We start from the raw sequence: 71632 nt of genomic DNA on the forward strand, positions 1-71632 counted from the left end.
CACTGCCACGTGCTGGGGACTGAGTTGTCACAGTGCAGCCTCATCTCTCTCTGGGCTTTCAGGTGAGTAGGACTGGAGAATTCCTGAGGGCATAGCCGAGGGTCTGGGCATAGTTCTCCGTGCTGCCAGACGTTGCTGCTAAAACAAAGACCAGAGGGTGGTGAAGGAAAAGTGGAGGGCCAAAGTGAAATAGTTAAAGAAACTGGCTTTTCCCAAAATGAAATAAAGCAAAATATTCAGGGAACCAACAGTGACAGGAAGGAAACCAGGACTCAAAGCAATGATTTGGAACAAAAGGAAGAAATAAACATCCAACTGGAACAGAATGAAGAAACAAGAATGCAAAAAAAAAAAGTTTTACAAACCTCTGGGACAACCTGAAATGCTCCAGTATTCAAATTATAGGGGTGCCAGAAGGAGAAGAACAACAGCAAGAAATTGAAAACTTATTTGAACAAATAATGAAGGAAAACTTCCCCAGTCTGGTGAAGGAAATAGAATTCCAGGAAGTCCAGGAAGCCCAGAGAGTCCCAAAGAAGTTGGACCCAAGGAGGAACACACCAAGGCTCATCATCATTAAGTTGCCCAAGGTTAAAGATAAAGAGAAAATCCTAAAAGCAGCAAGAGGAAAGGACACAGTTACATACAAAGGAGTTCCCATTAGACTATCTGATTTCTCAAACGAGTCCTTGCAGGCAAGAAAGCGCTGGAAAGAAGTATTCCAAGTCATGAAAGGGAAGGACCTACATCCAAGATTACTCTATGCAGCAAAGCTATCACTTAGAATGGAAAGGCAGATAAAGTGCTTCCCAGATAAGGTCAAGTTAAAGGAGTTCATCATCAGCAAGCCCTTATTATGTGAAATGTTAAAGGGACTTATCTAAGAAATAGAAGATCAAAAACTATGAACAGTAAAATGACAACAAACTCACAACTATCAACAACTGAACCTAAAAAAACACACACACAAAATCAAAAACTAAGCAAACAACTAGAACAGGAACAGAATCAGAGATATGGAGATCACAAGGAGAGTTATCAGTGGGGAGGGGGAGGGGGACAATGGCGGGGAAAGGTACAGGGAATAAGAAGCATAATTGGTAGGCATAAAATAGACAAATAGAAGGGGAGAGGCCAAAAATGGCATAGGAAACAGAATTCGAAGAGCTTATATGTACAACCCATGAACATGAACTAAGAGCAGGGGCAATGAGGGAGGGTTGGGGGGTATAGGGCAGAGGGGGAATAAAGGGGGAAAATTGGGAAAACTGTAATAGCATAATCAATAAACTATACTTAAAAATACTTTTAATTGGGGCATTGGGTCCGACAGGGCCAAGAGCCAAGGCTCTAAGCCCAGACCCACAGTTCTGCTCAGCTGGGCCTAGCTGACTGTGTTGGTGCCTGGCCCCCTTCCAGCCCACTTTTGAATGATCCCTCTGACTAACCCATCCCTGCTGGGGGAGAAGTTGCAGAACAACGAGAGCAGGACTCCTGCTTTCCACCCCTTTGCCACTTGCGCTGCCTGAGCTCCTTTGACCTGAGATTCTGGCTGTCATGAGTGGCAGGCTAGCTCCTGTGGCTCTCCTGGCAGTCTTGGGGCTTGCATTTAAAGTGTCCCTCTCGTAAGTGCCCTTTAGCTGATGTTTACTGAGCTACTTTCCCATCCCAACCAGCAGAGAGCTGCGCACACTCCCATCACTAGCTGGGGCTTCTCTGGGGGTGCGTAGCTTGGCTTCTCTGCCCCTCATCTCCATCCCAGCCCAGAGGAGGGCATTCGGCACCTCTTCTACCCTTGGCTGAAAGTCACTGTGTGAGCTCAGCAGGAGAGGGTCCATAGCCACTTTTCTTTGTTCCCAACAAGGCACAGCGAGCATCGAGGACCAGGGGAGCTGGCTGAGTCCTGCACCTGGGCTGGCACCATGGGCCGTCCTCTACTCGAGATATTTTCCAGATAAAAGGAAAAGTATGGAAGAGAGAAAAAGCGCCCTGTCGATATCTCCTAAATGTGTCAGATTTGGAGCCAAGAACACTTTTTTTTAGGGGGAGGAGGTAGTGTTTAGCTTAGAAGGTGTTGCCTGGCCTTTGAGCCCCTGGAAATGTATGTAACAAGTTCCCTGATTGCATAATGTTCCACATGCGATTTTATTTATGCACATTTCTTTCTTTCTCTCCTTTTTTGAAATGGAAGAAATTTTATTGGGTGAGGGGATTTGTGGGAGGCAGAAGTGCTGGGCGCTGGCCATGCTCAGGGTACGCTCTAGTGTGCGGACCCACCAGTGAAGCCCCTGGCACGGACAAAGATGTAGCCAGGTGTGCCATCAACCTGGTCCTGGGCCTCTTCCCGGAGACCCGCCACGGTTCCGGCAGGGCAGCCTGCCCCCGCGTGAATGGAGAGCTCCTTGGGCACACACCGCCCTGGCCACTGTCCAGCCTGGTTAGTGTAGATAACAAAGGCATGGTCACTGGGGGTGACAGCCCAGATTCCAGGTGATAGAGGTGCTCCTACCAGGGGTATCCACCTTTTGCCAGTTCCATTATCTCCCCACTTGGGTCCACCTGGAATTGCTGGGCCAAGGCTTCTTCCAGCAAGGCCCGCACTGGTAGCCAGCTGTGTTGGTAGAGGTCTAGCCTCTGCAGAAATTCCTCTTGAACCCCTCCTCAGGGTGTTGGTTGGGCTGGTTCCAGGTGGGGTTCAGCTGGGCAATCCCCTCCCTCAGCATAGTGGTCGGCATCTATCCAGGCTATCCCACTGGGAGAGCACATTCTCCACTGCAGCCACTTCCTCCATGAAGCTCTCATACGTCTTGTCACAGAGCCGCCCACCCTGCTGTCTCCTTTGCTAGTGCCCAGCAACTGGGCCAGCAGTTTGTGCCTGAAGGGCAGGCAGATGAGTCCAGCGCTGCTCCGCTTGGAGGGTCATGGCCTCCCAGGGTACAGGAAGCTCATGGTCTCGTGAACGACCTCTGGTCACGCTCATATCTGTGTCTCTGAGGGTCGTACTCACCACCCACGTCTATCATGATGCCGCAAAAGTCCGTTCTTTGGGGTCCCGGGTCTGCACAATCTTTACATCCCCGCACATTGGCAAGAGGCCTAGCAAGGCGCATGCCAGGCCTCATCACAGTGGACCCTGCCGTTGGGCGTCCTGGTTCCGGGGGTCCCATGAGGCTGCTTTGGATAGTTTGGAGGGCGGGACAGACTCCAGCCTGGGCATGCCATTCGGGGCACGGAAGGGTGGTGGCAGCAACAGAGGAGACCGCACAGGAAGCAGACGGTCCATGTAGCTTCCTCTGCGCTCAAGAGGGGGCGCTGTGCACATTTATTTTAAAAAATAGCATTTCTGTGCACTCTTGATTCCGTTACTGGTGATAACAATAATATCTGATTGGCTGTAGATGACCTCATTCTAGGTCACTAGGAAGATAATAAATGCGATAGCCCCGATGTCCTTGAACTTGAAGCATTAAAACATGTAAGTCATGCTCGTGATTTAAAATGTGATTGTTTCTTTGGTAGGCGCTGCTCTGTGTGGCATTAAGCCCTAGCCTATCCTTGGTCTGATGTCACTGTCACTTGTTAGTGGTATCATCTGGGATACATGGAGGCTTAGAATGAGTGTATCTACATTTGAAATGACAAGAAAACTCTTGAAGGAATAGGCCTGTGACATGGCTTACTGGTGGCATTTTGGTGCATGAACAAGGGACACATTTGGGATGTCTGAAGATGGAAAAGGGGCAATAGCCGGGTGCCCTGAGTGCTCGGTCATGTGTAACATCTGCACTTCAGGTCTGGAGTCGCTGAGGCCTTTGCTTCGTCCTGGGCTCCCTGGGCCTGCCCAGGCAAGGACCGGGCGTCCCTGGCCTGTGTCTTTAAACACTAGATTCCTGTGCATTGGTACAGGGTAGCATTTTATCAGGAAAGACCAAAGGTCCTGCTTTTCTGCAGAGGTGCTATAATATGTTCAGTAGCTGAATCTACAAAAAATGGGGATGAAGAGCTTGGCAAAAGAACCTGAGGGGCTCTGAAGAAAAGGGGGTGCAGTGTGGGCAGGCAGGAGGGGAGGAGGCTGGGAGCAAGGGGAGAGGTGGCAGAGGCCATTCCCAGGCTCTCCTGAGCTTCCCCTGCCTCTTCCCCTTAAACTTGTTCTTCCCCAGGTCCCAAGGGGCCTCCCTGCCTCCCTGAGGGCGCCAGTTCCTTCCCTTAGTCCCTCTCCCCCAAACCTCTTTCTCAGGATTATCACACCTTTACATTTGTGATTCTTTAACATGCATCCTCACTAGACTCTTGGCTCCCTGAGGTCAGGTCACTTGGCTCATCACTGTATCTCTGGCATCTGCATCCACAGTGTCCTGTGCTTTATGGCGGGAACCATGACACCTGGTTTATTACCCTGGGTCAGCTTGTGGAGAGGGTGTGCCTTCCACTGCCCTTCCCCTCTCCCCTGACGGCAGTGTGATGGTGGCTGGCGGCCATCCTGGGCCCCGAGGAGGGCAGAACCGTGGCAGACCAGGGGGCCTGACACCATGAGCTCTGGGCTGTCTCCCACCGACAGAGATGCATCTCCGTGAACCCAGTCCCGAGCAGTCACAAAGAGACCAGAGAGGCACCCTGGGGTATTGATCTCATAGTATGCAGGTGATCAGGCACCTGTTTGTATGACAAATGAGTTTGGTAAATTGGGAACAGTTTAAGAATTTCTCAGCTGGCTCTTCCCTCATCACCACCCTAGTCCCCGTTTCTTACTGTAGAAACAGAAACTAAAAACTCTGGATTTGGAGGCTGGCAGCCCTGGCACTTTGCCGACTACTGCGCTTCCACACCTGTCATAAGGCTCCTGTGAGGGTGCAGAGAAACGACCTTCCCTGCCGTGGCCGGAGCTCACCCTGAACACGTCTCCTGTCTTCTGTCCCACAGTGGGAGTGCTAGTTGGGGTTCCCCCCGGGAACTAACAGAACCCTAAATTAACCTGCATAGGAAAACAGAATTCATTGCCTCACATCATTGGCAAGTCCAGGGTTTAGCTCCGGGATCAAATGAAGTCACTGGACGTGACCATGTTCTCTCTTGCTCTTGTCTATTCTGTGTCAGCATTACTCTCCGGCAGGTTTTTTCCTACACGGCTATAAGACAGCTGACCCCAAACTTCATCTCCATCTTTTCAGCAATTCTATCAGGAAGTCTCTTTCCAACAAAAGTCTGGGAATCTCACTGGTTCTGACAGGGCCCCATCCTCCAGCCAGGCTACTGGCTGGGCTCTGGCTGGCCAGACCTGGGTCCTGCGCTCACCCTGGGGTGCAGCCCATGCCCATTAAACTATGGACTATGAGTGGGAGAGGTGGCCCTAGGAAATTGGGGTGGTTTTATTAGGGCCCTGTGCCAGGCAAGCAAAAGCAGATGTGTTTCATGGCAGCTAGGAGACAGTGATAAATGTGGACTGTCGTTCCATATAGTGATGCCAGTACACAGCCTTCCTTGTTCACGTTCCTTTAAAACTGCCCCTCCACTCAGTACACTAAGAAGCCATCCCTACGCAACCTTAGAATTGATTTCTGCCAAGGCCCCACCTCCATTACAACCCTACGAACTTCCTCCCGGGACCAGAGCCTGTCTTCTTCCTGCCCACTCTCCCTCCCTCCCCCCTCCCGCTCTTTTCTAGGAACAGCTGTTTATGAAACAGCGGTCATGAGACTCCACAAGGCTCCAGGACGAGGGTGGTTTGGGCAGCTGCTGTGCTGTACACATCCACACCCTTCTGTATCAGGCGCTCAAAATCTCCAGTCCATCACTTTGAGCTATTAGTTACAGTGGTTTTGAGAAAAAAATGTAAAATCACCAGAGGCCTGTGTGGGGGTGGGTGCTGGGTGGCAAGGGTGGGCCATTCTGGAAGCCAAAGAAAGGGCGAGGTGCGAGGATGGTGGTGCAGGCCCACAGCCCATCCTGAGGACCCAGTCAGTGGAAGGAAGTGGGGTGCTGATCCCTGAGATGAGGACACTTCTAACATGGAGGGGCCTGCTTCATCCTCTGTCCTATTTTAAATATCAGTATTTGGTTTCTCTAACGCCCGCTTCCATGTGATCTCTAACCCTGTGGGCATTTGGTGGTGTCACCGGCAAAAGGGAGGGAAGGGCTGGCTGTGCATCCCTGGATTTGGGTTGTGGCGACAATCTACTTACTGAAACTTATTAGTCTATTCACATTATGGTCTTATAGCTCATTTTTGTAAACCTCATTATAAATGACCCCAATCAAGGTGAGCTCTGCAGGGTACTCAGGGTCCCGAGAGGCCTCTGGAGTAGCCTATTATTTCCCCAGACAGGCCCCTAATTCTCTAGGCCAAGCCAATATCGCCGTTTTTTTGTAATAAGGTAAATGAAGAAGCAGGAAAAAGTTTTTAATATTCTTTCGGTTAATATCTAAATATTCAGAAAGCTAAATTTAAAATACGTCGACCAGGGTTCTACACATTATATTTACATAGTGATTTTGATTTTCCCTTCCCAAGAGCAGTTGCCCAGAAAGGAGGACGGGCAGCTTGCTGTGTGTGGCTTCCCTGGCAGAGCAGAGAATTGAAGTGAGGGAGCAAGTGTCCCCTCCCCACCCCTCCCCTTGTTTTTATTTAAAGCGTTTCTGAATAACAAATGCAAAAGTTAGGTTTGGATATGAACAGCTAGGCGACCATCCCAATTCAGGATTGTTTCACTAGGACAACTAGTACAGAAAGGATGTGAGTGGCCCCTTACCACAAGGACACGGTGACAGAAGGCAAAGGTCACATGTAAGTGATTTGTGATCTCTGAGCAAAGGCATAGTGAGTATAAATGCATCTGTAAAATGAGGGGACTTGACCAGTGGCCTGCCATGTCCCATCCGATCTAAGCTCACACGGTCTGTGCTGGGAGGCCTTCCCTCTCTGCTAAGGTGGCTGTGCAGGGAGGAAGAGCGGTCACACGGGGCCCCACCCCCCAATACCCTTACCATACTTGGGGGACAGATTCGCACTCCACAGTGTGAAACTTCTGCACGCTGTTCAACTGGCAAACTACAACTTCAGACAAAAAAGCCAAAGGCCTTTCTGTGGGATGCAGAAATTTGAGCGGGAGCCCTGTGAGCTACCATCCAAGTCCAGAGTCTGCGTCCATGACAGTACGTTCCAGGTCCGCTGGATGAGGGCATTTCTTATCTCATGGAGGACCTGAAATACCTCTTTAATAAAAACCATCCAGAAATTATGACTCGAGGACTTGAAACCCTAATGTTATAGGCAAAGCCTCATTTTTACGGAATACAAAACACTCTGTGTCTTCCACTTCTAGCAGCTCGTTGAGAGAAGACACCACTAAGTCGTGGTCCTGCAGCATTTCTGGGTAGCGGGATACTGCTCGCTCGATCCTCGCCGACCGCCGCACGGGGGTGATCAGCTTCATGTCCCGCACTTCTGGCATTCCACTTATTCTGAGAGACAACAGAGGTGCACTGAAAACTTTGTCACGTCTTTTGAAACTGCACTCATTCTTTGTTTTTCTCATTCCATTAATAAAACACGATAGATGTTTAAATGTAGGTTAATGCAGGAGTGATGTCTAGAGCAGCTCTCACCCTAAGATGGCCTTTCCCTGATCGTCTGCATGAACTGGGTGGTGTCCCCGGATCTCAGATGGGGTAAGGAGAGGGAGTTACTGAATGAAGTGCAAGGTATGGCTTTTATATTCAAAGTGAACTGCTTGGCACTTGGTGTTTGTTTAGTCCATAAACTTTCAAAAGAATGGACAGGTTTTTGAGGAAAGTGGGCCTAACATCAAATGGGATTGGACTAACGAAATCTAAGACTTTTTCTAGCTTTGACAGTAAATTATCAAAAAAATCTATTTTCAGATGATGAATCAAACCACAGATTGAAACAAATCGGGCACCTTCCCTGTAAATTTTGAAGCGTTCCAATAAAAAGTAGCCTTGAGGGGAGGCTGCAGAGCCATAACTATGCAGACTCTGCTCTGCGCGCGCAAGGCCACTGACGGCACGCATGCGCATGCGCATGCGCAGAGCTGGCAGCCCCGCCTGCCCCCACCCGTGAGCTGACTGTGGTGGGGACATGCCGCGTCTGAGAGGAGGTCAGGACTGGAAGAGGCCTGGTGCTCCTGCTTGGAAGTTCCCTTCAAGATCAGGAACAGAGATTCATGTTACATTAACGTTTAGAAAATGACGTGGAAACCCTGACATGGTTCCTCAAATTACTCTGGAATCCGCCTTAAACTTACACTTTTAAAAAGCCAGCTGATACTCTGAGTGGTTGGTAACTAGTACACACCCAACCACCCGCCCTGTTCTTATGGGGCTGCTCACTGCCCCTCCTCCGCACCGCTACAGAGGTGGCCCTTGTTGGCACTTGGTGCTCCGCCCACCCACCCGATCTGTGCTAGGCTGTCAGGAAAGGAGGGTGGGGTCTGCAAGTGCAGGATCAGTGAGGGTGAAGAGGAACCCACTCCAAACCCTCCTGACTCCAGCAGCACCTCCCTGGCTGCAGGCCAGTTCTCACGTGGACTGTGGGAGGGGGCGGTGAGTGTGCAGGGAAAGGGCAGAGATCTCCATCCATACCCATCCTCCCCTCACCCGCAGCTCCTTCCCTGAATGCCAAGATTGGATTAGAGCACCTGGTCCTCCTGTGAGGCAGAAGGTATCCAAAAATTGCTGGCACTTGGATCTGTGGAGGAGACACAGAACTGGACCTGTGAGCAGGAAGCCTGCTTTAGGTGTGCTTACCTGGGGATGGGAGCCACCTGTAATTTGATACCAGGGTGATTATCCTCTTCTGCTTTGGTTATTTGGGGTGTTGCTGGAAATTGTTCTCTGTTTTTTGGAGAAAGACAAGACTTTCTTCCAGATTCCATGTCCCTGGCCAGCTCTTCTGTGGATGTTATATTGGTTTCAGCGACCACAGAGTTCGAGGTAATTCCTGTGTATGCAAGGTCAAGAAGGAATGCAAGATTTAACTATTTAGTACTTAACCAAAAATCAGTGGATTGACTCTATATGATGATTTCCTCATTGACCCCAGATACTAAAAAAGATAAATTGATTTGCAGCGGGACCTACAATCTGTTTTCTTGCTAAGCCCTGCACCAGTGCCCTGCTGCGTCAGGCTGCCTCTTGACCAGGTCCCTCCGTCCCCCACCAGCCTCTTTGAACATAGCCCCAGTCTCTTATTCATTCTCTAGAGAGCTCTCTTAGAGACCAGTCACTGACCTTTCACCTGTACACCATACCCTGGGGGCCATTTTTCTTGACTCACTAGGGTTAATTCACTTGACCCAATCCCCTCCTTATCCTTACCCTGGCTATCGCCTTGGACAGTGGGTGAGAAAATGTCTTGTGTTAACCCAATTTGCATGCCACCCCGATCACAATAACCAAAATAAAAGGAAGGAAATTAGACTGAGACAGGCAGATACTGTGACTGAGGCTGAGACCCCAAGAGAGGTCAATAGGGGTGAACAAGTAGGAAAACATGGATTCCTGTCTTCTCTTTTCGTCCTTTCGAAGAATATTGCCATGTATCATAAACAGACACCTGAATTTCAGCACCGTTCCCAGTGAGAGTGCCACTCAGCATGACTACTGTGTAACCTTATTCTCAAAAGGCCGTAGTAGCTGTAATCTCACATGACTGCTGCCCAAAGTTAAATCTACTCTTAGAGAGAAAAGATTTGTCACCTTCTAAACTCATAAAGATAATCCATTTTATCTTCTGAAGGTAGCTTGCTTTCCTTCTGCTCACAGAACCACCGCTCTCAGCAATTACAATGTGCCACCACTGTATCTGCACAGTATCTCTCACAGAAGAGTCCTCTAGAGGTTCTACAGTGACGGGAATGCTGAGCGCACGGCAGAGTGCTGCCATGGCCACTTCTAAAGAGCTAATGTGAATTTAGATGGAAAAGTGCTGGTGGGTTTGTTATGATGAAACCTGTGACTTAAGCCGAGCCACTTCCCCCTTCTGCCTCAGAAGAGCCGCTTGTCTCCTGTAACCTAGGACTCCCGGGAAGCAGGACATTCTTGTCCAGGCCGCTCAGTGCTGAGCAGTATATTTGCTTCTAATGACGAAAGTCAGTCAGCTGATGATACTGGCCGAGAGGCCCAGACCACAGAAACCAAGAGGGGAGAGGCATTTCAGAAGACTTCTTTTCTTTTTCATAGGTGCCCCTCAATGACTTTTACTTGTATCACTAAGGGGAACGACTTTAAATCAAGATAGCAGTACCGTCTCTGGTTCTGTTTGGGTCTTGCAAAATATTAAGAACAACTTCTCGTAACTCTTGTATTGGCTGGAAGGAAGGAAAATACATGAACAGTATTAAAAACACTCCTGAAAAAAATAATCTAAGAAACTCTATATAACATCAAATGAACTTATGTAATAAAAATGTTTGCTTTTTAAAAAATCTCTTGTCTAAATATAAATAACATTTAAAAAGTTTCAGACTTACAGCTTCATGGGAAAAATAAAGGAGCAAAGAAAATGTTGGTTAAATGCTGCAATGTTCGACTTTAATGGAAAGATGAATTGATGGAAAGTTGTCTATAATGAAACTTCTCTAAAACGAATTTATTTTCTTATTGACTCATGTGGCCCCATTGAAGATGTGCTTCCATATAAGGATCCCGGCCCAAGGAGATGAAGACAGCCATCCAGGAAACGTGGCATACACTTTATGAATTGTCTTAGTTAATTTCGGTTCTTATCATAAAGGTCATATACCTCATTACAACAAAAAAATTAATAATAGGTCAAGCTTCGAAGACATCACCCATAATCTCATCACCTAAATACAACCTTTAGTTAGCATTTTGGGCAATTTTCTCCCAGCCTTCTCATTCTTTCACCTTTTATTTGGTAATATAACTTTAAAAAAATGACAAAAAAGTTAATTTTTCTATAAAATTAGCCGAGAGAACCTTCCTTTGCCAAGGTCGGAAAGCCATGCCCTAAGGCAGCGCGTCACAAATGAGCTGCGCGTTCTCACAGGACACTGCAAGGGAGGTGGGTCTTCTGACCTGAATCCTGTGTCAAATAAATAGTAGGTATAAACTGACAACAGGGCATAAACGCAAAGGTGTCCAGATATTTTTATAAAATCTAAACTGCGTGAAGCTTAAAGAAATGGAAAGAATTATACAGAATATATTGTAAAGAACCTGAATTAAAATATTCATCAAGTGTCCTTTATGTTTTTACAAGCTTCTAGTTGAAGATGATGTATTAGAAAAATATTTGTTTCTAACTCTTCTTGAAACTCTGATTTTAAAAAAAGGGATTAAAAGGAGGAAATAATTACAAAAATTAGGAGAGAAGAAACAGCAACAAGATTTTGGAAGCTGGAATATCGAGGGAAGCAATAACCAACCGGGTCAACTCGGAAGAGCCGACTTCAAAGCTGGCAGTATGGCCAAGAAATAACCTGATCCAACCCCAGGGCCTCTGAAAGGCTCAGGGATGGATGGTGGGCAGGATCAGGAGGCCCCTTGAACATCTGCTCTGAGAGCAGCCAGGTCTCCCAGTCCACCCTGCACCCTGAGCTCCATGCAGCCTGGTGTCTGTGCCCCACCCCCAACAGAACATGGAGTACCTTCTCCAGGTCTCTGGGGAGCATCCTGCATGATGAAGGGTGGGGGCACTTACTGAAAAGAAGGGATTAAGGAAAGTCTCCTGCTGAAGGTCGAGAATCCCACTCTATTCTCCCCCCATAACACCGGTGGCCTGTTCCTGGCTCTAGGAAGGAAACTGGCAGAGTCTTCTCTAGAGAACACGACTTGTCTAAGAGGAGGGCCAAAGTACTGCTAGTGAGGGGGTCTTCCACCAATGGACCCAGCCAGGTCAACCACAGTAAAGCCCCACGCAGGTGCCCAGATCTTTTAATAAGCTTTTACATGCCAACAGCCCAGTTTCACTAGCATCTGAGTAGAGCCTTTAATGGACAATAGAGAACAGAACAAAATAAAACAAACGACCAGAGAGAGAGAGAAGGAGGGAGAGAAGAAGCAGGCAATGCGGGAAGTAAACTGATATGCCTCTAGGAACTGAGAGGTGCGGACAGAAGGGGAACTGAGGGCGAAGGGGAGAGGAGCCCCCATGCCAGCCAGTGAGGACTGGGGCAAAGCTGGCCTGTCAGGACTGGGACAGGTCACACGAGTCTGGGAGAAAGGCCTCAAAGAAAAAGAAATTAATACAATGTCTGATGTTTTGAAAGAATAAAGAAATGTAGACAATTAGAGAAGAGTTTTGGAATTAATTATACAATAAACACTCAGAAAACTGAACAATTAATTTCAGGAAAAGTAGAAAGTTGTGCTTGAGAGACAAAGTAATCATGGTATAAACTACGTGGCTCAACATACTCCTCCGTTTCCTACACATTCGTAACAATGTGAGCACGGAATAGTGACCGGGCTCCCATGACTCCAATGGAAGGACAAAGGCCGACACAGATACGCCAGGGTCACAGCGGGGTGTGAGCGTGTCGGGGGTCTGTGCAGGTGTGTGTGCAAGAGGCTAAATCCTAATCCTGCATATTTGGAAGTCCACAAATCACGTCTAAAACAGAAAAATCGGGAAATAGCAGTATAAGCATGTTACCAGAAACTACAGAGGTGAATTGAAAAATAATCAGTTTGTTCTGGGAAGCGAGAAATGGGAGGTGAGGGGAGCAGAGGCTCCATTAAAAGAACCTGTCAAACTATGTGGCCGTTTAAACTATGTGCAGGTACAACTGATTTTGAACAATCACAAATGGTACGTAGAATACACAATGACAGAAAGCAACATGCAAGGGAAAAGAGCTGTAAAACTCTTTGATTTTTTTTGTTAAAAATTATACAGAGATAGTTCTACCAGGTTTTGGAATTAAAAGAATTTCACGCAATGGCTCTGAATTACTGGTTTGTGGATATTGATGTGTTGGGTTTAACAGATTTCCAGGTTCTTTATGGTGAGGCATGGCCTTGTAAGTGTCGAATATTGATGTTATAACTTGCTATGCTACGACTCTCCGTCAGTGTGTATTTATGCAGTAAGCGTTAAGCGAGACACATTCACTTAACAAAAAAGTGATTCTATTAGCTTACAGGTAACACTGCTTTCTCTGGCATAAATATTTTAATGACAATGTTCATAAAGGGCATCCCGTACGTCACATTCCGTATATAACTTTCGGAAGTGAATTAGAAGTTATATTACATAACTGCCATATTGCAAACAACAGAACCCATGTGAGAGAGAATTTTCAAGAAATCACCCACCCAAGACAGACACTCACTGTTGCCCCACTTCTAATGGCCTCTTCGTACAGTCCGATGACATCAAACGTGCCTTTACTTGCCAAGAACTTGGCTTTGCAGATCCAGAACTTAGCAAATTTTTCAGCCTCAGGAATACTGGACAATACGGTAAATACTTCATTAGAAAGTACACCCTGGAAGAAAAACACCCAAAGGAAATTACGACCATCTCACTGCTACTCATGTCTCCTGCTATCTGCAGAGCAGGTTTGCAGAAATCAGTCTGCTCAACTGTTATTTAAAACTGAACTTTAAAAATAGGACAATTTTACCAAGGTTCAGTCTACACATAATAAGATGCACCCATTTAAATAGCACATTTCAATGAGCTTTGACACGGACGATGAAAAATTTGAAGAGTTACATGAGACCAAACAGACAGAAAAATGTTTACCATAGCTGAAGGAAGGAATGTGTTCTACATTTTCTTGTGGTATGAAACCAAACTAAACCGAACCCAAACCCCAGAGTTCACCAACCAACACTCACAGCAATGCGAACACGGGACAGAACCAGGCCTTCTGTATGACTCTAACAGAAGCGTAAGGGTGGCACGGGTGTGCCAAGGGCACAGGGGTGTGTGTGTGTGTGCGTGTGCGTGCGATGGGGATGTGTGTGGGAGTATATGAAAGAGGGTTAAATCCCACAAAAAGGAACTTTAAAGTGGCTTCACTGGTTTGGTGCCCTTCTGGCTGGTACCCAGAGCAGCACAGGGAAATGGACCAGGAGGAACGTGGGCCAGGTACCAGTGTACTCAGCCAAGCAGCACCTCCTACTCCTTGTGAGCTGGGGGGTGGACACAGAGGTGAGCTCACCGTCAAGAAGCACCGACACTACATGAAGAGGCATAACACTCACCAACCAGAGGGATAAACACTGCAGCCAATAGTTGGGGGAACAAAGAGGAATACGTTTTAAGAGTACCGTAGTCAGTATCTTCAGGGTGATGAGAGAATATTGCTATCGTGAAACCAGAACCGGCTGCTATGGAAGAGAATCAACACGTGGGCAAACAGTGGCTTGGATGCTGCTGAAGAAGAAACAGTGAGCTGAAAATCCAGAAGTGGGATTCTCGCAGAACCCAGTGCAACAAACAAAAAAACGGAGAGTATACAAGAGAAGGTAAGTTCCGGAGGATATATCTGCTATGTAGGAATTTCAATATCATGTAAGAGGATTTCTAGAAGGAAAAACAGAACAAAGTTGAACACACACTCAAAGCAGTTGTAGAAGAAAACTTCCAAGAACTGACCGAGAAAGCCAGTGTTCAGATTGAAAGGTCCTTACATAGAAAACCATACCTAGAAAACCATACCTAGCAAACCAAGGACAAAAAGAAAATCCTAACCACCTGTAGAGAGGGAAAAAAGGATTGTCGACAGAGGAATAAGAATTAGATTGACAGCAACTTTAATAAATCAGTAACTCCAGATGCAAGAAACAAAATGAAACAGTAACTTCAAACTTTCCAGGGAAAACAGTTTGAATTTAGGAACTTCCCCCAGCCAGACTAAATCTAATTTAAACATGTGGGCAAAATAATGACGGGGCCACAAGCATAAGGCCTCAGAAAGTTCACCATTCAAAAATCATGAAGTGACTAGTGAATAAACTGTAGAATTCAAGTGGAAGACTTAAAATAAAAGTAACTAGATGAAAAATATGATATGTAACTCTTGTACCATGTTTGAACTTACACCTACCATTTTCCTTTGTGACTTTAATTTATATACTTTCTTTATGAAATAAAGTAAAGTGGATCAAACACAGAAAAAAGGGAAAATCAAAAAGAATTCACACAGCCCTGACAGTGTGGCTCAGTTGGTTGGGCACTGTCCCACAAAGCAAAGTGTCACTGGTTGGCTCCTGGTCAGGGCACACGCCTGGGTTGTGGGTTCAGTCCCCGGTTGGGGTGCATACATATATGAGAGGCAACAGATTGATGTTTCTCTTTCACACTGATGTTTCTCTCCCTCTCTTTCTCCCGCCCTTCCCCTCTCTCCAAAAATAAATTTAAAAAATATTTAAAAAAGAATTTATGTGAATTGAATTACAAAATAAAAATGGCAGGCCTAAGTTTAAGCATATGAGTAATTACAATAAATATATATGAGCTAAATGGGTTTTTTGAAAAGCAGAGAATTCCAGATTTGGTTAAAACAATTCAACTGTATGTATTCATATGAGACATACTTCTAGAATTAGAGACATAGAAAAAGATTTACTTTACAAAAGCTAAAAAAAATAAAAAGCAGGTGTGGCAAGATTAAAACATCAGGTAGAAGAGAAATCGCAGCAAGCCATGAGTCCTTGTGCACATCCCCAAAGAACGGAAACGGTGACGGGAGGAGACTAGACTTCAGGTGGTGACACAATGCAGGAAGTACACAGATGTCGTGTGATAAAGTTGTACACCTGAAGTTTATATGATGTTATCACATGTTGCCCTGGTTAATTTAATTAAAAATTGGGAAGTAAAAGTGTGACAGAAATACAAAGAGAAACCATCAATCAGAGTGCCAGGGAGAGGCTCTGGCATGTTTCTTCTGGAAAGCAACAGACGAGCTAACAAACACAAATAAAGAGTTGTGCTATTTAAAGTTTCTGTTTGTTCTGATGGATACCCACGCGGTTTTCCATTCAACAGAGAATACACATTCTTTGCAAACACTTTTGGAACGCTCACCAAGACTGATCAGACATTAAGACAAGAAAATGTCAATAAATTCCATGCAGTACATTAAAAATTAAAATAGCCAGGAAAAAACCCAACACATCTGGAAGTTAGAAGATACTTTTGAAGATAACTTTGGGGTTAAAATGCTAAAAATGAAATCCTCAAACTTGTTAGAAATGAGCAACAAGGAGAACTACATGTCAGTTACTAAGCTACCGTCTCTTAGCTCCAAACCCTGTTTCTCCTCTGCTTTGTGACCCTGGGGCTAGAGTTCTGTAAACCACCTTCTGCTGACAACAGCTCCTGGCTGGGCTCTGCCAGTATGGGGCGCTAGGGAGATTGCAGAGCTGGAGAGGAGAGGAGAGGGGTCCTCCTCTTCCTCTTTGCAGTTATCAGTCAGCTATGGTACTTCACCGCAGCAGCAGCAACTGGTTCGACCTCTCCTTTTCCTTGGCATTCAAAGACCCTGCCCACACCAATGGGGGAGCATTCTTTTCTCAAGGTCTGAGCCCAGCCTGGCAGGGCCCCTTCCAGCTCTGTAGCACCAGCTTCCTCTGGGCAGTATGCCTCTTTATAGCTGGAGTTCCATTCCCAGCAGGGTTTGTCTCTCCTAGCTTTTATACTTAAAAAAAAAAAGTCCTCACCTGAGGATATAATTATTGATTTGAGAGAGAGAGAGAGAGAGAGAGAGAGAGAGAGAACATTAACCAGTTGCCTTCTGTAGGCACCCTGACCAGGGATCGAACCCACAACCTAGGTATGTGCCCTGACTGGGAATCAAACCCTCCACCTTTTGGTGTATGGGATGACACTCCAACCAACTGAGCCACTTGGCCAGGGCTCTTTTAGCTTTTAGATCTGATACCCCCAACATCTCCTGGTTCTCCTGGACCCAGAGTGTGGGTCCAGCACTGTGCGTAGCACCATGTCCCTCTGATGACCCCCTCACCATTTTTGTGCACACACGCTCACAAAATGCTGTTATGTCCATCAGCCAGCCTCTGCACCTCTTTGCATGTGTCATACTCACAAGTGTCTGGGACTTTTTGTCCCTGCAAGGCAGCCATTCATCTGTGTAGTGCTCTTGATCAGGACAAGCTCTGAGATGGTGTGACTCCCAGTGTCCCCAGAGCTTCCTGTGGGACTGTGCCACAGTCACCCTCTGTGGACTTTGCTGGGTACACACCCTGCTTGGCCTCCTTCTAGTCCCGGCCCCATATCCCACTCTCCCCTGTTTTCCTGGGATTCTCTTCCTAATAAATTCTTTCACACAAATTCTCCTCTTAGGGGCTGCTTCTAGGGACCTCATGTGAGACACTGTGAAACCAGTCCTAACACCACGTTCTTTGTAGTGTTATGATACCTGTTGTGGTTTCTATTTTTCTGACTTGACTCTAATTGATAAAGAACATTACCTATCAAACCTGAAGGATATGACCAAAGCTAAATTCAGAGGCAAATCTATAGCATTAAGTGTATTTAAAAAAATAAGACTAATATAAATGATCTAAGCTTTCAATGGAAAAAAAAAACTAGAAAAAGGACAATAAACATAAAAAGAGATGTAGACATTGATGTAGGAGAAAAAATAATCAATAAAATCCCAAACATGGCCTTTTCAAAACATTGAGAGAGCTCTTTAACAAATTTGATTTACATAAAAGGCATGGAATTACTAAAATGGCCCAAGAAATACAAACCCTAAGTTGACAAATGACCGTGGACAGAACTGAAAAGATGTACACACACAAAATTATCTCCCACAGTGAGTAGCTAAGTTTCTGTTTGACAGAGGTGACCTCCCCTTAACTATAGTTATGAACAATGGCCCTGGCTGGTGTGGCTCAGTGGATGGACTGTTGCCCTGTGAACCAAATGGCTGCCAGTTCGATTCCCACTGAGGACACACGCCTGGGTTGTGGGCCAGGTCCCCAGCTGGGGGTGTGCAAGAGGCAACTGATCTCCTGCAAATCGATGTTTCTCTCCCTTTGTTTCTCCCTCCCTTCTCCTCTCTCTAAAAATAAATAAATAAAATCTAGGAAAAAAGAAAGAAAAATGTCTCTGGGTCAAAGCTTTGGAGATTACCCTCCTCACTCACCCCTTCGATGAGCTGCAGACATTCGGTCAGAGTGCTGTTAATTTTATTGGACAATTCAAGTTGTGCTTTCCTTTCTTCTTCTTCTTTTTCCATGCTTTTCCAGAATGACATATTCATCTCCTCTATTATTTTTCTTTTTGTTTTAAGTTCCATCGGAGGCCGCTTATACATTTTCCCCTTAGATTTCTGCCATTCTTCCAGCTGTTTCCTGTTATGCAGTTAAAAGGGAAGAATGGTTTTAGGTTTTTGGGTACATGGTCAAGCTTCAGGGTCTAGGATGGGCAAAGACTGAGTACTATCACTGCACACCTTTAACTACAGACAAAGCCAGGAGACTGGAATGGAAACAATTTACAAATGGGTCCAGACAGCAGTGGGGTTGCCCCCTCTTCAGAAGGTAGTGGCATTATTAGGATTAGAGGTGATTGGCATCTCGGTCTTCAAGTCCTTTGACTTCAAGATTATTCATTCTTTTTCTCTGAAAACATTCATTTCACCTGTATGCTACTTCTGACACTTGCCTTCCACTTCTGAGATCGCTAACTCAGCACTCCGCTTCTCTCACCACACTCTTTCTATCGGCCACTGACCAGACCCACCAACCTGCACTTTGCCCTCCACAGGGTGTTGGCCACTCAGAGTGACCCACTTTACCCAGTTCCTTAGCCCACTCATGACCACATTTACTCTAAACAAGGCCAATAATTTCTTTTTGAAAGATGCTGACAAGTCCTAATCCTGCTCTTCCCCGGCCCACACACTATACAGTCTCCACCCCTGCTTCTCAGCAGCCGACAGACTGCTTGCTGCTGGGGAGCCATCAAGACTTGCAGACCCGAGTGTGGACGTAAACTCGCTGGCCTCTTCAAAGCACAACTAGATCACGACTCACAAATGTACACTTTAGCCCAGACCTCCCCCCGGAGCCCCAAACTTTGTAAAACCCACAGCCTACTGATATTTTTTATTTGATGTCTGGCAGGCATTTCAAATTTAGTATTGTCCAAAACAATGCTCTTGATTTTCATGTCTAGATCTGCCCCTGATCTGTAATAGTGTTTCCATCCACCCAGTTGCGCGGGCCTAACACTAGGAGCTGTCTTTGACCAGAGCTTTCTTTCCCTGCATCCCACACACCACCGTGTGGACAGCACTCCAGCACCATCACAGCACTGCCACTTTTTGCCTGAAATGCTGCAGCTGCAAATTTGGCCTGTGCACAAATGTGAGAATGATCTTTAAGATGCAAGCCAGACTGAGTCACTGCCAGGAATGAAACTGAAAATGCTTTCTATGGAGAACGGCAGTGTAATCTGAGTTCTGCCGGCCTCTCCAAGATTATGCCGCATTCCTCTCCCTCTCCTCACTACCCTCCAGCAGCTCGGGTGTCCCTTCGGCCTCCTGACCAAGCTCATCCCTGCCTCAGGGTTTGGCATTATCAGCCTCCAGTCCTTCCTGACTAGGAAGTTATCTGTAATTATCCTGTCTTAGTTAACCAATGTGTTCATTTCCCGTCTTCCCCACAAGAATGCAAGCTCTAGGAAGGCAAAAACCCTGGCTGGCCTAGCACAGTACCTAAAACACAGAAGAGTTCAGTAACATGCAGTAAAATTCACATATTTTAGAGTGCAGTCCTATGTTCTGACAAATGCATGAAGACATGTAACCGTAACTATGACTGCTCCTCGCCGCCTTACTGACTTTCTACAACTTTGCCTGCTCAGACTCATAAAAGTTTCCTATTCTTTCTTCCGCGATAACTTTTTTGGATTTAACCCCTGGTCAGCTTGACAAGGGACTAGCATCTCCCCACCTCCTCCTGGCCATCTTCCTTTGCTGTGCAGTCTTAAGCGCTTCCTGAGTGAGTTGTCTACACCTGCAACCCTGACTCCTTTACTCCATCATTCTGCTTCAAGCACAAAGGAAGTTAGCGAGGTGATTTACAACACACCATAGGTACCACTCAGTTCTATCAAGCCTTAATATTTAATATATTTGGGTCAAATCTTCTTTTCTCAGGGTTGAAGCTAAAAATGACCCAGGAGCCATTATTTATGGCCTACTGTCTGAGCAAGTACTCCTGATGGTCAATTTGCCTAATCACCTTAAATTGCAATTTTGGAATTAAAGCAACGTACCTTCGATCCTCTGCTGTGATCTTCTTCTTAACATCTGGGTTAGTCTGGGTTCTATTTAGGACTCCTCTTCCATTCATGGCTGTGCCACCAGTTTGAGTTTTGGGAGCTGTCTTGTTTAAACAATGATTCTGGGGAAGAGTACCTTTCAGCTTGGAGTCCAGGGTCCGTGCTTTCTGCTGATAGCTGCTGCTGTGTCTATTCCCCTTGGCTCTACTTGCTCTTGTGCTTGGGGTGTTGGGAATGACGGAAGTAAAGCTGCCAACTGCCACATCAGGCCTGCGGCTCACAGCTTTGGATTTCTGCTGCACACATGATGTCTGGGGCCTAGAATGAGGTTGAGTGGGTTTCTGGTCTTGCTTAATGTGTGGATGTCTGTGATGAAATCCTCCCTGAAGTAGACTGAGGCAGGTCCTACGTTTGGTACGTTCCACTTTTTGTTCAGTAACAGCATGTAATGGTAACTTAGCTCCACCTAGACCTTCATATTGATCATTATTAACCTTTATATCCTTCATGTCTTTGACCCCTGGTTTCTGTGATGCTTGATGCCTAGTAAGGGTCTGAACAAAGGGAGAGGGAACTGCCTTTGGGCGCTTTTCTCCTGGTTTCACAAGAGCTGTTCCTTTAGGGAGCTGCTGTGACTTTCGTGGTGGAACCCTGGTTTGTGTTTCCCCAACAGACCGCGTATTAGCTCTGTCTTTCAGAACAGCACGATTCACTGACCTTCTACCCAAGGCTCGCTTAGGGGCCAGACTGCTTTTGGTTTGACTAGAAGAGCTAGTTTTTGGTTTACTTTTGGTCCATACTTGAGGGTGTGGCAGCTTCTCAGAGTCCGGTAAGGTCTGGGGCAAGTTTTCTTTGTTCGTCTCTTTTAGAAAGTTGTGTACGGACTCACCCTCACCAGGGACATTGCCCACAGAGTCTATGTGTGCAGCGTTTTCTTGATCCGTCACCTGCTGCTTTGTAGCTTGCGGTTCCTGTATATTATGTGACCCCTCAGCCTTCCTTGACAGCTCTCCAGGGGATGACCCAGCTTTGCGCCGTTGCTGATGACTGCTGGAGGGCTTACAGTTTGGGTTGGAAGAAACATATCCTGAAGTCGGCCGTTTGCCCAGAAGTTTTGGTGGCTCCAACTTTGGCTTCTGGGACCCTGGGATATTGGCAGGTCTGGGCTGAAGTTTAATGTTGATGGGTTGTGTAGCTTTGACAGGCAAAGCAACATCCTTTTTGGGTTTAATACTCTAAAAATACAAAGACAAATGTCAAAAAAGTAAATTCACAAGAATAGCTCACTGTTTTTAAAATAAAAAATAGTTACTTTACTTAGAATTTCACTTATGGAAGTTGAAATCTGAGAAAATATAGGCTCATTAATATAGTATTAAAAAAATCCTTACCCAAGTATATGTCCCCTGATTTCAGAGAGAGAGGAAGGGAGGGAGGGAGAGAGAGAAACATTGATTGGCTGCCTCCTGCGTGTGTCTGAGTAGGGCTCGAACCCACAACCTAGGTATATACCCTGACTGGGAATCAAACTGCAACCTTTTGGAGTATGAGATGACGTTCTAACCAACTGAGCCACCAGCCAAGGCTAGAGGATTTTTAAAATGAGTTCCTATTAGAAATATCAGAATCTTTCAGCTTGGTAGAATTAAGCAGAGATGCAGCAAACATACAAAACTTGCTCTTTAAAAAAAAATAAATTTGCCTCAACCGAACAAGTACTTGCTAAACGCCATTTACATCCCAGTGAAGTGTCCCTTTGTGGGACCCTGGAAAGATACACACACAGTAAAGTTACGTTAGGGTACCACCCAAATTCCTCCTAGTCCTTTGTACTGCACTAATACTTTTTAAAGACAACGTTACCTTTGTAAAGGTCACTGTGTCACTCCAGAACCTTTGGCTCATCAGTAGCAAGGGCAGAGGTAAATGCTGGGACACCTGACAGGCTTCAAAACAGCTCTCCATAAGCATCTACCATCACAAGAGTTAGCCATATTTGTAAACTGAGGATGGTTTTAAGGCTATAAACCTTAAAATGGTTAATAACTCTATGTTATTAACAAGTAAATGTTTGTCATGTGATTTATCTTTGGACAAGAAAGGTAGGACTAGGTTACAGAGAACTTTGAAAAGTAGGGAGGGGAGTTAGAATTGATATGGTAGATAAAGGAGGAGAGAAAAGATGGTGGTGAGGTAGGTGGGAGAGGAGCCCACTTCTCCCTGTGCCCAGCTGGGACACCTAGCTCACCTTCTGAGGAACAAAGTGAACAGCCAATGCAATCCCAGCTTATATGAAGTTTGGAGGCCCAAAATTGTAGAGAACATTGAAAAATAGATGGTAAGGTCCCTGGGATCTGTGCAGGGACCAAGGCTGCTGCAGCCCCGACCCCGGCGCCTGCCCCAGGTTCCTTGGAGGAGAGTTAGATCACCAGCTGCCTCCCCTACCAAAGCAGGGAGGGCAGCGCGGCACCAGGAGGGACCTGGGTGCTTGATGTCGCTGGGGGGAATAAAGATGAAGTGGGAGACACACAGAGGTGGCATTCAGCCACTGGAACTGTGGATGCCGGCTAGGTCATTACTGGAGAAACTGAGGAGCCAGGTGACACCTGGAGAAGGGAGAAGCGTTTGGCCATGTCAGATCTGGACCCAGATAGTCTCTGGTCTGGTTAGAAAGTTGGGCTGTGTGAGAGGCCGGGCACTTGTTAAGGACAGTGGGCTTAAATAAGAATATTTTACTCAAAAAAAAAGGCTCTCAGCCACTGTTTAAGGAAGTCTCGAACAGCGGCTGGCTTGTGCCACTCACCAGGTAGCTGATGTGCACTGCTCACAAGGTGGCTGACTGGTGCCACTTGCCCGGAGGCAGGCTCCAGCGTGGCGGCTCGCAAAGAGCAAGGAGGAGGTGCACTGCATGGATCGCAGCTCAACTGGCAGACTAAGGTGCCAGCCTGGCGCAGATGGACGGTGGGGGCCGGAAGCTCACAGAGGACCTGGGCTGGAGGCTGGGCAACTGTGAAGATTACGGTCCAGACCTGGCCCCCATCCTGGCAAAACCATAGGGAGAAAAGCGAAGCCCCGCCCGGCCCCCCTGCCTGTGGCATCCAGGAAGACCAGCAGAACTTGCTCAGTGGATTTAAAGCCAGCAGGAGGCTTCCCCCCACCCAGCCCCCTTCCCTCTCTGTTTGTTTTCCTTCACCCAAGTGAGACAATAAGACCTGGAGCTGTGGAAGGTCCAGAGACAGATCCAAAGAGGGAACACAAAGCTAACCCCAATAATTGAGAAACTGAGACAAATTCCACTTTGCTCTCCTATAGAACTTGCATTTGTTTATGTGTACTAATATTATTTTAAAATAATTTTTACTTCTTTTATTTCATTAGCACTTTTTAGTCCTCTTCTTTCTGTTTTCTCCGTTTTATTTCTTTGTTTAACTGCATTGTTTGAATGGTTTTCTTATTCTCTCTTTCATATTGTATTTTAATCTTCCTTCTTTCACTTCACTAGTGTTCTAATAACACACTACTCTTGATCATGTACTTTCTATTGTTATCCAAATCATGTATTTCTTGTCATATTATTGCTGTTCCAGTACTACTGTAAATAATTGTTGTTCCATACAACTGTACATACTACACAGCACCCCTCCCTGGTCTTGGCCCATTTCACAATCTTTCTGAGCTTTATTACTGTTGTGTTAACTCTATTCTCTCGTACACTATGCCTACTTTCTATCCTTTACTCTCACTATATCTCATCACCTAACCTTGCACAAGCACTGTTTTCTAGATCCAGCTCACAATCCTTTCTCCCCTCTAACAAGAGTCTTATCTCTTTTTCACCTTTTATAAAAAGTGGCTAGTTGGGTGAAATATCACAGTTAACACTATACTTATTAAAAGGATATCCTATCTCCTCTACTTGTTGGTACTTTAATTCCCATAGAATACTCTCCTGCTATCTTAATCCATTTTGCCTTCCCCCTGCCACTGATCGCATAGAAGATTAGGTAGGAGCTGTGAGCATCAGCATACACGCTGGAGAAGAGAACCCATCAACAGAGGAACCACTAACAGGTAAAAACCCAAGTACAACAAGACAGCCCACACAAACAGAAGAAGGGGCAAACCTAGAGTGTTCACACAAGGGGATCAAAAAGGCCACACCACTGAATCCCATAGAATTCCCACCATAGAAGTTCACTCTATAAAGACAGCTAGCAAAGCGGAATATCAGGAAGCACAGACACAAACAAAGAGTCACCTAAAATGGGAGACAAAAAAAGAACCTACAATCAAAAGGAATGGAAGACTCCCTACTAAAAGAGCTAAATGAAATGGAGGTAAGCAAACTATCAGATATAGAATTCAAAGTAATGGTTATAAAGGATGCTCAAGGAACTCACAGACAACTATAAGGAACTGAGTGAGACCTATAACAGTATGAAAAAGGAAATAGAAACTATAAACAAAACCAGGAAGAAATAAAAAGTAAAATTTCAGAAATAAAAAATAAACACAGTAGAAAGAATTACACGCAGGCTGGATGAAGTAGAGAACTGAATTAGTGAGCGGGAAGCCAAGGTGGAAAGAAACACCTGGGTAGAACAGCTGCACAAAAATGACTAATAAAACCCTGTTTGAAAAAACAATGACAGAAAACTTTCTGAACTTGGAGAGGGAAAAAAACATGGAAGTTAAGGAAGCACAGAGTCCCAATCAAGATGAACCCAAAGAGGCCAACTCCAAGACACATCATAATTAAAACGCCAAGTTTTAAAGACAAAGAAAGAATCTTAAAAGCAGCAAGGGAGAAACAAGAAGTAACACACAAAGGAGCTCCGAGAAGGCTAGCAGCTGATTTCTCAGCAGAAACACTCCAATCCAGGAGAGGATGGCAAGAGAGATTCCAAGTAATGAAAAACAAAGTCCTGCAACCAAGACTACTCTACCCAGCGAGGCTCTCAATTAACATGGAAGGCAAAATAGGGAGTTTCCCAGACAAAAGAAGGCTGAAAGAATACATCCCCACCAAATCAGCATTGCAAGATATGCTAAAGGGACTACTATAAGAAGAGAAAGGAAAAGAGTGAAGGGAGAGAGGAACACAGGTATAAAGGGGGAAAAATGAATAAGTATCTATCAATAATAACCTTAAATGCCAATAGATTAAATGCTCCAATCAAAAGACACAGAATAGCTGAATGGATAACAAAACATGACCCATGCATATGCTGCCCACAAGAGACCCACCTCAGAACAAAAGACCTCAACAGCCTGAAAGTGAAGGGTTGGAAAAAAATATTTCAAGAAAATGGACAGGAAAAAAAGCTGGGGTAGCAATACTCATATCAGACAAGAGAGACTTCAAAACAAGGGCCATTAAAAGAGACCCAGGAGGACACTTTGTAATACTCAAGGGAATAATCCATCAAGAAGACCTAAACATTATAAAAATATATGCACCCAACATAGGAGCAAACAAATATATAAGAAAAATCTTGGAGGACTTCAAGAAAGATATTGACAGCAACACTATTATAGTAGGGGATTTTAACACCCCATTGTCAAAAATGGATAGATCTTCCAAACAAAATATCAACAAAGATACTGCAGCATTGAACAATGTCCTAGATCAAATGCACTTAACTGATATATATATAGAACCTTTCAGCCCAAAGAAGCAAAAATACACATTATTTTCAAATGCACATGGAACAGTTTCAAAGATAGACCAAAACAAGCCTCAACAAATTCAAGAAAATTGAAATCATATCAAGCATTTTCTCTGACCACAAGGGACTGAAACTAGAAACGAACCCCAAGGAAAAAACTCAAAAACACTAAACTTCATGGAGATTGAATAGCATGCTATTAAACAATGAATGGGTTAAGAATGAGATCAAGGAAGAAATCAAAAAGTTTCTGGAAACAAATGAAAATGAACTCACAACAGCCCAAAACTTATGGGTCACAGCAAAGGCAGTCCTGAGAGGGAAGTTCATAGCAATAAAGGCCTATGTAAAAAGATAGAAACACTTCAAATAAACAACCTAAGCCTACAGCTATAAGAATAGGAGGAACAACAACAGAGACAGCGCAGAGCAAGTACAAGGAAGGAAATAACCAAGATCAGAGCAGAATTAAATGACACAGAGACTAAAAGAACAATTCTAAGGATCAATAAATCCAGGAGCTGGTTCTTTGAAAAGATAAACAAAATTGACAAGCCATTAAGCAGACTCATCAAGAAAAAAAGAGAAAGGACCCAAATAAACACAATCAGAAATGAAGGAGGAGAGATTACAACTGATACCACAGAAATACAAAGGATTGTAAGAAATTACTACAAAGAACTATATGCCAAGAAATGTGAAAACCTAGGTGAAATGGACAAATTTCCATTTAAGGAAGAGCTAACCCCTATCTTTCACAGACTATTCAAAAAAATCCAAGAAGATAGAAGACTCCCAAACTCTTTTTATGAAGCCAGCATCACCCTAATCCCAAAACCAGATAAAGACACAACAAAGAAAACTACAGGCCGATATCGCTAATGACATAGATGCTAAAATCCTCAACAAAATATTGGCAAACCACATCCAGTAATACATTAAAAAGATCATACAGCATGATCAAGTGGGATTCATCCCAGAGATGCAAGGATGGTATAATATTCGAAAATCAATAAACATATTATGTCACATAAACAAAAGGAAAGACAAAAATCACATTATCGTATCAATAGTGTAGAAAAAGCATTTGATAAGGTATGGCACCCTTTTATGATAAAAACACTCAGCAAAGTGGGAATAGAGGGAGCATTCCTCAACATAATAAAAGCCATATATGAGAGACCTACAGCCAACATCATACTCAATGGGCAAAAACTAAAAGTTTTCCCACTAAGATCAGGAACAAGACAAGGATGCCCTCTCTCACCACTCCTATTCAACATAGTATTGGAAGTCCTAGCCACAGCAATCAGACAAGAAAAAGAAATAAAAGGCATCTAAATTGGAAAGGAGGAAACGAAACTGTCATTGTTTGAAGATGACATGATAGTGTACATAGAAAATCCTATAGACTCCCCCTCCCCACAAACTACACAACCTAATAAATGAATTTGGCTCAATAGCAGGGTACAAAGTCAATATTCAGAAATCGAAGGCATTTTTGTACACCAACAATGAAATATCAGGAACAGAAATCAGGAAAAAAAAATCCCATTTGATATAGCAACAAGAAAAATGAAATACCTAGGAATAAACCTAACCAAGGAGGTAAAAGACCTGTACTCAGAAAACTACACAACACTGAAGAAATTAAGGAAGATATCAATAAATGGAAGCATATACCATGTTCATGGATTGGAAAAATTAACACATCAAAATGTCCATACTACCCAAAGCAATTTATAGATTCAATGCAATCCCTATTAAAGTACCAATGACATATTTCACAGATATAAAACAAACATTTCAGAAATTTATATGGAACCATTAACGATCCCGAATAGCTGCAGCAATTTTGAGAAAGAAAAAGAAAACAGGAGGGATCACAATGCCTGATATCAAACTGTATTACAAGGCCACTGTAATCAAAACAGCCTGGTAAGCCTGGTACTGGCATAAGAACAAACACATAGACCAATGGAACAGAATAGAGAGCCCAGAAATAAGCCCAAGTCTCTACGGTCAATTAATATTCAACAAAGGGGGAAGCAGCATAAAATGGAGTAAAAATAGTCTCTTCAACAAATGGTGCTGGGAGATCTGGACAGCTATATCCAAAAAAATGAAACTTGACCACCAACTTACACCATACAAAAATTAATTCAAGGTGGATAAAAGACTTAAAATAAGTTGTGACACCATAAAAGTCCTATAGGAGAACATAGGCAGGAAAATCTCAGATATTCCATGCAGCAATATTTTCACCAATATGTCCCCCAGAGCAAGGGGCATAGAGGAAAGAATAAACAAATGTGATCTTATAAAAATAAAAAGCTTCTGCACAGCTAAAGAAAACAGCATTAAAATGAAAAGAGAACCAACCATATGAGAAAATATATTTGCTAATGATACCTCAGACAAGGGTGTTATCTCCAAAATATATAAAGAACTCACATTACTCCACTCTAGGAAAACAAAAAACCCAATTAAAAAATGGGTAAAGGACTTGAACAAACACTTCTCCAAGAGGACATTTAAAGGGTCCAGAGACATAGAAAAGATGCTCAGCATCACTAGCCATCTCTAGAGAGATGCAAATTAAAACCACAATGAGATACTACTTCACACCGGTCACAATGGCCATCATAAACAAATCAACAAACAAGTGTTGGAGAGGATGTGGAGAAAAGGGAACCCTAGTGCACTGTTGATTGTTGGTGGGAATTAAGACTGTTGCAGCCACTATGGAAAACAGTATGTAATTTTTTCAGAAAGCTAAAAATGGAACTGCCTTTTGACCTGGCAATTCCACTGTTGGGATTATACCCTAAGAACCCTGAAATTCCAGTTCCAAAGAACCTATGCACTCCAATGTTCATAGCAGTACAATTTACAATAGCAAAGTGCTAGATGCAACCTAAGTGCCCATCAGTAAATGCATGGATCAAAAAATTATAGTACATTTACACAATGGAATACTATGCAGCAGAAAGAAAGGAAGAGCTCCTACTCTTTGTGACAGCATGGATGGAACTGGAGAGCATTATGCTAAGTGAAATAAGCCAGGCGGTAAAGACAAATATCATATGATCTCACCTATAAGTGGAACCTAATCAAAACAAACAAGCAAGCAAAATATAACCAGAGACATTGAAATTAAGAATAAACTGACAGTAACCAGAGGGGAGGTGGGAGGGGATAATGGAGGGGAAAGGGGAAGGGTTTTCAGGAACATCTATAAAGGACACATGGACAAAACCAAGGGGGGGTAGGATCAAGGGTAGGAAGCGGGGATGGCTTGGGTGGGGGTACAATGGAAACAACTGTACTTGAACAACAATTAAAAAAACACATAAAGTTAAAAAAATATAAAAAATAAAAATAAAGTGCTTTTTCATTTGTTAAAAAGAAGAATTGATATGGTAAAGGACAGGACCATCAGTACTGAAAGCAATTACTCAGCAAGGTGAATTTGGCAGAGGTTTGTAGAACCAGAGGAAGATATATTTCCAGAGGAAGATATGAGAGTGCAGGAGCTACCGTTCTCTATGTTTCATTCAATATTTTCAAGAATTACTATATAAACTTTGTGAGTATGGAAAGAAAGTCTGTCACCAGAGCCACTTGGCATTCAGGGCAAGGCGATGTCCACTCTAGCGCTGTATGGGTATCTGTGGTGTTGCTGGGGTGGGAACAGAGATAGACGGTGCACCCACATAGCTACAGCTGGGTTACTCTCTGAGTCCCAACATTCATATCCATCTCTGATCTCTCCATTATCACTTACTGCTCAGGCAGGGAGGTTGGTATCAAAATGCGCTGTTCCTTAGTTGTTCTTTATTGTACATTAAAAACATTGAGATATAATTTGCATCCCATAAAAATTTAAAACATATAATTTAGTATATTTACAAAGTGTACAACCATCACCACTAATTCCAGAACATTTTCATCACCCCAGAGAAATCCCATACTTGCGTTAAGTCACTCCCTGTTTCCCTCTCTCCATAGGTCCTGACAACACTTATCTACTTTGTTTCCATAGAGCAGGCTATTCTTTACATTTCATATGAGTGGAATCATACAGTACAAGGCCTTTTCTGTCTGGCTTCTTTCACCTAGCATGACATTTTCAAGACTCACCCATGTTACAGTATGTACCAGTACTTCATTATTTTATTTTTTATTTAATAAATTTTAATGTTTAGAGCAGTTTCAGGTCTACATGCAAACTGAGTGCAAAAATACAGAGTTCCCATAAACTCATGCCACACATATACTTCATTACTTTTTATAGCTGAATAAATATTCCATTAGACCTTAAATATGTTGGGATACTTTTCCATTCTATCCACAATCTAGCTGAATGGAACTGATGAGGAAATATGTCCTTGTTAAGCAGCATCCCAAAGTGGTTGAGACTACAGGCTGTCAGCTCTGTCATTTAATAGCTGTCCTGTGACTCAGTTCCTTCATCTGTAAAATGGGGCTACTAACGGTACCTACCTCATAAGGCTGCAAGGACTCAATGAGTTAATACAAATGAGAAGAGTACAGACACATAGTAGGTGTTCAATAAATGTTAGCTATGAAGAAACCGAAGTGCACTTAAGGATTTTTTTTTGAGTTATCAAAATTGAACTATAATATGTTGTACTTTCCAAAAACAATTCTGTCCCTTGAACTGTTCTTATAGTTACAAAAAATATTTGTGTAAAACATGTTCTTTAGGTTGCTAACATCTTTGTTATTTTTATTACTAATCATACAAAATAGATATTTTTTAAAAGTCTAATTTCTACTTACAGATTTGGAAGGCAGAGGATTTGGGCAATTATTCTTGGCTTTTAGATAAGGCCTATAAAAGACAAAATAAGATTAATTCTTAGTATAGAAGGATCACCAAGACCTGGGAAGTATAGTGATTAAAAATGAAATTTAAATCATGAAAATTTCTGTTTATGGTAAAATAATTCAAAATGATATTCAGTGCAGTCTCCTTATCCTCCCTTCCTTACTCCCATTATTCTTCTCCTCAGAGACCATCCCTGCTCTTACCCACTTATCTGTGATCCCTTCAGAGATGTCCTACACCGACACAGTATTCTAACAATGTCTTTTCTTTATATTTGCAGTCTTATTAATTGCAACATCGGAACACTGCAATGTGCTCATCACTGGAGATACAATGCCAAACAAATTTAAAAAATCTTGTTTTAAGTATCTCTAAATAGTGAATTATCAGGGGGAAAAGTGATATAATTAAAAAAAAAAAACCCCAGGCATATATAAAATCTAGCTAGTGAGACGGAAAATGCAAAACGGGATAGGAAAGTAGAAGAGGATTTGGAAGGATTTAACCTCCATGGATCAAAAGCAGTTGCCAGGCTAATAGGCACTTTGACCATGATTTGATGTTTGTTTCTTCCATCCTGAATGTAAGCCCTGGGAGGGCTGGACTGCTTTGTCTTTTTTTCCCATCCTCACCTGAGGACGTGCTTATTGATTTTAGAGAGAGGGGACGAGAGGGAAAGAAACATCCATGTGAAAGAAAATGTTGAGTGGTTGCCTTCCCATATGCACTCTGACTGGGGATGAACCTGCAACCTAGGCATGTACCCTGACTGGGATTTGAACCCGTGACCTTTTGGTTAACTTGACAATGCTCCAACCAACTGAGCCACACCAGCCAAGGTAGGACTGCTCTGTCTTGCTAAGCACCATGTCTTCAGAACTACCAGCAATATATTATACAGGTATTAAATAATAAATCTGTTGAATAAATTTACTAAGTTTATTTGATCAAGGAAATAGAGTTGAATAAAAACCCAAAATAAAAAGAAACTAAAATAAAGGATGAAAGCTAACTTTGTAAAAATTCATTTTGTAAAAAAAAGTTTAGCAACCCAGGTGGACAGAAAACTTATCAGTGCTCAGAAGAGGGATAAATAACATCACTAAGATGGCAAGATGTTGACAAAAGATAAAAGTGAATCGATCATAGCACGTCCACCTCAAGAGTAAGTGCTAAGAGTGATTTTCAAGCGGTGTGCCACAAGAATTTTTAAAACATGCAGTACCTGACTATTTAGTCAGGAGCACTGACCTCTTCTACCTTAGATTGTCTAATAAAAAAATGGCAATAGCCAACACAACAATAGCTGTCTGGTGTGAATGAATGAATTAAAATTATGCCTATTGTTTCAGTTAGATTGGCAAAAGATACACTTTTTGGTGTGCTGCTGAATCTTAGTAATGAGTAAAGAGAGGAAAAGGCTGAAAATCGCTGTGCTCTGAGAATGACCAAGGAACACCATCAGGCGGAAGGATGTTCTCGTGCGGCTATGGCGGACTGAACGGTGCCTTCACAAGAACTACTTTCCCAGGAAAAAAAGCAGGGACAGGAAAAGCTTCCAGCATGGTAGGTAATATTGTAGATCCTTCCCTCCTTCTTTGGAGACTGTCACAATAATAATGCTTCAATCTGCACCAATGTACTAGCTACCGCCCAGAGGTTTTTGTCCTGCTTGAACTGAAATGCCCCTTTGACAGGGCTTTAAATTGCTATTAGCAACCAGGGCAACGAGAATCGTGTAACTGTGGGAGACAGACTCACTTGCTGTTTTGGCACTTCAGTTTTCCCTTGGCTGCTAGATACTCCTGGAGCTTTCTCTGCCGCTCTTCTGAAAAAGAGGCAAGCAAACAACAGAACTTCAGCTTGGGATTTTAACTAGTTCATTTATATTTTACAGGATGACACTTTTACTAAAGATTTCGGCTTTGGACCATGTCTCCAAGTTAATATCAAGACTACCATATCATATATATACCACATCCCATATTAAGCTCTTCACACTTACATTTACTCTACTCTGCACACCAATCCTGTGAGCTATTTTACTGTCTGAAAGGTAAAGAGGGTAAATGATGTGCCCTAAGTTACCCAGCTCATTTGCGGCAAGGCAGGATCTGAAGCCAGGTTCGTTCAACCCCAGAGCCCTTGCTCACAGGCTCTGTTCGCAGCTACAACATATGCTTGCCTGAATCAGTTCTGTTACTGGCCCACCTGAACTGCTGAGCCAGGTCTGGCTTTATTATATTTTTTCCAACAGGGATGATGATTTTTGCCTACAAACCCTTACTTGGTTACCTTTGGGAGCAAGAAGGCCAGGTTACAAAACCAGGAACTTTTTTGTTCCTTTGGGAACAAAATAGGCCAGGTTAGGGAGTTCATGGTAAACATCTATATGGTAGTTTTCTAAGCAAGGCATCTGTGAGAGGATGAAAGTCAGTATCTCTAAGTTTGAATGTAATAGTGGAGATAAACAACAATAATTACAATACAAGGCAAAACCTAGGTGCCATAAGAGGGTTAAAGAAAGAATTATGGGAATTCATAGGCAGGAACTGAGGGGAGTAGGTGGTTGGAAAAGGCTAAAATTCAATAGCTTAAAAAAAAAAAAAAACAACTACAGGTAGCAAATCTGTTCTCCACCTCACCTAACCAGAGCTGCTCCGTGTCCCCAACTGGCTCTGATGCACACAGGTATTAAATAATAAATCTGTTGAATAGATGGACTAAGTTTATTTCATCAAGGAAATAGAGTTGAATAAAAACCCAAAGTAAAAAGGAACTAAAATAAAGGATGAAAACTAACTTTGTAAAAATTCTTTTTGTAAAAAAAAGTTTAGCAACCCAGGTGGGCAGAAAATTGATCAGTGCTCAGAAGAGGGAATTTATCAATGGGAGCCAGACCACGCCAGGCAGTGGAGAGCAGGGGCTGTGGGGTCTGACAGGCCGGCTGAGACCCCAGTTCTGGGACGTCTGGCACATTAACAAAACCTTGCTGAGCTATAACGTGGGGACAGAAGTGCCCAACTTTGCGGGTCGGGTCTTTAAGTGAAGCGCCCAGGCCGCGTCAGATAAATAGATGTCATTACCTACACCATCCAGATGCCGGAGCACCAGGGAGGTGGGCTTCAGGAACCTACGCCCTCGAAGCGGGGACTGGATCCACCCCGGCCACTGTGCAGGCTCGGGCTGGCGGGGGGCCATCCCGGCCGGGGGTGGTTAGGGGGCGCCGGGCTCCACCTGGACGCTCAACCTGGCAAGAAGGGGACCGTGACAGCCCCGCAGAGCTGCTGCGAGACCTGCTGGGAAAGTGCCCACGGGATCAAACACCCCATAGGGACTCCGAGACAGGCGAGGCAGCTGGTACCTTCCGCAGAGACAGCCTGCTGCTCCCCGCTGTCCGAGAGCACTCACCGGCAGCGGCAGCGAGCGTAGACCTCGCCATACTGGCTCCTCCAGGACAGTTGATCTTCAAAGGCCTCGCCGGAGTTGCAGACGAGCTGGTCATCTGCGATAGCTCGCATTGGCTGCCAGGGGTTTGAAACCGCCAATAGGAAGCAGGGGAGGGCGGGACAAGAGAAAAAGATTAGCTTTGCAGTTGGCTCTGCTCAGGGCGTGGTGATGCTAGAGCTTCCGGAAACAGCAGCGCTACCTAACCTCTCTCCTGTCAGTCTCCCAAAAGAATAGGATAAACCCCATATAGATGCAGAAAAAGTATTTGACAAAATTCAGTATGTATTCCTGATTAAAACTCCCAACAAACTGGGTATAAAAGGAATGTCTCTCAACATAATAAAGGCCATAAATGACAAGCCCACAGCTAATATCTACTCAAAAGCTTTTCCCCTAAGATCAGAAACGAGACAAGAATGTCCTCTCTCCTCGTTTTTATTCAACATAGTACTGCAAGTCCTAGCTAGAGCAGTTGAGCATAAGTAAAAGGCAACCAAATAATAAAGGGAAAAGTAAAATGGTCGCTATTTGCTGATGACATGATATTATACATAGAAAACTCGAAAGACGCCACCAAAAGTAAATAAATAAATAAAAAACCTAGTAGTTTCAGTAAATTTGCAGCATAGAAAACCAATACACGAAAAATCAGTTTCATTTCTATGTAATAACAACAAACTATCAGAAAGAGAAATTAAGAGAACAACTCTATTTACAATTGTATCAAAAAAGAATAAAATACTTATGAATGAATTTAACCAAGGAAGTGAAAGATCTGTACAATGAAACCTATAAGTAAATGGTAAGATAATCAGTGTTCATAGATTGGAAGAATTAATATTGTTAAAATGTCTATCCTACCCTAAGCAATTGACAGATTCAATGCAACCCCTATCAAAATTTTAATGGCATTTTCCACAGAAATAAAACAAACAATCTTGAAATTCATATGCAATCACAAAAGACTCCAAATAGTCAAAGAACTCTTGAGACAGATGAACAGAGCTGGAATCATTGCACCTCCTGTTTCAGAGTATATTACAAAACTATAGTACTCAAAACTCTATGGTATTGGCACAAAAGACATATAAATCAATGCAACAGGATAGAAAATACAGCAATAAATCCATGCATATATGGTCAGTTAATTTTTGATGCAGGAGTCAAGAATATACATTGTAGAAAGTATAATCTCTTCAATCAATGGTGTTGGGAATACTGAACAGCCACACTCAAAAGAATGAAACTGTACCCCTACCTTATACCATACTCAAAAATCAACTCAAATGGATTAAAGATTTAAATTTAAGAGCCAAAGCTATAAAACTCTGTGAAGAAAACTGGGAGTAACTCCTTCACCTTAGCCTTGGCAATTATTATTATTATTTTATTGGACACTAAGACAAAGGCAACAAGCAAAAATAAACAAGTGAGACCACATCAAATTAAAAAGTTTTCTTACAGCTAATGAAACCATTAACAAAATGAAAAGGCAACAAACAGAATGGGAGAAAATCTTTTCAAACCATCTCTCTGATAAAGAGTTGATATCCAAAATATAGAGAGAACTCACACATCTCAATAGTAAAAAATCCAAATAGCCCAATTAAAAAAAGGGCCAAAGAACTGAATAGACATTTTTTAAAAAGGCCATACATATGGCCAATTGATACATGAAAAGATGCTTGACATTACTGATCATCAGAAAAATGCAAATCAAAACCACAATGAGATATCACCTCACACATCTTAGAATGGCCGTCATAAAAAAGACAAGAGGAAACAAGTGTTGGCGAGGATGTGGAGAGAAGGAAACCCTTGTGCACTGTTGGTGGAAATGTAAATCGGTATAGCCACTATGGAAAACAGCATGGAGATTCCTAAAAAAATTAATAATAGAACTACCGTGTAATCCAAGATTTATATTTCTAGGTATATATCAAAAAGGAAATGAAAATAGGATATTGAATAGATACCTGCATGCTCATGTTTATTGCAGCATTACTCACAATAGTCAGGCTATGGAAACAACCTGTGTTCATCAGTGGATGAATGGATAAATTAAAAATTTATTATAAAATATGTATACACAATGGAATATTTTTCAGTTATGGGAAGAAAGATATCCTGATGTTTGTGAAAACATGGATGGACCTTGAAGACATTATGCTAAGTGAAATAAGTCAGACAGAGAAAGATAAATGCTGCATGGTATCACTTATATGTGGAACCTAAATAAAAGTCAAACTCATAAAAACTTTTTGTGTAAATTGTTACTCTGTTCTGCAAGCATACATTCATTTAAAAATTCAGAAAAAAATATAACAAAAACCCTTATAAATCATTCAATCTCTCAGAGGTAAGGATTTTTAACATTTTGATGTATACCTTTCTATAACCATTTAAATGTAAATTGTATGTATTTTATTAGTTTTTAAAGATTTTATTAGTTTATTTTTACAGAGAGGGGAAAGGAGGGAAAAAGAGAGGGAGAGAAACATTGACATCACAGAAGAACATCAACTGGTTGCCTCTCGTAGGCCCCCCCAATCTGGGACCCACACCAAAACCCAGGCATGTACCTGGATTGGGAATTGAACCAGTGACCTTTTGCCTTGGAGGATGATACCTAATCAACTGAGCCACACTGGTCAGGGAGATTGTAGGTATTTTAAATAAAAACAATGTCACGCTGTAAAATGTTTGTAACCTATTCTTTATACCTGGTGAAGGTATAAAGGTGAAGAAAATAAAAAATATGGTGAAGAAAATAAAAATATATGGTGAAGGAAATAAAAAATATGCTCACCTAATTATAGATGCCACAAAGCTGAGAAGAAAAGCCAATGTATAAAAAATCAGAATCCTGAACAATCTAGATCTGAGACCAAATTAAGAAGATTAAATTTAATATGGATATATTGAAAGCTTGAATTTAGCTTGAGAATTAGCCTAGGTTTCAATTGCCTGCAAACACTATATGAATCAATGTCACTTGCTTTCAAAAAGCTAATGTCACTTTCTAACAAAAGCATGGTGTCTACTGTAGAAAGAACAAGGTTCCACTTTGGGTCCTACTGGTCTGACCATATTTTGAGTACTATACATAATTCTGGCCAATAAGTTTTATGAAAGATATCGACAACATTGGTCATGACTCAAGAGGGCAATTTTGACAAAAGTGTGTGGTTATAACACCACCATACAGATTTGGACTTCTGGCCATGATGGAGGCATAGTTAGATACATTTCGCCTCCTTGCACAAACAAAAGAAGGACAACAGTGAATTTGAAAACAAAAAATAACCAGAACTGCCAGAAAATTGAACTCTATGGAAGCATGACAATGAAGGAATTAAAGAAGAAACCTTCATCCGGACCAGTAGGAGGGGCGGCGATGGGCAGCCAGGGTGAAGAGGACTGGCGGAAGGTGGTGCCTGGAGGACCAGCATGGGCAAGGCAGTGCCTGGCAAACCTGGCAGTCCCACATTTGCATGTGGACAAACAGGAAGGAACAACTGGGGAGTGAGACAGACAGTGCAACCCTGAGTTCTAGTGTGGGGAAATAAAGCCTCCAAATCTCTGACTGGAAAAACCTGTGAGGGTTGAGGTAGTGGAAGAAACTCCTAGCCTCACAGGAGAGTTCATTGGAGAGGCCCACAGAGTCCTAGAACATACACAAAACCACTCCTTCCCCCTGGGGAATCAGCACCAGAATGGCCCAATTTGCTTTTGGGTAGCAGCAGAAGTGACTGAAAACCAACAGAGAGCTGAACAAGTGGAATTGTTCTCTCTCGGACCCCCCCCACATATAGCACCACAACACAGCCAAGTGGGTTGCACCACCCTGGCAAATACCTAAGGTTCCACCCCTTACCACATAACAAGTACACTGAGACCACCCCCCCCAATATATGTCCAAATGAAAGAACAGGTCAAAGCTCCAGAAAAAACACAACTAAATGATGAAGAGATAGCCACTCTATCAGATGCACAGTTTAAAACACTGGTAATCAGGATGCTCACAGAAATGTTTGAGTATGGTTGCAAAATACAGGAAAAAGTGAAGGCTATGAAAAGTGAAATAAAGGAAAATGTACAGGGAACCAACAGGGAGGGGAAGGAAACCAGGACTCAAATCAACAGTTTGGACCAGAAGGAAGAAATAAACATTCAACCAGAACAGAATGAAGAAACAAGAATTCCAAAAAATGAGGAGAGGCTTCGGAAACTCCAGGAAAACTTTAAATTATCCAACATCCGAATCGTAGGGGTGCCAGAAGGAGAAGAGGAAGAGCAAGAAATGGAAAACTTATTTGAACAAATAATGAAGAAGAATTTCCCCAATCTGGCAAAAGAAATAGACTTCCAGGAAGTTCAGGAAGTCCAGAGAGTCCCAAAGAAGTTGAACCCAAGGAAGAACACACCAAGGCACATCATAATTACCCATGATTAAAGATAAGGAGAGAATCTTAAAAGCAGTGTGAGAAAAGGAGACAGTTACCTACAAAGGAGTTCCCATAAGACTGTCAGCTGATTTCTCAAAAGAAACCTTGCAGGCAAGAAGGGGCTGGAAAGAAATATTCAAAGTCATGAAAGGCAAAGACCTACATCCAAGATTACTCTATGCAGCAAAGCTATCATTTAGAATGGAAGGGCAGATAAAGTGCTTCCCAGATAAGGTTAAGTTAAAGGAGTTTATCATCACCAAGCCCTTATTATATGAAATGTTAAGGGGACTTATCTAAGAAAAAGAAGATGATCGAAAATATGAACAGTAAAATGACAACAAACTCATGACTATCAACAACTCAAACTAAAAAAACAAAAACAAACAACTAGAACAGGAACAGAATCACAGAAATGGAGATCACATGGGGAGTTATCAGCAGGGAAGGGGCAGGGGAGGTGGAAAATGGGAGAAAAGGTACAGGGAATAAGAAGCATAAATGGTAGGTATAAAATAGACAGGGGTAGGTTAAGAGTAGTATATGAAATGTAGAAGACAAAGAACTTACATGTACAAGCCATGGACATGAACTAAATGGTGGGGGGTGGGGTGGTAGAAATATGGGTGGGAGGGGTATGCAGGGCAGAGGGGCATAAAAGGGAAAAAATGGGACAACTGTAATAGTATAACCAATAAAATATATTTTAAAAAGTGGAGATTTGGCTTTCCTTTCATCATTTTGGAAAGTGATGTATAAAGACCATCGTAAAAGAAATAGACTCCAGCAAGTTCAGTGCCTACACTGTTCAACCCCATCATGGTGAGCTTCTTACCATTTAGGCAGGGGAGATGACAGTGTTCACTGTATGCGTCCCTTCTCCTCTTTCTCTGATGTCACTTTTAGGATTTTACCTGCTATACACCTGCTGTCTTCCAAATCTATATCTACTTATACCTTCTCTTGAGTTCCAGATACGTTATCATCTGCCCATTCTACATGTGTCCTTGGGCATCCTGCCAGTAGCTCAGAATACATGTCTAAAATGGTACTCCTCTTACAGCATCCTCGTAGTGAGAAGAACTTCCTGTTTCTACCAAAAGTACCGATTGACAGAATCACTCACCCATTCTCCAGTACCAGGAAACTGAGTGTCATCTAAGGCTACTCCTTTTCCATTATTTTCCACATCTAATTCCAAGTTACCTTGATTTTAACTTTTTCCAACCCAACATGTTTTGTATCCATGCCTTCTAAATGCATTGATTACTTATTAATGTGGCTGGTGTGTGAATTTATGTGGATATTACACATTTATGCATGTGTTGTAAGTGCAGAATGTGAGCTACCGAGGATATTATCATTCTGATTGCCATTTATGACACTGGCTAGCTAATAAAAGGGAGAGAAAAACCATAAAACCTTGGCTTGGTTTTGTAAAGTAATACTACAGTTATTTATGTGAACTTTTATCATTGCTCCTAATTACCATGCAGTGAAATAATAGTTAAGACAATAAGTAATTATGTATCAGATTTACTTTTTTGTGATTTTTATTGAATTTTGATTGATAATGTATCAGTCTTCATTGTTGACAGTGATGTAACACTATGGTTTGATCTCAACTTTTAGAACCTAGAAGGAACATTGCTTATGTTCCAGAAAAGAAAGTTTAGATAACATTTGTTCCACAGTTGCCGAAGTTAAGTTCGTTCCATTTTAGCTAGCGGGGTTTGATAAGGTGGAATCGAATGGCACATGAGCAACAAAGCAAGGTTAAAGACAGAGGAGGGGAAGATTTTGGCCAATTATCAGCTCAAACAAACAGAGTAAATAATATAAATTTATTATTATAATTACAGGGATCCCAGACACTAGAATGCAGAACCTCGTGGTAATGGAAAAAGCACAGCTTGGACCAAAGTGCCTTAATGTAACTACATCAAACTCACTCAGGCTGGAAAACACTGTGTGTTGTTGAGGTTGCCCGGTCACATGCGAAGACTGCAAAGAATTGCCATAAATATACTAATATGTTATAATTACCTTAAATTATATTTATAAATATATATATATAAACAATAACTTAAAATAACATCCCATGCTTTGCCTCATTCTTGAGGCTCAGCTTCAAGAAGCATCTTACTGAAATGATTGTCATAAAATACTGCTGAGGCAGGAAGGACTTAAGTGTCGTTCTCTCCATTTTGAAGATGACCCAATTGAAGTGCTAGAAACTTACAGTATTTGATTAAGGGTTAATCAGCCACTTAAAGGCAGAAGGCAAAACAGTTGGAATGAAATCCTGGGTCTATTGCTTCTCATTCCAACTGCCATTGTGAGAATTTCTTAGTTTTCTTATGCCTCAGTTAACCCACATGTAACATGGGTAGAGTTTTTTTAATAGTCAGGAGCCCTGGTGCTCCCAAGATTGTTATGAAGAATAATAATTAAAATGATTGGTGGTTTGCATAGTATAGGGTGTTCCTTAAATAACAAGCAGCATTATATTTAGTGTTGGTGCACTAGACCTTACTCCCTCTCTTTCAAAGAGAGCAAACATTCATTTAGAATTACGAAGGCTCAGCACATGCTCCGTGAGTGACTAAGAGTAAAGGATTTGACTTCTTCATGTACATGGTACATACGGACTGTCAACATTTCACAAGTAAGTGGACTCCAGAGTCAAGGCTGGTCTTCCAGTATCTGAAAGTCAGTGATAGAGGGTTGCCCACTTGCCATGTGCACCAGGCCATCTTGCTTTGTGGCAATAAACAACTTTGGATAGGCAACTGACTCAAAGTAGTTCTTAGTGCCATGAGGTTCCCAGAAGAAGAGGAGGTTGGTCTCATCTTTGATGGTTTTGGGTGTCTCAGGCATCTCCTAGGATAAGGAAGGAGAACAGAGATGTTAGAGAACAAGATGCTAGAACAAGAGCTGAAGTTCAATCCCTTGGCACGTGGCCTCTGTGAGAAACATAACACTTCAGGATTATGACTCTGTAACGTGATGTAGGTCCTTCACTCATTTGTTCATTCAGCAAGCATTTATTACATGCCTATTAAATGTATGGCCCCATTTTTTAGTAGTTGATTTCCTTAGTTAACTGGAGAGAAATCCAAATTAGTTATGAAGACTGCCAATGACTCCAGTGTCTCCCTGGATCCTGGCTGGTGGGGTTGAGCTTCATTCTTGTCCTGCCTCCAACACAGGTGTAGGGTATTTTGCATCAAATCCAAGTATTAGTTATTCTAAGATCCCTAAAGATTTTGACCTGTAAGTGTGCAAATCATACCTTTGGGGAAGTAATTTATAATTTAGAGATGTTTATGTCCACATTAAGTCAATGATTGCAGGTTAAAAAAAACCAACACACACACACACACCCCACTTTCCAGGTATATTAGCAACTGAATCCTTTCAATCAATATAATTGTTGACAATTGTGATCTCTCTCTGTCTTTTTTTTTTTTTTTTACTAGATTTTATTTATTTTTAGAGAGTGGGGGAGGGAGGGAGAAAGAGAAGGAGAGAAACTTCAATGTGTGGTTGCCTCTTCTGTGTCTCCAACTGGGTACCTGACTCACAACCCAGGCATGTGACCTGACTGGGAATTGAACAGGGGACCCTTTGGTTCACAGGCTGGCACTCAATCCACTGAGCCACAGCAGCCAGGGTGACAATAGTGACCACTTTAGACTCTACTCTCTCTGTGGTTATAAATAGAAGAATCTAAAAATACTTCCATGGAAAAGTAAAATTCAAATTCCAACTCAAGAGGTTTATTCTTTACTCTTTAGTCTAAAGCAACTAAACATCCTTTTGAGATTTCCTTGGGATTTTCAATGTCAATAAGGATTTTATTTCTTAAGCCTATTCCTCTCCTAATTTTTCTCATCTCAGTAAATGGAGTTTTTCCTCATGCTCTTTTTGTTCTATCTTCAAAACATAATGAGATTCTGCCCTGGCTGGTATAGCTCAGTGGATTGAGGGTGGGCCTGCGAATCAAAGAGTTGCTCATTAAATTCCTGGTTGGGGCACGTGTCTGGGTTGTGGGCCAGGTCCCCGGTTGGGGGCACTTGAGAGGCAGCTGCACATTGATGTTTCTCTCCCTCTATTTCTCCCTCCCTTACCCTCTCTCTAGAAATAAATAAATAAAATCTAAAAAAAAAATGAGATTCTGTCTACTGCAGCCTACCTGCTCAGCACTTTCCGTACTGTGACTGCTGTCGTTACCTCCCGCTCGGGCCCTCTGCCTCCTCTATTGCCTTCCTTCTGATATACTCTCCATTTCAGAAAACATAAGTGAACTCCTTTTAATGGTTTTTAAAAAATTGTATCTCAGATGAAATCCAAATGCAGGGCTCCACCAGCACTAGCCTCAGCCTATCCTCCCTCCTCCCCACACTGCCCAGCTTCTGGAGTGTCCTGATCTGTGAAGCTGGCTTTTAAGCTCCTAAAGATCTACAGCCTGGGAGCAGTCAAACCCCTCTGTTTAGAATACCCTACTCCCACCCAACCCCTTGCATGATGGCAGGCTCCCTCCCTCCCATCAGCAACTCTCATCTTCTCTATCTAAACAACACTCCCCAACTTTTCTCTATCTCAGCATCCTATTCACTTGCTTTGCAGCATCTTGCACACTGGGCTGGCTGTTTGGCTTGTCTATTGTCTGTGTCCCCCAGAAGACTAAATTTTATAAGGCTAGGGACTTTGGCGCACCACTGTCTATACAGCTATTGCACTGTGCTTGCCAGATAAAAGGCTCTCAGTAAATGACACTTGCTGAATGAATTCATGAATGAAGCTATGCCCTACCCTGCAGTTACCACTTTCATTTCACTTGATCCAGGTAGAGAAACACATGCACATCATAAATCCTAGTGGGGGCAGGAGGTTGGATTATACATCTACTGAATAAGAGTCACCTACTTATCAGTGGAGAAAACATTTAAGACAACAGTGTGTGTGTGTCTGCATATTTGTGGGGGACGGTGGTAGTGGAGATGGAGCTGGGATGAGGGATAATGCTGGCACAATGGAGAGAGAGGCACTAGAGTCAGAAGGCCAGGGTTTGAGTCTTGGCTCCAGCTTTTTGCTTTGTGCCTCTGGCACATGATTAATTGTCTCTGATCTAAAGGACTTGTTTGAGTTTGTTAGAGACAAGTCCATCGTCCTAATTCTTACTGTCATGTAGGTCAATTAGTAGGTGTCATTAAGGATCAAAATGGATGGAATAAATGGATGCCCTGGGATGTAAGGGGAACAGGATCAGGCAGGGAAAGGTAAAAGACGGAAGAAGGCAATTTACCTTTTATATACTCTTGCACCTCCCTTTTACTCTCTCACAGATCCTGCCTAGAATTGCCTCTGGGGTTGAGTGAGAAGCAGGATGGGGGTGGGTGAGCAGGCGGGGACTGTGGTAGGAAGAGGAGAGGACTGTGCACCTGCTAGGGGTGTCTGTCTACTGGGGTCATTGACAAATGTATGGGACGTAATGAAGATAAGTTAGAGCCGGAGGACCACTGACCTTTAGCAATACAGGAACGTTTTCACTTTGGGCACTCACAAACAGCCGTGTTTCTGAGAGTCGCAGGGTCACAGGAAATTTAGTTTCTTCGTTCGATATATAAGCACCCATGTCAAATTTCACTGGTGGAGAGAAAAGCCAAAAGGAAAGTAAATCCACCGTGTTTATATAAAATGAAGTGTTTATGTAGACACTCTGTGGGTGTGAGTTAGGTCTCTGGCTATGGTAGAAGTGCTAGAAATGGAATTTGGCCCATCTTTGTGTCCTTCACAATGTCTGACATATTTACTAGGCAGGCAGACACTTGATTAATGTCTTTAGAATTTTCTGTGTTGAATGAATGCTTAGGGGGTTGAGTGTTAAATCTCTTGAATTATGTTAGTGGGATAAGACCCTGAAATTTGTAAGGTCGTGAGTTCATAATGACCTAAAATGGAGGGGTTTAGGAAAGCTGACGCCTATGTTGGTAGTGATAGTGACAAGTAGTTTAGTTTTTCTTAGAGAACAATGCTTAATAGGAGTTGTCAAGTGATATATGCTTAGCAACCCAGGAGTTTCACTTTTGAGGTATGTTCTAAAGAAATAACCTCATAGGAATACAAAGATATTTGCAACAGAATTACTTAGAGAAAACCTGATGCTCTCTCTCTCTCTTTCTCACACACACACACATATATAAAAATATAAAAATATATATAATATATATTACATATATACACATATAAATATATAATTACATATATGTAATTGTTATATAATTGTGACAATGATTGTTTCTAGTTTGGTGTTATTTTTAAGTTTGATTGGCAGGCTTTCTAATGAAGCGTGATGGCCCTCGTTGATTCTGGGTAAATCGGGGTGAGCCATTTAATATTTTTGAATCTCAGCTTCCTTGTATTTAAAATGGAGGACCAGACTGAGAGAACCAAGGGAGAAACTACATCAGAAAGCTTCACACTGATCTTAGTCTCTCATTGACAGGACACTTCTCTTGTGGGGTTGTCAGGTTTCGCTGAGGCTCCTGTCCTTGCCTGGGATTTTCAGCAAGGTGATATATACCTTTCTATTTTAGAAGAATTGTGCAAAGCCAGGAATCTGGAGAGGTATATACTTTGAAAGCAGAACACTTGAAAAAATACAGAAATAAGAGGAAGGGAGGATGGCCGAGTTGTCCATTTACCTTCTTGGTCCAGATTATTTAACGCGGTAGCCATGAGGTATTTGCCCGACGTGTCTAGAGTGATACTTTGATGGAGGGTGTCATTCAGGGTGCATCGGTGTTTGATGACCCTTCTGAAGTTGTACTTCACGTTGCTCTGGAAGCTGTTAGTTGCTGACCTGGGCTGGATGATTTCTACAACCGTTAGCACAAGCTGAAGTTAATTGTCTTGATGCAAACACATGACATGTCTGCTCTAACACAAGCACAGGAAGTAGCTATGGAAGGGATTAAGAATACTCCAATTCCGGGGAGGAAACAGAAGTGGAATCACCAAACAGTAGTGGAGTGGGCTCTAGGATCATTACTGTGGTAACTTATTCTTTTTAAACTTTGAGGCCTCAGTATTTTTATAGAAAAGAGATTAGTTGAACAAATTTCTCATTTTTGGTTGTTTGGAGGTTTCTAAGTAACCAGGAAGATTCCTAGTATTTTCTACTTATACTTTCAAATGAATGCTCTCTGAGAAAAGCAGTAAGTACATTAAATGTCTGTCATGCCTCTGAACAGTGAGGTCAATCAATAGCTTCACGAATTTCCATGGCTCTGCATAATTCTACTTCTAGGAGTCTATTCTAGGAAGTCAATGGTGATAGAAATGAAGGTTTACGGATACGGATGTTCATTGTTGCATTACTTATAATGGTGAAAAATTGCTAGTCTAAAATGCCCTTGATATATCGCTAAATGAAAAAAAAGCCAGATATAAAATCGTGTGTAGTAGAATCCTAACATGTTCGTATGTGTGTAAGTACATAGAAACAACGTTAAGGAACATATCATAGTGCTGGCAGTGGTAAATCTTAGTGGTAGTATGAGGATTTCTTTTCTTTCTTACATTTTCTTGTATCTCCTAATTTTCTAGGTGAACATGTATTAGTGTTTAGCTGTGACCTTAAAAATACTGAGTTTATGTTTCACACAGTGGCTTGTAGAGTAGAGGCATGGGAGAAAAATCATGATTTTTATAGTCAGAACTGCATTTTTTTGAAGCTTTCCCATTTAAACATTGTGTGACATTGGGCAGGTGACTATCTCACTGAGCTGAGTTTCCTCATATGTAAAATGGAAATGCAAGGTGGTTGCAAAGCTTACAGATAATGCAGCAATTAATAACATGGTATTGTTGGCAGTATTAACAAAAGTAATAGGAGCAGTGGTAATAGTAATCAGAACAACAAGAGCAATAGCTGGCACGTATTGGGTATTTGCTGCATGCCAGGCATTATTCTAGTCCAGAAGCTTGCAAGTATTAACACATTTAATCTTCGCAACAAGTAGGGGCTCTGATCATCTCCATTTTACAGTAGAGGGAACTGGAGCAGAGACAGGTTAAGTAATTTGTCCAAGGAGGCATATAGCATGTGGCAGAACATAGCTTGTAAATTGTTAACCACTATCAGTGTATACATGCTTTCTGCCAAGGGCTGAAAGTCACAGGACCTTCACAGTATGGCCATGAAATGAACATGTGAGCACATATTTTAGACTCAGGCCACTGCTGCTTTCCTTACATATGGATACCAGACTAATGCCTGGCTGTGACCTTGATTCTCTGACTCTAGGTTTTATTTGCACCTATACTCTATCGTCCCTATTTGCTTAAAAAAAACACAAGGATATTATTGTACTTGACTCCCTACCTTCTTCTGGATCATTGGCAATGACTTCCAGGTCATCATCAGTGATGAACTGGTTGAAACTTAGCCGTCTCTTCTTCAGAACCTTCCCGTTGGCTGCCACCACCACCACACTCTCCTTGAAGGTAAGCTGGGATGTTTTAGAGGTCTCAGAGGTGCTCAGAGACATGAATTTATCCATGCAGTCCTTGGGAAGTGGGTCATAGCTTACATCGTAGAAGGATTTCTGTGAGGAAGGGAAGTAGAAATTGAGAGGCTGCCCATAGCCATAAAATGTGAATCCTTTCAGCAGGAGTTTTTTCAACAGACTGGTGAGTAGGATGTTCATTATGGTCTTGGTTAATCCATGTTTCATCAGTCTGTCCGACCTCTCCCTCACTTCCTTTCAGGAGTTCCCTGGAAGATGCGCTCTCTTGGCCAGTCTTTGTCACCCATTGACTGACTCGAAAGTGAGATGGAGTGGAACAGGTTTACAAGTGAGATCTTAGTGAGTGGTAGCTTTCCAGTTAGTTCTCTGTTAGGAAGTTAGACTTTTAATGGACAGGGCACCAGTAATTTAGAAATAGTCCTTTGGGAATAGCTTTCAAAGCCACTACCAAAGACACACCAGGCAGTACTTGTGTGGTCTCTTAGCAAATCACACAGCTGGTGAATGGCTTGCTTCCTCTCCCTCAGCTTCATTGGCTATTACATTGCAGGACTATCTCTAATCTCCTGAGCTGGAGTCAGAGAGGATGATCCCAACATATCTCTTTAGGAGACAGACCTCTGGTGATGTGGCCCAAAGGGGCTGTCTCAGGGTAGCATAACTAACATGCTGATGGAGCCTGGCCAAGAGACTCCAGTTCTTGGGATTCATAAAGAAGGTCATCAACTCTTAGAGCAGCGAGCCAGTCTGCCCCACTTATAATGAAGAAATACATGTCTCAGGACATCTCATGAGGGTACAACAGAGCATCTAGAACTCAAGCTATTGCTGTTCTCTTCTGGTGGAGACAATATTACTGTGTCAGAATAGCAGTCCTGTAAGAATCAGTCATTTACTTACCTGATTCAGAGAGAGTTGGCCATTTTCGGAACTGTATTCTTCATTTTCACTGTCAAACAAGATGAAAAGAATGTAACTGTTTGTTATGTCACTAAAGTCACTGGGCAACATATTTTTTAATGACCACATTAGCTTTGGGTAAAACACATACAGGGCCACTACTGTCACCTTGGAAAAGGACTTCTATATTCACACATATGTATAGTGATTTGTCCCTCACTAACTTGGAATTACTAATCATCAGGGCAGTCTTTGAACTTTATCTGTGTTTTATCAATGAAAACCAGGGTTTGGATAACAAATTGAAGAGTTGCAATTAAATTTCAGAGAAAAATGTTAAGCTCCTCGAGAGAAAAGAAGTACTTTTGAAGAACCTCATTTTAATTTTAACCAAATAGATTATGTTACACATTGCTTTCATGTATTCACTGCAATAGACTTAGTCATTTATACTTGGCAACACACCCAGACAACACTTGGATGGCCTAGTGTGTGTTAGTGCATGTTACCAGGAGATGGGAGCACCATGTGTGTTTAAAGGGTTCTGTAAGTTTACCTTTTTATTTGTTTATGTTTCTCCTATGCCTGGATGAGGTTTGACTGTGAATGAGCACTCATGTGCTCAGATTGCTGTGGAGTCATTTCCTATTCCAGCCTGAGATCAGGAGTTTTCTGAGAGTGGTTTCTCCCTCTGACAGTCCATTAAAACCCATTATTGTATCAGAACATGTAACCCAAACCAAGGCTGTATCTGAGTAGATATTGAAATTCACTAGGACTTAGCAAGCCTTAAAAATAATTTTTCTATAGCAGCTGTCTCCTTGTCAATGCCATCTCAGTTTAACATGCTAGATGCTTAGAGTCCTTGGGTCTTTGTTGAACCTGCCCTGACTTTGGGGGTAGGACACATCTCTTCATTCCCTGCCAGTCTGGTTCCATGCTTGTCACTGTAACCCTTAGCTGGATTCTAATGTGCCTTGATCCCCTCATTGAATCATAAGAGAATCTATTTCCTACCTGTAACAGTTCTTTAGGTCTTCAAAGATGTCAGGGACCTTGGCCATCTTGACTTCTTCAACAGAGAACACCAGGGGTTGTCAGAACAGCCAGTCTCTGAACCAGATGCCTGCAAGGAGAACCACGTCTGCTTTCTACTTCTTGAGAAACTTAATGCATGACCTAGCCCACACTCAGCATTTTCCCCATTCTTCTTTTCACTCCCTTGAATTATTTGCATTGCATGTCTCCTCTACTAGATTGTAAACTTCTTTTAGAATCTTAGTTTCCATTATGTGTCTAACTCAATGTTCATGCACACAGCAGGCATTCAGTGGACTTTGGATAAGTTAAAAAAAAAAAAAAAAACAAAAACCCAAGAATGAAGTATTTGACTTCCGGACAAAATGGAGGGGTAGGTAGATACACTTTGCCTCCTCACACAACCAAAAGAAAGACAACAAATTTAAAAGCAAAAAATAACCAGAACTGTCAGAAAATCAAATTGTATGGAAGTCTGACAGCCAAGGAATTAAAGAAGAAACATTCATCCAGACTGGTAGGAGGGATGGAGATTGGCAGCCAGGGCAGAAAGGCCTCATGGCAAGGCAGCGGCTGGAGGATTTGGGTAGGGAGTTAGGGGGACTGAGGTGGTGGCTGGAGGAGTGGGTGGTCTCACATTTGTGTGTGGATAAACCAGGAGGAACAACTGAGGGGTGAGAGAGACCAAGCAGCCCAGGGTTCCAGTGTGGGGAAATAAAACCTCAAAACATCTGACTGGAAAACCTGTGGGGGTTGCGGCTGTGAAAGAAACTCCCAGACTCACAGGGGAGTACGTTGGAGAGACCCACATGGTCCTAGAGCATACACAAGCCCATCCACCCAGGAATCCCCCACCAGAAGGGCCCAATTTGCTTGTGGGTAGAGGAGGAAATGACTGAAATCCAGATGAGAGGTCAGCAAGTGGCATTGTTCCCTCTCTGACACCTCACCCACATACAGTGCCACAACGCAGAGATGTGGGTTGCCCTGTCCTAGTGAATACCTAAAGCTCCACCCCATACAATATAATAGGCCTTCTGAGACAAAAAAAATATGGCACAAATGTAAGAACAGATCAAAGCTCCAAAAATAGAACTAAGTGATGAAGAGATAGCCAACCTATCAGATGCAGAGTTCAAAACACTGGTAATAAGGATGCGCACAGAAATGGCTGAATATGGTCACAAAATAGAGGAAGAAGTGAAGGCTATGCAAAGTGAAATACAGAAAAGTAGGCAGGAAACCAACAGTGAAAGGAAGGAAACCAGGACTCAAATCAATGATTTGGACCAGAAGGAAGAAATAAACATTCAACCAGAATAGAATGAAGAACTAGAATTCAAAGAAATGAGGAAAGGCTTAGGAACTTCTGGGATAACTTTAAATGTTCCAACATCCAAATCATAGGGGTGCCAGAAGGAGAAGAGGAAGAGCAAGAAATGGAAAACCTACTTGAAAAAATAATGAAGAACTTCTCCAATCTGGCAAAGAAAAGAGACATCCAGGAAGTCCAGGAAGCTCAGAGAGTCCCAAAGAAGTTGGACCCAAGGAAGAACACACCAAAGCACATCATAATTTCATTACCCAAGATGAAACAGAAGGAGAGGATCTTACAAACAGCAAGAGAAAAGGAGAGAGTTACCTATAAAAGAGTTCCCATAAGACTATCAGCTGATTTCTCAGAAACCTCGCAGGCAAGAAGGGGCTGGAAAGAAGTATTCCAAGTCATGAAAGGCAAGGACTTAGATCCAAGATTACTCTATCCAGCAAAGCTATCATTTAGAATGGAAGGGCAGATAAAGTACTTCCAAGATAAGGTCAAGTTAAAGGAGTTCACCATCACTAAACCCTTATTATATGAAATGTTAAAGGGACTTATCTAAGAAAAAGAAGGTGATCAAAACTATGAATAGTAAAATGACAACAAACTCACAACTATCAACAACTGAACCTAAAAAACAAGAACAAAACCAGAAACCAACTAAGCAAACAACTAGAACAGGAACAGAATCACAGAAATGGAGATCACATGGAGGGTTATCAGTGAGAAGGGGGAGAGGGGAGAATGGAGGAAAAGGTACAAGGAATAAGAAACATAAATGGTAGGTACAAAATAGACAGGGGTAGGTTAAGAATAGTATAGGAAATGGAGAAGCCAAAGAACTTATATGCACAACCCATGGACATGAACTAAAGTTGTTGGAATGCTGGTGGGAGGGGGCGGTGCAAGACAGAGGGCAATAAAGGGGAGAAAAAAAGGGAAAACTATAATAGCATAATCAGTAAAATATATTTTAAAAAACTAAGTGAAATAAGCCAGACCACTTCTGAAAAAATAAGATAAATAATGCTTACAAATTAACATTTGCATAAATTTAAAAAAAGGAATGAAGTATTTGCCTTACACAGGTGTAGAGAGAGACAGAGTTGGAAACTTCCAGTTTTCTCCAGGTAGTTTTTGGTACTAGAGTTCCCTTCAAGAGAAGGCTTATCTGCACCTACCCGTGCCCTTCTATGAGACCAGTTCCTCTGTCCCTCAGTTCCCTACCAGGAGAAAGAATCATTTTCTGTAATCTGACTGTGATTCTAACTCACACACTGAACCAGGAAAGGACAAGAAAGGAAGGAAAAGACTTTAGCTTCAGAGAAGGCAGTTTGAGAGTTAACAGTCAAGGAAAAAACCCAAAAAATATTTTAAAAGCCAAAGATGTGATAAGGACAATACCTTTGCTACTCGGGTGCCAGTAATGTGACTCCCTCTCTGCCGGGAGACTTAAGGCAGTCCTTAACGCCAGTCGGCCTCCCTTGCCTTTTGTCTTCTGCGGAGTAGGCGTGGCTATGGTTGCGTCATGGGGAATTTACAAGAAAAAATCCTGCTTTGTATATTTTCATGTTTGTTCAACCTCATACTTGGTTTTCAGAGGTTCCTGGAGTTTTGGTTTACATATTTATTTCTTTGCTCTTAACAATTATAAACACCTAGTCTTAGAAAAAGGGAAGAAAAACAGGAAACTTACCAAGTGTCTAAAAATATATGGTGGAAGTGGAAGGAGAACTCCTAAAATCAGAATTATAGGTGGCTAGAGTTGGAGACAAGCTTTGAAGTTGTGGTTTGTGTTTTGGCTTACTTTATTTATTGTCCCCCATGGCTGAGTATTAATTGATGGGATACTTGGCAGCCCCTGGCATCTGAGGGGTGGCCCTTTCTGAAGAGAGAGGTTTGAATAGGCATAAATCACTTGAATATGGGGTGACAACCTGCTGGTTAGGGCAGGATAGAGGAGACAAAAGTGATATTCAATTGCAAAAGTTTTCATCCTCTTACTCCTCTGAAGACCACCAACCCACTTCCTATAGAAGTGACAGAGCATCAGGACAGAACTCTCAGCCCTGGTCATGTGCTAGCCTTCACCAGAGCCCTGAAAGCAGTCTAGTCCTTTTTCAGGATAAAGCCCAGGTGTATGAGGATAGCTGCAGACTCAGGGAGGTGTGGGCAATCCCTGGCCAGAGGCCAGTGGCTAGATTTAAGAACAGAGGTTGGGGGAAAGGAAGGAGCTCATGTAGGACACTGATCAGACTTTGTCAGTATTGTGAGGCTAGCCCAGTTCAGGTGCTGCAACACTGGACTCTTAATAAATAAATGTTTCAGGTTTCCTGTGGAGTTGAAGCCACATCAGTTTTCAATAAAGGAAAGAGATGGAAGGAAAGAGTAAAGGAGGAAAAACAAGGTGTAGAGAGAAAGGTGAGGTGTGGCAACGTGGTATAAAACACAAAAACAGAACTGGGAGCAAGTGGCTTGTGTGAGTTGGGCAAAGTGTTCTCTCCGGTCCTGTTCAAATGTAAATAATGGAATTGGTTAGATTTCATTCTGGTCCATCCTAGGAGCAAAATATCTGATTCTGGTTCCACTGCTCATTTCAGTTGCTTCTGATCATATGCCTGGTGTTTCAATAGCCATAAACAAGAGCTACAGAAATAGCTGGCATCCTGGATGTAGGCAGTGTAAACGAAAGACTAGACCGGGGTGGGGGCAGAGCTTGGGAGTCTCAGCATGATCATTATAACTGGTGATGGTAGCAGTTCTCTACATCTGTGGCTCCCATTCAGGTGACACAGAAATGTTAACCCTGGTCACCCTTCTGCCTCCTGGAGATCTTGTGAGGGCTATTACCAAGAAGCAGTCGCAGAGCACGTCGTGAATGTGGGCTGCTGTGGAGATGCAACTAAGCAAAAATAATAATAATGCTAATGATGGCTCTGTCATGTGAGAACCTGTATAGTCATTATTATAATGCCTTGGTTTACTGAAGGAAAAACAATTCTTATGAAAATATAGATTTGAAAACTTCAATGGGGAGAACATTTTGAGATGAAGACCTCTGTTGAAACAGTGAAGATGTTTAGTTTCTGGGAGGACTATGTAACACCTCTTTGGTAATCCAGGAGAATAGCATTGGTTCCATCATCAGTGGCAGCACCCGTCCTTGTCAATGGCACTCCTCTGTTGCAGAGAATTCCCCAATGTGGTTGTTGAATTCTCAAGGATAGTTTGAAAATTTTTCTACACAGGCAACTCAGGTTGGGGGTCTCATCTTTTTCCTTCATGTGATCTTCTTAGAAACCAGTTTTTTAAAGGAAGAACCATGCGGGTGAGGTTCAGAGAGTGAGAGGTCCCTTCTTGGTTCTGGGGAGCCTACTGTTCTGTGAGTGTGAACAAAGGTTGACTTGTAAGGAAGTCTCAGCAACAGGCCATCTGTTCCAAGGAACAGAGAGAGGAACGTGCTAGGTAGAGCTCTGCTGGAACCACAGGGGTGCTTCAGGCTGTGTTGTGACAGGGACTTTGGGTGGCTTCATGCTCTTGACTCTGAGGAGGCCTCAAAAAGTCTTTTTTAGCTATTTTAACCTAAATTATTCAGAAAAACATTTTTTGAGCACTTATTCTGCACCAGGGGTTATGTTAGGCATCACTATTTTTTTCTTGACTCACAAAATTAGGTATTCAAGATAAGATAATATATTTTGGTAGGTGGGGGGATCAGGCTTGAAGGTTGTGGGTCCAAAGAGTCATGGTGATATTTTTCCTTTGAAAACTGCTTTACAGTTCACAAAGGGCTCTCATCTGCACTGCCTTGCTGCCTTCTCACTTTACCTATGAGAGGTAGTGATTACTATCCCCTTTCACAGCTGGGGACCCTTGAAGAAGTTAAGTGACCAATCTATGGTCACAAAGTTGGCAGAGCTAGCAATCAAATCCAGATTTCTTACTCTAAGTCCAATCTTCTCTTTCCACCGAACATAGATGCTCAAGTCTCTTCTCAGCACCAATGCCACGTGACCGGGCTGAAATAGATCATCCTTAAAGGCATTTCCTGCCTCAAACACCCTATCATTCATTGATTCTAAGATTCTTTGTTTAAAAAAAGCGACAAAAAAGAAATGGTTTGAAATATCTCTCCTCCCTCTGGCATACCCTCTGAAACCTCATGTTTTTCTCCTGATGTTCATTTTAAACTGGGAGGTCACTGGGGAGGGGAGAGGGAATATTCCAGGCTGAGCGAAGGCCATGGAGTCAAGTGAATGAATGTAGGGTATTAGGCTGGAGCCTAGAGAGGTAGGGGCTAAAGGGGCGATGACGTGGGGCTGGAGAGGAAGACAAAAGTCAGATGGGCAGGACCTGGTTTAGAACCAGTAGGTTTTTATCCATTTACATTGGTAAATGCTTAGGAACTCAGTGAGCAGAGGAATGTTGTGGCTTGGAGTAGATGGAGAATTCAATTTGGCAGAAGGGGGAGCTTTATGTTGAGCCAGCAAATCTCTGTTTAGCTGAAATCTCCTCTCTTTGCCTTAGCTCATCTACTCCTTAATTTTTTGTGTTTTTTGAAAAAATTCCAAATTCCTTTTCTCTCTTCTCTTGAGCAGTGGTTAATAAGATTGTGCCCCTTTTTATCTTGTTCCTTGGCTTCTGTGCCCCCCTTTTCATTTTTCACAGATGCTTTGTAAAAATCAGAGTTCACTAGAGAGCGTCCTGTGTGGCAGCAGGCATGTCTGTGCCCGTCTCTTACTTTTATTTTTGCTGGCTAATTGTGATCCTCCAATCAGAAGTGCATTTTAAAGAAATCCCCTCTCCTTTGAGTCATTTTTTCTCATTGGAGTCCTAGCTATGTCTGGTCTAAACTTGTTTTTCAACTTAAATAATAACTTGAATTACTTTTTTGGATTCTAAAACATGTTTATTAAATATTGTTAGGGAAATACCCACAAGCTGGAATAACTAGAGTTATTCACTATCACTATTTTAGTGTATTTACTTCCAGTCTTTCTTTTTCTAAAGGCATCTATAGATTTGTTTTTTTTAATCCTCACATGAGGACATGTTTATTGACTTTAGAGAGCGAGAAAGGGAGAGAGAGAGAGAGAGAAACATCAGTGTGAGAAAGAAACATCATGTGTCTGCCTTCCATACACACCCTGACTGGGGATGGAACCTGTGACCTTTTGGTGCACAGGATGGACGCTCCAACCAAATGAGCCACTCTGCCAGGGCTAGATCTGTTTTTATGCAAATGGCATACTTGGAGTAATATTTGCTTTCCTGAAATCTGGGGAGCATATACGTGGTAGACCATGATCATCAAAAATCCATCTACTCACTTGAGGGGTTACTTAATGAATGTCCATTTTCATTTCCTCGTCTCCATGGCCGTTAATCAGGGACATGTGGTTTGTTCTGGCCAGTGCACTGTGAGCAGGAAGTGATACATGTTGTCTTATACTTCCAGGCTGATGCAATCAAGGCCCAGTGTGTGCCCTTGTCATCTCCAACTTCCTCTGATGCAGCAACTTTGGAAGTCACGTATTTCAGATGGTGTGGCTGCAAGTGGATGAGGTGTGGCTGCAAATGAGTGAGACTAGAACAACCTGCTTTAGACTTTGTATCAGTGAGAAACAAATCTTTAACTGTGCTAAGTCGCTGAGATTTTAGGGTTTATTTGTTTCTGCAGGCTAACTTGACCTATTCTGACTACTACTACAAATGACTTCCCTTCTCTATTACAGACTGCAAGGTGACATACACTTTACCTCAAATTCTTTTTTCACATAATTGATTTGATGAATTTTCCAATAAAGCAAATCAAGAACCTAATCAGATGCTTTCATTTTGGCCAATTCGAATTCTAAATATATATATTAGCTGTGAAGATAAACTGTCTAATAATTAAGTTGGTACTGCTGAGATAATATCTCAGATACAAATCATATGATAATTGCATTAAAAATCTAACATTTATGTGGTGCTTTACAGTTTTTTTAATCATTTTTAATAACCACCAATATAAGCATTCAAAGTGTTATGAGGCTGACTTAATATGCATGCAAATAGTCAGTAGCAAAGGTCCTATGTCTAGTGCACGGTTGTCTACTTTTTCCAAACTCCTGGCTGTTGGGAAGGATGGGCCCCTGATTAGAGCCATTATGCCACAGAGTGGTGAGTGGCATACACTGTGGTTGGAGAAGCAAAAGACTTGGATCTGACTCTGACCCTAACCAGTTGAGTGACCTACAACAATTCCCACACATCTTCAGGATTTTCTCATCTATAAAGGGAGGAGTTAACACTGAATGACTATTGGATTCCTTCAACCCTGGATATTCCATATTTCATGACTACTTTGAACATGGCCATGGGCTGCCTCATGGCACCTCTGTGCTCTTGAAATGTTATGCTTGGTTACACAGGACCCACCCTGGACTCATTCCTTACTTTTGTTTTGTAGAATCCTTCTCTGTCACATGTGTAGTTGAGTTTCAAATAGATATGTGCATTTTCATTACTTCAATGGCAAATTTGATTTCTCCTGCTGAGTATAAACAGATATAAGTTCCTTTTTCAGTACAGAAATATAGAATAATTGCTGATAAATTGGAAGGAAATGGCAGTTTACCCCTCTGTTAAGTGGTAATGACTCAGGCTTGTTTTCTAGAAAGCTTAGTCTAAACAAAAACCATCCAGGCCATTGATTACCCTCAGAAAAGTTTAAGTTTTTCAGTCTGAAATGCTGAACAAGTTTTGGAGCATTTGGATTAAAAAAAAATCCAAGGAAAAATACGATTTCTTTTTTCTGCTCTCTGCCCTTGGGGGTCTTAGTACTGTTCCCAGCAGGCCAGTACATCCCCTGCAAGGATTTTCAAAAGCACTGTGGCTCCCTGGAATAGAAAGAGCAGATTGAGAGAGCATGGATTTGGGGAGCAGGACCCTAGGGGCAGAAGAGAGCAGGGATTCCTATGGAGAACAATCCCATGAGACCTGCTTCACACTAAGACATGGTATCAGACGTCATGGGGAAAGAGGTAGGAAAGAACCTCACTGCCTGTAATAAGCTTCTAACTTGTGGGCAGACCTGTGCAGATGACCACGGTACAGGCAGAATGAGAGAAGTGCTACAATAGAGACAGAAGTGCAGATGGGAAGTGAGTGACTGAAGCTGATGCCCAGAATTAAGGAGCCTTCATGGAGGCTGTGTTTTAGATTGGGACAGTGGAGGTGAATATTCCAGGTGAGGACAGAAGGTAAATGAAGACATAACATGTCTCTGTCTCCTACTCTGTGGGGCCATGAGCAAATTAATTAACCTTTAGAGCTCTGGTTGCCTCATCTGTAAAACTGGACTAGTAATTCTTATTTTATAAGGTTTGGGGAGGACTAAATGAGAGTGTTTTTTGTGAGCGTGTTCAGTTTAAAGTCAGTCTCCTTTCCCTACTCTCCAGATGTCCAACATCCTCCTATCTCCACCTTTTTCTCTGGTGGTTTCTCCTTCGGGACTTATTCCCCCTCCTTCATCCACAGAATTTAGACCTTGCTTTACTAGCTCAGGTCCTTCCTTGTTGAAGAATGGAAAGCACAGACTTGCTGCAGGGAACATCAGCTGTGTCTAGCCAAGAATCAGGTTGTAGTCAAAGGAATTCTAAGTAGAACATGAGATTGTCTACAGTGGGTATAGTAGGCTGGAATATTATTAGCCATTTTCAGTTCATTCATTCATTCATTCATTCATTCATTCCAGAAGATGAGGATCTTTGGTTTAGAAACATGTTTGGAGCTGAGGACTAAGTGGCAATGAAGATGACCATAGTTGCCAATCTCACCAAGCATTTCTGCTCACAGGGGAGCCATGTCTTGCACATATGATCATGATTGTGGTGTTTATTAAGAAAGAACTGGTGTGGGATGCTATGGAGATACACAAGAGATAGATTAGCGGGAACCTGATCTAGTCTGAGGAGCAGCATAATGGACAGGAAGGACAGGGTTTAGCCAGATGGAGGTGCAGGTAGACGTAAGGAAAGAGATTCCTGCCTCAGGCCATGGGAACAGTGTGTGCCTAAGCAGAGAAACTGAAAAAGGGCCAGTGTGGCAGTAGCCGAGCAAGGGGCAAAGTGGCATAAGATGAGGCTGAGGAGGTAGGTGGGGCCAAATCTCAGGCAACCTTGTAAATGTGTTAAGGACACTAGATTTATCCTGAAGACAGTTTTGAGGTATTTTAAGCAGGAGAGTGGCCAAATCAAATTTTTGATTTTCAATGCTCTGCATGGATTAATAAAGGGGAGAGAGCAAAAGAGAGGAGAAGGCTTTTGAAACTTCCTGAGCTGAGGATGGCGGGACTTGGTGGTGGCAGTGGAGATGGAGAGAGGGAGTGTATATGAGTTATCAGAAGGTGGAATTAGCAGATGTGACTTGGTTAGATGTGAGGTGTGAGGACCATAGATGGCTCAAAGAAAAGTACCCACCTAGATGGTTGATATGTTGAGTTACACCTGTTCTGAAAGGAGCAGTGAGAAATACCAAAGCTCTATACTCTGAGAAATGGTACAGACATAGAGAAAATGAAGTCAGTGTGAGGACCCTGTGAGGCAAATGTGTTGGGAGTTGCACGTCCAGGTTTACAGCTCTGAGAGACAGTGGCCAGAGCAAGAGATGTAGAATCCTAAGCAACAGAAGTCTGGGAAGAGTGTGAGCAATGAGGCATCTCCAGCCAGAGGGGAGCACACAGGAGGAGCAGGTTAGGATGATGGGGAAGCAGAAGCTGGAGGGAGGAGACAATAGAGTGTGGTTTCCTGGGCATGCAGGGAGCTGAGGCCCTGGCCCACCCACATGGAGATAAAACCAATGGGCCACATACTTGCTGCTCCTTTTGCCTCCTCTCACCTTGTTCTGTACTTTCTTCTTCGTCACCAATGTCCTATTCTGCTGCCAGCTCTTTTCTGACTTAGAGGAAAGTGGTCTGATAAAGTCTTTGGGGCAAAATTTTTAGGCCCCAATATGGTACAACTTGCAGGCATTTATGTCTTTTAAAACAAGAGCTTGGAAAAAGCAAGGCTTGACCTTGTGCCTGGTCACTTTGCTTTTGTAAGGGCTACTGACCCACTGAGAAAAGTCGGTACATGGGCGTGAAGGTGCAATATGATGTAAAAATTTAAAAATTAAGATCGGACATCATAATACTTTACTCAATACTTGAATAAATATCCCTAAACCCAGTTCAGACTAGAGGTACAGGAGGAGAGAAATGACCCAATATTTTAGATACAGACAATAAGCTGTGTCAGAGTGAGGAAAAAAGATTGGAGAGGCTGTGGGACCTGCACGTCCATTGTGAGCAATGAGGAAGCCCTGGTGCGTTCTGTGCAGAGCTGTGATGTGGAAGGTTCTGACAGTGATGGGCTCAGCAGGTTAGCACAGGGAGTGAGTGGAGCTGGGAGGTCACTGTTCCTCCCAGTGAACCTCCATGAGGAGAGCCCAGGCTGAAGGAGGCAGTGGTATTCAATACAACCACGTGGTGGGAGAGTGCATGTGAGAGGGACACAGGGCAGGAGAAACCAACACTATGGGTCCTGGCTGTGCAGGATGGCAGAGAGAGGACAGTAGGATGACATCAAGATCTTGAGTATGGACAACAGAAATAGAGAAGTCTGAAGGAGGAAATGGTTTGGGGAGGAAAATGATGATTTAGGCTCCAGACAGTGTAAGTCATCATATAAGGTAGGCTTAACTGAGTAGGTAAACATTTCCCAGATTTCCCCATATGAGTTAGTTCTGCTTTGTCTGCAGGTCCTGGGAATTTCTGCAGAATTGAACCAGTGGCCTTGTAGAGTTTAGATAGAGGGAGTTCATAGAAACAAAGTGAAAGAAGGGAAGTGACAGACTCATTGTGTCATAGCTTTCAGGGAGGAAACGGCGTCTTCTGAATTTCAATCAAAGATTTCCTCAAATGTAGGCCCGTAGGTCATGGTTTATACTTCAGACAAACTTCCGATGTTTACCAGAGGGGGAAAGTGTGGATTAATTAATAAGTGGTGTTTGGGAACTAGTAAACCATTTGGAAAAATAAGAATGAAAAGGTTACATTCTCTTCTTCATACCAAATTAAATTCCAAATAAATCAAAGGCTTGAACATATAAGAAATGAAATTATAAAATTACCAGAAGACAGTAAAGGCTGGCTGGCAGGCTGGTGTGGCCATGGAGGCTACCTCCTGTCCTTTCGCCACAAGGAGAGTGACCCGAAGAGGGGAAACATGGTGTTTAAGATAGAAGTGCCAATGAATGGAAAAAATATTTTGTTGAGAAAGTGTACAGCAAGTTTCATGTCTTGGACGAGAACCTTATGAAATGTCTTAAAACTCCAGAAATTTTGTCTAAACATGTTAGGGAGCTGGACCCAAAAGTCTTGAACAATGATGAAAAGGTTTGGAAACATATTTGCTGGCTGTCGTTTTAGAAAATGAAGAACTGCCCAAACCGTTTCTTGATTTCCTGAATGTGCGAGACTTGCCCTCTCTACCAAAGGCAGACAGTTGTGGACCTTTGGATGAGACAGAACCTGAAGAGTCAAGGAAACTTTTCCACCATATGGTGTCCCTGCCTCTCATCTGGGTTTTCCAAATGTGGTTATTGAAGGTCTTCTCTGTGGGAGTTTCTATCCTCATCTACAGCCCAGTTAGAAATCCTACCTGGCCAGAAGAAGCTGAAGTCCATTTCAAAGGTGTAGTCAAAGAAATCAGTATCTTTCAAAATAACCTAAACTCTATGACATAACAACCCTAACTAGTGGTAATATTCACAGTCCCATCTTCATTCATGGCAGAGACATTTCCATCAGAATGGTGCTTTTAAAAGTAAACACTGAGCTGGGGTGGTGCTGAGGTTAAGGCCAAGCGTTTGAGGGGTATTGTCAGTAGAATGTAGCTGCCAGTATGAAGGAGGCTGCAGAAGATCTTCATGAGCACCCCCTGTGACAAAACACAGTGACTCTCAGCTCCAGTCACACTATTTTCTAATTGAAAATCTTATTCCAAATCACACCAAGACTGATCAACTCTGCTAGTTTTCTTGTCCAGATTTCATGACACGCTAATCTTTTCATTATGAGGTTTTCTTGGCCAGTGATACATTCTTGTCACAGCAACACACTGCTTAATGTGAGGAAGGAACTCAGCTGGAGGTTAAATTGTGCTGGCAATATTAGGGAACTTTAAAAATCATGGTATTTTGATTTACGGCCAAGATAGAGGCGTAGGTAGACACACTGTGCCTCCTCGCACAATCAAAAGAAGGACAACAACAATTTAAAAACAAAAAAACAACTAGAACTGACAGAAAATCGAATAGTATGGAAGTCCAACAACCAAGGAGATAAAGAAGAAACATTCATCCAGACTGGTAGGAGGGGCGGAGACTGGCAGCCGGGATGGAGAGGACTCGTGGCAAGGTGGGGACTGGCAGACCCAGTAAGGTGGCAGATTGTGGAATGGGACAGGCCAGGCTGCAGCTAGCAGATCCTGTGGCCCCACAGTCGCACATAGATAAACCGGGAGGAACGGTGGGGGAGCAAAGCAGACTGTGCAACCCAGGGCTCCAGCTTGGGAAAATAAAACCTCAAACCTCTGATGGAAAACACACATGGGGGTTGAGGCGGCAGCAGGAGAAACTCCCAGCCTCACAGGAGAGTTCATTGGAGAGACCCACAGGGGCCTAGAGCGTGCACAAGTTCACCCACTCGGGAATCAGCACCAGAGGGGCCCAGTTTGATTGTGGGTAGTGAAGGGAGTGACTGAAATCCGGCAGAGAGTGGAGCAAGCGCCATTGCTCCCTCTCAGCCCCTCCCCCAAGTACAGCATCACAGCACAGTGACCAGGGTTACCCTGCCCTGGTGAACACCTAAGGCTCCGCCCCTTTACGTAACAGGTGTGCCAAGACAAAAAACATGGTGCAAAAGAAAGAACAGATCAAAGCTCTAGAAAAAATACAACTAAGTGATGAAGAGAGAGCCAACCTATCAGATGCACAGTTCAAAACACTGGTAATCAGGAAGCTCACAGAATTTGTTGAATTTGGTTACAAATTAGATGAAAAAATGAAGGCTATGCTAAGTGAAATAAAGGAAAATGCACAGGGAACCAATAGTAATGGGAAGGAAACTGGAACTCAAATCAATGGTGTGGGTCAAAAGGAAGAAAGAAACATCCAGCCAGAAAAAATGAAGAAACAAGAATTCCAAAAAATGAGGAGAGGCTTAGGAACCTCCAGGACATCTTTAAACATTCCAACATCTGAATTTTAGGGGTACCAGAAGGAGAAGAGAAAGAGCAAAAAATTAAAAACTTATTTGAACAAATAATGAAGGAGAACTTCCCCAATCTGGCAAAGGAAATACTTCCAGGAAGTCCAGGAAGCTCAGAGTGTCCCAATGAAGTCGGACCCAAGGAGGAACATACCAAGACACATCATAATTACATTATTCAAGATTAAAAATAAGGAGAGAATCTTAGAAGCAGCAAGAGAAAAGGACACAGTTACCTACAAAGGAGTTCCCATAAGACTGTCAGCTGATTTCTCAAAAGAGACCTTACAGACAAGAAGGGGCTGGAAAGAAGTATTCCAAGTCATGAAAGGCAAGGACCTACATCCAAGATTGCTCTATCCAGCAAAGCTATCATTTAGAACGGAAGGGCAGATAAAGTGCTTCTTAGATAAGGTCAAGTTAAAGGAGTTCATCTTCACCAAGCCCTTATCATATGAAATGTTAAAGGGATTTATCTAAGAAAAAGAAGATAAAAAAATATGAACAATAAAATGACAGCAAACTCACAGTTATTAACAACCACACCTAAAACAAAACCAAAAACCAACTAAGCAAACAACTAGAACAGGAACAGAACCACAGAAATGGAGATCACATGGAGGGTTATCAACAGGGGAGTGGGACGGGGAGAGAGAGGGGAAAGGTACAGAGAATAAGAAGCATAAATGGTAGGTAGAAAATAGACAGGGGGAGGTTAAGAATAGTGTAGGAAATGTAGAAGCCAAAGAACATATATGCATGGCCCATGGACATGAACTAAAGGGGAGGAATGTGGGTGGGAGGGGGTGTGCAAGGCAGAGGGGAGGGAAGGGGGGAAAATGGGACAACTGTAATAGCATAATCAATAAAATATATTAAAAAATAAAAATCATGGTATTTTAACTTACATTATAGTGGAATGGAGTTGTGTCATACCCAGAGGTTAGCTTCTAATGTCAGTACATAAAATAAGATGGGACATCATGCTTGTCCTTGAGAGCATCCACCACAGCCAGTTTGCCCTCCTAGTGTTGGAAGAAATGACTGTTTCTTTGGTAGAAGACCAATTGAAGTTGTTGGTGTTTGTTTAGGGGCTACTTTGTATATAAAACACAAACCTTTAAACACTAGAATCACAAATACTCCGGCAAGATGCTTTCTCTCGAAGAGTCAGTATGTGAACTGACAATGACTGAGGGAACACCACAGTGATAGCACTCATCTACGTGTCCCCAAGGGCATCCTTCCATTGAATAGGTGCAATGCATGGGATTTACTGTTACCTTCCTAATCGCTTCCTTTTCACCTCATATTTTGGATTAATAGAAGTTAAATGTGTCTGTGGTACTACTCCACTGTACATCTTATGAACATTAATATTTTGTACTCAGAATGATATAACCTATATGCAACCTGTATGTATGTGCTGTATTTGTGCATTTCATTGAAATCTAATTAACAGTAGCTATTTATAGTTATTAATTTTAATAATTTTCATGTGGGAGAACATTTAAATTCAAAACGAATAACTGAAACATTTGATTCAGATATAACTATACAAGTTTAAAGCTTGCTGTTGGAAACATCAAGAACTAAATAATCAAGTATCATCAATCAAAAATAACAGAGAGTAAAGTGTTAGAGATATTTTTTAAAGTACATTTTATTGATTATGCTATTGCAGTTGATCCATTCTTTTTTCCTTTTATATGCCTTTACCCAGTACCCCCATTCCCTACAGCATTCCCCCCACCTTAGTTCATATCCATCGGTCATGCATATAAGTTCTTTGGCTTCTCCATTTCCTAAACTATTCTTAACCCCCACCCCCCGTCTATTTTGTACCTACCATTTATATTTCTTATTTCCTGTATCTTTTCCCCTATTCTCTTCCTTCCATTCTTATCTTCCTCCTTCTAATGTCTTTTTCTGTAATTATGTTCCTGTTCTAGTTGTTTTCTTAGTTTGTTTTTGTTTTTTTAGGTTCAGTTGTTGATAGTTGTGTGTTTGTTGTCATTTTACTGTTCATAGTTTTGATCTTCTAATTTTTCTTACATAAGTCCTTTTACATTTCAAATAATAAGGGCTTGGTGATGATGAACTCCTTTAACTTGACCTTAGCTGGGAAACACTTTATCTGCCTTTCCATTCTAAATGATAGCTTTGCTGGATAGAGTAATTTTGGATGGAGGTCCTTGTTTTTCATGACTTTGAATATTTCTTTCCAGCCCCTTCTTGCCTGTAACGTGTGTTTTGAGAAATCAGCTGACAGTCTTATGGGAAGTCCTTTGTAGGTAACTATGTCCTTTTCTCTTGCTGCTTCTAAGATTCTCTCCTTCTGTTTCATCTTGGCTAATGTAATTATGATGTGCCTTGGTGTGTTCCTTCTTGGGTCCAGCTTCTTTTGGACTCTCTGAGCTTCCTAGACTTCCTGGAAATCTATTTCCTTTGCCAGATTGGAGAAGTTCTCCTTCATCATTTTTTCAAATAGTCTTCAATTTCTTGATTTTCCTCTTCTCCTTTTGGTACCCATATGATTAGGATGTTGGAATGTTTAAAGATGTCCTGGAGGTTCCTAAGCCTCCCCTCATTTTTTGGAATTCTTGTTTCTTCATTCTGTTCTGGTTGAATGTTTATTTCTTCCTTCTGGTCCACACCATTGATCTGAGTCCTGGTTTCCTTTCCTTCACTGTTGGTTCTCTGTATATATTTTTTTATTTCACTTTGTATAGCCTTCACTTTTCCTCTAATTTGCAACCATACTCAGCCATTTCCATGGGCATCCTGATTACCAGTGTTTTGAACTGTGCATCTGATAGGTTGTCTATCTCTTTGTCACTTAGTTTTTTTCTGGAGTTTTGATCTATTATTTCATTTGGGCCATATTTCTTTGTCTCAGTGCAACTGTTACATTGTAAAGGGAAGAACCTTAGGTACTTGCCAGGGTGGGGCAACTTACTTTGCTGTGTTGCGGTGCTGTCTGGATGAATGTTTCTTCTTTATAACTTTGGTTGTCAGACTTCCATATGATTTGATTTTCTGGCAGTTCTGGTTTTTTTTTTAAATTTTTATTGTTATTCAATTACAGTTGTATGCCTTTTCTCCCCATCCCTCCACCCCACCCCAGCTGAACCCACCTCCTTCCCCCACCTCCACCCTCCCCCTTGGTTTTGTCCATGTGTCCTTTATAGTAGTTCCTGTAATCCCCTCTTCCCACTGTCCCCCCCCCTCCGGCTATTGTTAGATTGTTCTTAACTTCAATGTCTCTGGTTATATTTTGATTGCTTTTTTCTTTTGTTGACTATGTTCCAGTTAAAGGTGAGATCATATGGTATTTGTCCCTCACCGTCTGGCTTATTTCACTTAGCATAATGCTCTCCAGTTTCATCCATGCTGTTGCAAAGGGTATAAGCTCCTTCTTTCTCTCTGCTGCATAGAATTCCATTGTGTAAATTGTTTTTTGTTTTTAAATTGGTTGTTTCCTTCTTTTGGTTGTGTGAGGAGGTGAAGCATATCTATCTATGTCTCCATCTTGGCTGGAACTCTGAGAGCCAGGCAGATAAGTGGACAGAGTCTGGAATGTTCAGCCACACCCAGTCACTGGCAGATGGGAGTTGGTTCCCCTGGTTTTCAAGCCTTTGAACTACATCAGCTTTCCTGTGTCTCCAGCTTCCAAATGCCAGACCATGGGGCTTCTTGATAATTACATGAGCCAATACTGTCTGTTGGGAAATGCAGGCAGCTGCAGTATGAAAGGCATCCTTGAGGAAGAAGAGGGAGGAAAGCCGGAGAGCCAGAAAGAGCCAGCTCTGGAGGGCAGAGAGCCCCTGTTGGAGATATTTTTAATGTTTTTGTTACTAGCTATTTTGAATTAAATCAAAACAAAGAACAAGAAAATAAAATAAAATGAAGGCAAATATTTATATAATACTTGGGATAAAATTCCTTAGGGATGAATTTTTAAAAATAAAATTTATGGTACTTTATTGCCAAATTGTCCTCCAGGAAGGTTGTCTCCCTGACACTGCCACCAGCATCTCCCACACTTTCACCAGTGCTGGCTAGTTTTGCTTTTCAAATTTTTAAATTAATTTTCTTTTATTAATTTTTACCCTTTTTTTAATTGAAGGTCTTTGACTTTTTTATTGTTGGCTTTTGAGAGTTCTTTATAAAATAATAGTGTAAACTCATTGACACAGATGAAGTAATAAATGTGTTTCTCAGTTTTGGTCTTCATTTCAGTACCTGAGCAGTGTACGTATTATGATTCTATTTTACAAAAACAAGCAAGAATGGCTGGATATATGCCATTCTTTGTCAACAACAGAAATAATCTGATAGTGGGATCACAGATGTTTTTAATTTTCTCCTTGTGCTTTTCTTGATTTAAAAATTTCTATAACAAACATACTACTTTAGTCATAATAAGAAAAACATTTAAAACATATTTCAAGACAGTGCTGTTGCCCTGACTGGTGTGGCTGAGTTGGTTGGGTGTTGTCCCACAAAGTGAAAAAGGTCGTAGATTTGATTCCCAGTCAGGGCACATGCCTAGGTTGAGGGTTTGGTCCCCATTTGGGGTGTGTACATGAGGCAACCTATTGATGTTTCTCTCTCACATTAATGTTTCTTTCCCTTTCTTTCTCTCTCCCTTCCCCTCTTTCTAAAAATAAATAAATAAAAATTAAAAAAAAACACTAATAGTCCTATTCTCAGGAATATTCTATTCTGGGCTCCTGAAAGGGGTACTCTTCCTCATTGGACAACTAGTAGTATGCCCCTGTGGAGAAGCCCTTCTTTTCTGTCTCTCGGCATCTGGGCTTGCCCATGCCCAGCATTATGTAACATTCTGGGAAATTGCCCTACCCTGCCTCACTACTCTAATTAAGTCAGGCCCTAGAACCCTTAACTTATTACCATCCACTTGCATTGTCATAAGGCAATCTCTGTTCAAGTCTAATTTGGCATTTCCTGTCTTAGTCTTCAGTTTCATTAAGCAAAAACTTCAGAAGTTTTCTAGTATGTGCCTATATTTTCTATTTTTTAGAATTTTGGAGCTGTCTTCCTAGTCCAACCTCTTCCTCAGGGTAGGACTAAGTACCACCTGTGCATTCCAGCAAAGATGGGACAAGTAACCTTGTGAAGCAGCCCCCTCCACAGCTGGACAGTTCTGTTATTAAAAGGTTCTCCCTTCTACTGAACCAACACCCATGGGCTCCTCTGTGAGTCCCATCTGTTTGTCCATGATGTGCTCTCAAAGGTGACGGAAATGCTGATGCCACAAGAGAGCCCTCTGGAACACGATGACATCTCTTATGTGCCCCCTGAAGTCTTCTCTAACTGCTGGTCCCAGGGCTTCTTTCTTAGAGCTCCCTGGAGCTGGTCACTGATTCCGTGCAGGCTCAGCACACCGAGGCCTCCTGAAATAAGGCTGAGTCCTAAATATCTGGTGTGAGGACAAGTGGGCCGTCTTTTCTGCTCCTCACAGATCTGGCCTTAGTCACTCTCCAATGAAACAGAGGTGAACCAATTTTTTTTCTTTTAAATCTGTCAATGTAAGAAATATTCAAATCTGTAGAGAATTTCTGAGTTTATTTGAGCCAAACTGATGATAATTGCCAGGAAACAGTATCTCAGTGGATTGATAAAATGCTCCAGAAAATGGCAGTTTTGCACCTTATTTTATACATTACAATCTAAAGAGAGGATATAAGTGGGTTATATGAAATCCATTGGTAATAGATTAGAGAGGCAGGAGAAAGCAAAGCAGGGAAACCTTTGGGATTGGATGAAAAGTCTTTTACACAGGTGGGTACAGGGTTGGTACCAGTCAACAATGAACAGGATAACAACAATGAGAGGATCTGTGGTCTCCCTGCTGTGTGCAGTGTGGTATCTGTACTTTGAGGGGTCCAGAAAAAGGAAATTGCTTTGACATTAGAAAGTATGTTATTGTAGATGCAAAAAGACAATAGACAAACTTAATTAAGGTAAAGATAGACTTTGGTCAGGGAAGATTTGAGCCTAGGACATGACTACCTGTCATAAACTGCTTTTAGTCACTAAATGTTGATTTCAGACCATCCCATGTGGTTACTCTAGGTCTCTGTCTGTTGTAAGTCTGCCACGCAGCCTCCCCCGAGCTTGTCAGTTAGTGTGTGGCCCCTTTTCGTCCACAAATCCTCAGCAACTTTGTCTCCAGAAGTGAGGCCTGGCCAGACCATTTGGTTAAGGACTGGTGGAGGATGATTGAGATCATTATGAAGCTGCAGCTCTGCTCAGCTCGCGGGACAGAGTTCCCACGTGCGGGGCGCTGGTGGCCTGGAGGGCACTAGTTTCATTTCTCATCATAGTAAGACAAACCTGGGCTTTGGAGTCAGAAGGATAGGATTTTTCTATCGTCTTAAATAGAGGAACCTCTACTTTCCTCATATGGTAGTTATGAAAATGAAACAAATGTGAATTTCTTGGTAAAACATCAGACTCAGAAAGTCCCCTTCCTTGGTGTCTGATGTAGTCATTAAATCACTTGCATTTGCAGTTCTCACAGAGATGGGATCTCTAACAGGTACTGTAGGAAGATGTTCACTGATGTATGCAATTTTGATCATCCATAAACTTTGGCAAATCAGTTATTCCTGTGTTCCCATTTTACAGATGAGATCATTGACCCCCTGGGAAGTTAAGTGATTCAGTGCCCAAGGTTACTGAATTAGCATTTTACTTGGTGATAGGCCAGGAGTAGATCGGTGTTACCTTCTCACCCATACCTGTCCTGCCTGCGGTGCCCTGTCTGTGTGTTTGTATGTGTCCCTTCACTAGGCACACTGTCATCCAGTGGAAGCACCAGTTTGTACGTAATTCTACTTAGTAAAAGCCTGAGCAATCAAGCAACAAATATTTTCTCTATGCCTGGCACTGTTCTGGGTGCCAAAGAAAGTGCCGGTGTGATTCCAGACTCTGCACCTCAGCACACACCTGTGAGAACGTCCCAGGTGAAAAACTGGCCATGGGAAGAACTAGAACTCTCATACACTGCTGGTGGGAGTGCAGAACAGTGCAACCACTTTGGGAGAGAGTTTGACAGTTTCTTAAAAAGTCAAACATGTATCTACCATGTGACTAGCCCTTCTGCTCCCAGGTCTTTATTGACTGGAGAGAAATGAAAACAGATGTTTATACAGGGATACTCTTGGCAAACTTATCTGCCATCACAAGAAGTGGAAACAACTCAATGTCATAAACAGGTGAATGAATGAACAAACCTTGGTCCATTCGTGCTGTGGAGCGCTACTCAGCAGTAACATGGAGTGGACTAAGAATACATGCAACAATGTGGTGAGTCTAAAAGTAATTACGCTGAAAGAAGCAGACACAAAGGCTACACGCTCATGTACGATCTCATGTGTATAAAACTCTAGAAAACGCAAACTAACCCGTGGACACAGAAAATGTCGGTAGTTGCCTGGTGTTGAGAGGCAGTGCTGGGGAGAGTCACACAAACGTGAGGACACTTTTGGGGGCAATGGATACATTCATTATCTTGATTGTGGTAATAGTTTCACTGGTGTATGCTGGTCAAAATGATCAAATTATGCACTTTCAATCTGTGCATTTTTTAAAAATGTAAGTTATACCTCTGTAAAGAAGACCCTCTGAGCCTCACAACTGCATGGGTGCAAAGGGTCTGCGGTAGCAATATAATTCCAGTGTCCCTGCCTCTGTGCTCTGCTGACCAGGAGTTCAAGCCTCTCTGGCTTATCTCTGAGCCCTCTCAGGCTTTATCACATGCAAAATCAGCTTGGCAGGGAGGGAGCTTTGTGAGGGCACAGCACTGGCCATGTGGCCAGGAGCAACAGGGAAGCCTGATGTCTGTGCCAGGGGCCCCTCTCTGTGGAGGGGCTATCCTCTGAGGACCTGCGTGTGTGAGGGCACCAGGCTTCTGTGTGAGGGCAGAAGAGAGAGGGACATACCCCTACCCCCTCCCTGTGTCCCAGGCACGATCACATCACACCTGACAGAGTCTCTGGTGAAGAACTCTTCCAAATCCCTTTCTCTGGGATTTGCTGTGCCTGAGCAGAGACAGGAACTCAGGAAGGATGCCCTGCTGTTGCCTCCTGGCCATTCCTCTGAAGGTTCTCCTGCTCCCACATGCAGATCAGCTCATGCCAATGAGCATCTTCCCACTGCTTACCCAACGTGCTCACCACACCTGCCTGGACCAATGTCCAAGCTCTGGCCTCAGCCAGGCACCCCAACCCCCCTGCCCTGGGAAAGCTTGGTTTGGCTGGCAAGCCCCAGAAGAGCAGACTTTCTCTAGTTCCCACTGCCTCTTCCTAGGCTCCAAATCCGGGGAGGCAGGAGGGGCAGAAGAGGGAGGGGAAGGGGAAAGAGTGAAAGGATAGACACGCTCTCCTGCCCGGGGTCAAAGGTCAGGCCGAGCAGGGGCAGGAGAGAGACTCTCAGAAGCGGGTTGGTATTCTTCCCTCCCCTCCACCCCTCCAGTTCTCATTGTGAACATCGTCAACGTCCAGACAAGTCCGAATAACAGCACATGGAGCATCTGCAGGCTCATCTTCCTAACCAGCAGTCCTCAATGTTCTGTCACACTTGCTTTACACACACAGACCCAGAAACTCACACACAGGCAAGCAGGCTAATGTTTCTTTCCTCTTCAATTGCTACTTTTCAGAGTAAAGATGGTGTGATGGTCACATGTGAGACTGAGTTTTGATTTTGAACAAAAGTTTGAAGTTTTGATTGTGACTGGGTGGCCTAGCCTGAAGTGAGTTTTAATTACTGAAATAAGACTGTTGAAACTGGTTTTCTTTTCCTTTTAAAATTTAGTTTTGAAAAAATTGC

At 42.6% G+C, this 71632-nt stretch overlaps 2 protein-coding genes and 2 pseudogenes across 4 annotated transcripts; 1 reads left to right on the forward strand and 3 right to left on the reverse strand.

Moving 5' to 3' along the window:
- Positions 1 to 2260: 2260 nt before the first annotated feature.
- LOC112302978 (MYG1 exonuclease-like) lies at positions 2261 to 3222 on the reverse strand (annotated as a pseudogene).
- Positions 3223 to 6381: 3159 nt separating this feature from the next.
- Positions 6382 to 34278, reverse strand: CKAP2L (cytoskeleton associated protein 2 like). 3 transcript variants are annotated; one of them, XM_024558548.4, is made up of 9 exons: positions 34190 to 34278; positions 32540 to 32606; positions 30730 to 30781; positions 20249 to 21489; positions 18111 to 18318; positions 13314 to 13469; positions 10262 to 10325; positions 8764 to 8956; positions 6382 to 7458 (listed from the first exon to the last, which is right to left on the reverse strand). In XM_024558548.4, the coding sequence occupies exons 1-9, from the start codon at positions 34218 to 34220 to the stop codon at positions 7233 to 7235; spliced, it is 2238 nt and encodes a 745-aa protein (XP_024414316.2). In that variant the 5' UTR covers positions 34221 to 34278; the 3' UTR covers positions 6382 to 7232. The 3 variants fall into 3 exon arrangements, with proteins under 3 accessions (XP_024414316.2, XP_045049845.2, XP_071077626.1); XM_045193910.3 differs by lacking the exon at positions 34190 to 34278 and adding an exon at positions 33865 to 34130; XM_071221525.1 differs by lacking the exons at positions 6382 to 7458; positions 34190 to 34278 and adding an exon at positions 33865 to 34131 and having other exon boundaries at positions 8773 to 8956; positions 13297 to 13469.
- Positions 34279 to 40408: 6130 nt separating this feature from the next.
- Positions 40409 to 51941, reverse strand: IL1A (interleukin 1 alpha). Its single transcript, XM_024558633.4, has 7 exons — positions 51877 to 51941; positions 49131 to 49239; positions 48114 to 48162; positions 47069 to 47291; positions 45387 to 45560; positions 44207 to 44328; positions 40409 to 41559 (listed from the first exon to the last, which is right to left on the reverse strand). The coding sequence occupies exons 2-7, from the start codon at positions 49175 to 49177 to the stop codon at positions 41362 to 41364; spliced, it is 813 nt and encodes a 270-aa protein (XP_024414401.1). The 5' UTR covers positions 49178 to 49239; positions 51877 to 51941; the 3' UTR covers positions 40409 to 41361.
- Positions 51942 to 56624: 4683 nt separating this feature from the next.
- LOC112302979 (sorting nexin-24 pseudogene) lies at positions 56625 to 61151 on the forward strand (annotated as a pseudogene).
- The last annotated feature ends 10481 nt before the right edge of the window (positions 61152 to 71632 follow it).

Source organism: Desmodus rotundus, chromosome 5 (assembly GCF_022682495.2).
Source record: "Desmodus rotundus isolate HL8 chromosome 5, HLdesRot8A.1, whole genome shotgun sequence".
Taxonomy (NCBI): Eukaryota; Metazoa; Chordata; class Mammalia; order Chiroptera; family Phyllostomidae; genus Desmodus; species Desmodus rotundus.

Coding starts and splice junctions, on each gene's coding strand:
- CKAP2L (XM_045193910.3), bottom strand. CDS start 33,979: ATGGCCCCCCGCCAGCCCGAGCCTGCACAGTGGCCGGGGTGGATCCAG. Junction 30,782..32,539: donor CTGAAGTGCCAAAACAGCAA/GTGAGTCTGTCT, acceptor TGTCTTTTATAG/GCCTTATCTAAAAGCCAAGA. Junction 8,957..10,261: donor CCCAAACAGAACCAGAGACG/GTACTGCTATCT, acceptor TTGCATACACAG/GAATTACCTCGAACTCTGTG.
- IL1A (XM_024558633.4), bottom strand. CDS start 49,177: ATGGCCAAGGTCCCTGACATCTTTGAAGACCTAAAGAACTGTTACAG. Junction 48,163..49,130: donor GACCTAAAGAACTGTTACAG/GTAGGAAATAGA, acceptor CTTGTTTGACAG/TGAAAATGAAGAATACAGTT. Junction 44,329..45,386: donor AAATAATCTGGACCAAGAAG/GTAAATGGACAA, acceptor TCTCTCCACCAG/TGAAATTTGACATGGGTGCT.